This window comes from Gracilinanus agilis, chromosome 3, assembly GCF_016433145.1.
Source record: "Gracilinanus agilis isolate LMUSP501 chromosome 3, AgileGrace, whole genome shotgun sequence".
Lineage (NCBI taxonomy): Eukaryota > Metazoa > Chordata > Mammalia > Didelphimorphia > Didelphidae > Gracilinanus > Gracilinanus agilis.
This window is the reverse complement of record NC_058132.1, coordinates 501,161,020-501,222,495: the sequence shown is the minus strand read 5'-3', so window position 1 is coordinate 501,222,495 and position 61,476 is coordinate 501,161,020. Positions and strand designations below refer to the sequence as shown.

Genomic DNA, 61,476 nt, shown 5'->3' with positions numbered 1-61,476 from the left:
AATGCTAGTATTCTTCATATAACTTACAGGTGCATGCCCTTTTAGGTTTGCAAAACACTTTCTATGTATTATCTCAGTTGGTCCTCACCAACTCCTGCATTAGGGAGGCCATTATTATTCTTGTCTTATGGATTAAAAATCTAAGTCTTGGAGCACATTGTGCAGCATGTAGTAGGCACTTATAAATGTTGATTGATTGATCAGAGAAGCTGTGACTTGCCTGTGCTCATACACAGTAAATGAGTGTCTGAGATGACATAGTTTTCCTGACTCCAAGCTAAACATTATTCATTAAAATATTCCACCTCTCCAGAATTCTTATTTAATTCTACATATTATGTGAACATGACAGTTTACAAATGTATTATTATATATAAGTAGTGACATATAAGTAAATGATACATCATGTAATACATAATTATACAATAGCTAACATGTAATTGCTAAAATTTTGAGTTCAAAATTCTTCCCTTCCCTTCTTCCCCTCCCCTTTCCCTGAGTCAGCAGTTTGACATAGATTTTACCTGTACCACCATGCCAAATACATTTCCATATTGGCCAGGTTGTAGAAGAGAACACATCCTCTCAAAAAAAACCTCATAAAAAATATAGTGAAAACCAGCATGCTTTGATCTGCATTCACTCTCCATCAGTTTTCTCTGGAATGTGGATAGCATTTTTCATCACAAGTCCTTCAGAAGTGTACTGTAGTATTGTGAGAATATTGAAGTCTTTTCCAGTTGATCTTCATATAATTTTGATGTTACTGTGTACCATGTTCTCCTGGTTCTGTTCACTTCACTTTGCATCAGTTCATGGAAGTCTCTTCGGCTTTTTCTGAAATCTTCCTGTTCATCATTTCTTATAAGATACTATGTTCCATTACAATCATAGACCACAACATGTTCAGCCATTCCCCACTTGATGAACATCTTCTCAATTTCCAATTCTCTGCCACCACAAAAAAAACTGTTATATTTTTGTACAAAATTTCTTTTTTCCCTCTTGCTGGATGAAAGGGTATGCACAGTTTTAGAGCTATGATATAAACAAAATTTGTTTATATTTGTGATATAAACAAAATTATCTCTCTCATCTCTTGTAATGTTCTCTTATCTTATTTGGTCATAAATTCTTCCCTTATTATGACAGGTAAACTATTCATGTGCCTCCACTTTGCTTAAGGTATTACTCTTTATGTCTAAATCACATATTCACTTTGACTGTAGCTTGAGGGAGATGTTGACATATACCTAGTTTCTGCCATACCATTTTCCAGTTTTTCCAGAAGATTTTGCCAAATAATAAGTTCTTGTCCCTGAATCTTGGATCTTTAGGTTTACAAACATTAGATTGCTATTGCCATTTATTACTGTGCATTGTGTACCTTACCTATTTCAGTGATCTACTACTCTATTTCTTAGCCCATAAGAGATTGTTTTGATAAATACTGCTATATGATATAATTTGAAATCTAGTTCGGCTAGGCCACATTTTTAAAATTAATTTCCTTGATATTCTTGACCTTTTGTTCTTCCAGATGAATTTTATTGTTTTTCTAGTTCTATAAAATAATTTTTTGGTAGTCTGACTAGAATGCTACTGAATAAAATTAATTTAGGTAGAATTGTCCTTTTAATTATATTGACTTGGTCCAGCAATTAAGTTTTTCCCAGTATATCTGACTTTGTGTCAAAAGGGTTTTCTGTATTCATATAGTTCTTGTGTTTGTCTTGGCTAGAAGACTTCCAAATATTTTAAACTTTTCAAAGTGCTTTATATATGTTAACTTGTTTGATTCTCATTATTATCTCTATTTTATGGATGAGGAAATGGAGAAACAGAGAAGTTAAGGTACTTGCCTGCAACCACAAGGCTAAATGTCTGAGATAGGATTTGAACTTGGACTTTTCTAACTCCAAGCCCTGTGTTTCATCCATAGTGCCACTTAGCTTACTGTGAATACAGAAACTTTACCTAGGAAGTTAGTTGAATTCTTGTGGCTAGCTGGTTGGGTGAGGTATTGCTGGGTGGCCATTCATTTGTAAAGGACCTATATAAAGCAATGATATCTTGAATGGAGAGCTGCTCGCAAAGTGTAATGAAGATTTCTTAGCTTAACATGCTTTTCTCTGTTGCCTATCAAAACAAAATAAAAATCAGGATAAAACGCTTTTATTGCCTTCTGAAAATTCAAAAACCTGTAGAGGGCTGAGATGGTACATAATTCATATTTGAAAATTAAAACTTGTTCCATTCTATTTTCAGAAGTCTCATTCACTGATTAAAAGATCTTCAAGTATGTGATATTTTAAAAAGGTAATTTTGAAGTAACATGAATTACAACCTCACATATTCTTACTAGAGGGGTAGGTAGTTTTGGTTGGATGGATAGTTTGTTCACATTTTTACTAAAGTTCATTTAGAATTATATATATGTATAAATATACAAAATATTCCTAGATATTCTAAAACTAGAGACACCTTATCTAATCCAATGTCTATCAAAGGAACAATAATCATTCATTTTCCAAAATCCAACATTGGAATTCCAATATACTAAATATTCTAGCTCTAAGGGCAGCAGTAGCTATATAATCTATGAGTTGATTCAAAACTCCCAGAGATATTAATAAAAAATTTAGCCACAAAAAATGTGTAACAGCAAAACATGTTTAATAAATGATTATTAAAATAATAACTTCTTTTCATTACTGAAAGTCTCAAAGAATATCTTCCCCTATAATTAAAGTAAGCATTTTATGTCATGCAAAAAGTATTTTTTATTACATTCATGAATACAGACACAATCTTTCAATACAAGCATGTATATGATTCACAAATCTGAGGGTCAGTTGGAAATTAAAATTTCTTCAAATACTATCAGTTTTACATTGTATGCTATTGGCATACATATATTCACAGTTTTCAAAGTAAGAAAAACAAATGTTTAATTTAACTTCAGTTCTGAAACAAATGCATATAATATGACACATTCACTAGTTTTGGTCTGTTCTAAAACATATGACAAAAGTCATTTAGAAGGAGAAATTTCTTAAAAGAACAAACTCAATAGTCAGCAGCATATTTTCACTTAAACTTGTTTGGAAGTTAATTTTCTAGTAAACAAAGTGCAAAGTCAGTTCTCCAGCTGAGATTTTTAAAGTTAAAGTACAAATCAACAGGTTTAAAGAACTTCATGAAACTGGTTGTATGTTGACATTACTAAATAGTAAACTATTTTTAATCAGATTGCTCTCAATTTTAAAATACAATGTTGATTTTATTAGCCAATTGTACACACCTGAAAGAATCAGAAGACAGCAATCATTCATTCACAGAGACTGTGGATCATCCACAAATTAGACAGAAAGCCTCCAATAAGCCTCCTCTAAGGAGCCAGTGTTCTTTTTTCATTTCTAAATTATTATATTATATAAAGTCTATGGGGTTATACGTTCTGCATGAATATAAGAATCCCCCTTATGCTGTTTCATTTAAATATAATGCTGAATTCTATGGCTCTAAGGGTCCACATTCTTACTGACCTAGAGGGGTGGGGATGGGAAAGTGGAAAAGAGATAGAGAGAACAAGTTTGTAATAATTTATCCAAACTTTCAATACATACTGAAGGCTTATAAAGCAGTTTTTGTTTTGATTCGGTGTTTTATCATCTAATTATATTTTTATTTTTGTAGTCAAACAAAAAAACTGAAATAACATTATGTCCATATTTCGAACACATTTTAAAACATGTGTGAGGAATTTGGTAAACTAGCCTCATAATTCATTTGCAGCATTTTCATTGCCACTTAAATTCATGAATACTTGTCAAATATATGTTCCTAATATACATTTTTCTTCATATCTTTAACATTAACTGCTATTAATGTTGCTGCCAATTAATTTGCAGCAACACTACTTCCTGCAAGTCATTTCATGGCAAAGCATATTAACATTATTTTAAATGCCCTAAATTCCAGTTCTGTTATGGGACCAAAAATTGGGCTTACAACATTCCTACTTAGGAACAACAGGATCCAGAGGCACTAAAGAATGAGAAAATAGGTGCCCCCTTTCCATCTCTACTGGCAGCTTAATTAAAAGCCCACAAAAAAGGTGGCCTTGGCATTATAGCCAATCTTTGAAAGACTGATATCTGACACAACCCTTCAAGTTGCTGTTGATGTCTTTTTTTTGCCTACATAAATTCTGTTTGGGCACACACAAATTCACAAAAGAAAAAAAGGACTTCATGTGTCTGAGTTAATTTTGTCACAAATATTCTATTTGGTTACCAGCTTGAAAAACATTTTCTTTTCACCCAGTTATCGAAGGCCTGACCAACTATGTAGATAGGATGCCCATCCAGAGGGTCGAGATGTACTTTCTTCTTCACCTTTATGGAGAAAACAAAATTATTGAAATGCTTCTGTACCAAAGATATACATATATGAAATAGAAACCAAGCAACCAAAAATTTACTGACTGGTTACTTCCAAAGGGATTCTATGGTTTACATTCTACCCTAAGCCCATTAGTTATATTAAAATTCTTTTTTTTTTGGTATAACACAACTTATTCTCACTGAAGGAGAACAGTAATAGCTACCAAAATGATTAATTCATGAGAATTCTTTTCAACTTTAAAACAATGTTATGGAAACAAAACAAACATGAAAATTTAAAAAGCCTAATCTGAAAATCTAGCCATAGGAATTAGGAACTGATCCTTCTTTAAATATACATGGTAAATAGTACATGACCATAAGAACTGTTATTCAGAAGAGTAATTCTCTTATATACTTGTTTTCCCATAATCACTAATTATCTACTTAGCCCTTACTTCTGAAGAGATACTCTTCCTGAAAGCATGAAGTGTTCGGCACATTTCTAAATCTAAACTGCAGAGATTTTAAATGAATATTTCAAAATAGAAGATTAACACAGGTGTTTCTTTTAATAACAAAATTTTAAAAAGGATAATGTTATCTTTACCTGAAAACCAAAATTCTTCAGCAATTCTACACTGAAGGATAATATTCATGCTCTGGGTGGCACAATAAATGCCCATGAAACTGCTAGAGATTGTCTTCCCTTTTTGGGTACAAGCTTAATTTAAAAGTGTAGATTATTCAATAAAACCCTATTTTTGGGGAATTTAGGGCTAGGTCCACCAATCAAAATGCACATTTTATTATGAAATGTAGTATGAAATATTATGCCCATATGGTAGTTATGCTGAAATATATAATTGTATATTTGGTGTCCTAAAAGCCTAGATAACTTTGTCATTGAGTAACCGAAAATTTATTTCTTTCATACCTACAATGGACTTAAAAAATTAAAAAGCTAAATAGTTTAAGTGTTTAAATCTTGAATAAATATCTAATATATGGTATATGTGTATAAACTATTATCTCTACACATAGACAAATTATTTTCTAAGTATGACATTAAGGGAGAAATGTAATCTCACCGACCTTGAGCAATTGCAATCAGCTTTCCTTTCTCTTCAGGGCTGAGCTGCAACATTGTGTCTATGACAGGAAGAAGCCTCTCTCTCTCACTCCCTGCTTTTAGAAATATAAACTGAAGCAGGACATTCTTCAAGTATTCTAGGTTAGCTACAGACTTCTCCCGCTCCTGGTTCCTTTCCAATCTCCTTACTTCACTTTTGAGAAGCTGTAAAGAGAAACAGACATGAATAAAGGCAAGGAATGGTCGGTCTTTTTTTCAGAGGGCTCAAATGGCCATTACTATAATTCCATAACCGTCAGCCAAACTTCACCCCAAATCAGCTCCATCCCATTTGGGGATGTGTGTTATCACGGAAAACACAGGTGAAAAGTCCCAATATTGAACAGTATGTAAGTCTGCTTCATCCACACTTACTCCTAAAGGGCTAAAAACCACGGTGTGAGGAGTGCTGTCCTGTGCTGTGGTGCACCAAAGCTGCTGTATGAACTGCATGGCCTTTTAAGAGTTCTACAATCTATACTCTATCACGAAAATGAATAATAGGGAAATAATCCATGTATATAACCCAGTGGAATGGTTTGTCAGCTCTGGGAGGGGAGAGGGAATAGGGGAGGGAGAGAACATGAAACATGTAACCATGGAGAAAAAAATAAAAATTAAAATTAAGGACTTAAAAATAAATTTTAAAAAGAGATAAAAAATAAAAATTAAAGACTTAAAAATAAATTTTAAAAAAGAGTTCTATAATCTAAAGCTTTTAGACTTAAATCTGCTCAAAATCTTTTCCATATCTCTCTTCTGGGTAAAGTTCAAACATTCTTATTTGGCCCTGAAGGCCTTCCACAACTTGACAGCATATGCTCCTTCTAGTCCTTTTTTTCCCCCCCCAACTCTGACCTTCTGGCTTAGACTCAATATCGGTTCTAAGACAGAAGAGCAGTAAGGGCTTGGCAATGGGATTAAGTGACTTGCCCAGGGACACACTGCTCTGAAGTAACTGAGGCCAGATTTGAACCCAGGAACTCCTGTCTCTAAGCCTGGCTCTCAAATCACTGAGCCACCCAGCTGCCCCCTCCTTTTAGTTTTAACTGATTATATGGCTAACCTGGTCCACTCCTCTCTAAAGTCACTATGTGTCCCCCTTATTGAGTTCAACTCTTACCCATTCTTTAAAACTTGATCCCAATGTCACCTCACCCTTAATCCTATCTATGGGTAGATAACTATCTTCCACCTTGGATTTTACATGAAGGCACTGGCTTTTGCATTTCTCCAAAAAACATATCCTGTAATGCTATTATAGTTACGTACTCTTGTTTTGTCCATGAGGGAGAGCTACCTTTTATAACTTTCCTATGTGCTTACAACAGTCCTCTGTACACAGGAGATGCCCAGCCAATACCCGATGAATGAATGCTTCTTGAATTTCAAGTCATTCATGGTTTATAGCTATTCTATTTATAAAACACATAGTATAAGTTTTTGATGAAGAGGTGCTCAAAGGGCACGACATATAGAAAGAATGCTTAAAAATATCTACATAGTTTCATTGGTGCCTGGACGTGGTCAGACTCACCTTAATTTGCTCCATGAGAATTGCATTGGTTGCTTCAGTTTCCCGAAGGAGACCATTCAAATGGTCAGCACTCTTTGTGGTGGAATTAAGCTTCTGAACCAATTCTTCTTTGGTGAGTTCTTCATGCCACAAAGGAGGTTCTGTAATATTATTTTTTGAAGATTAATTTCCAAAATAAAATATCATATTTATCTTTGCTAAGTCATGTCCCTTCTTTGGGTCTCATCTATAAAATGTAGGTATAGCTAAGGTCCCTTTAAATACTTTTAAAATATTATGATCTCTAAATAGAAGATTTTTAAAATCAAGTTGAGGCTTGAAGAACTGCTTTAGGAACTCCTAAAATTCTAAGTTCCTAAACCTAGTCTTTTTTTTTGTTTTTAGTTCAAATATTAATTCATTCATGTACTACTTAACCACTTTCTTTCACTTCTTTGCACCTTTAACCAGATCAGAGTTGTCATTTTTAAATAGTCAAATGGTGTTTAGTTCTACCATCCATTTATTCAATGAATTTTTATTTGAAAGATTACTCTGAAGTCAAAAAAAAGGAAAAAAAAAACCAACAAGTAAGATAGGTTTCTGTCTTCAAAAAACTTAAGTTTGTAGGGGATTATGAGTTCTAATAGCCTCTGCTCTGCAATCTGGTAAACTTATACCATTACAACTTTTTATTAAAACTGTTATTGATCTTCTGGCCATTTATCCGTCTTCTAAAAACTGGCAGTATCATGTTATTTATAATCAACTAAGGCAGTGATGGGCAAACTTTTTAAAGAGGGGCCAAAGGAAAGGAAATGCTCATCTGTCAGTCTGTTTCTAAGGAAACTCTTTTGAAGTTTCATTGTATTGTATCCTACTTGTTGTATTTGTCACATTAGGAATAATGTCATGTGGCCGGAGAGAACATTTCAGGGGGCCGCATCTGTAGTTTGCCCATCATTGTTAAGGGAAACTCAACAGAGCAACTACATGGGAGCTGCTACTGCCCACACACTCCTGGGGGCCCTTTGACTTCCTGCTCAGGGACAGCACTGCCTGTGCTCATAAGACTATGAGGAAACCACAACTATTACTAATGGAGTCTGCTACACAGCCAACCATTATTCACTGACTAAATTCTGAATGCAAACACTGCTAATATTTAAAAAAATCCCTCACCTTCCAAAGTAGAGTCAATACTATGTATTGTTTCCAAGGCAGAAAAGCCATAAGGGCCAGGCAATTGGGGGTTCAGTGAGTTGGCTGGGCTCACACTGCTAGGAAGTGTCTGAAGCTAAATCTCATCTCTAGGCCTGGCTCTCAATCCACTGAGCCCTGTAGCTGTCCTCATTTATTAAAGAATTTTAAGGAAAGAAGTTAATTATTAAATAAGGGAAACAATATTACTAGTTCTGAATCTAGGAGACAATTCTGGAATCCTATGAAAACTAATAAAACTTTCAGCTTGTAAATAGGGGCAATAATTAATTATTACTTTTTAATCTGGGGGTGGCGTAGGGAGACCAGACTCATCACTTCATTGGTGCAGTGAGGATCCTGTGTAGGACTCTAAGAGTCTGTGATTTTTACAGATATGCTCAATTATATGGATATTGTCCCTATTATTGAATCAGCCCTGCATTTATAGTATAAATCCCCCATGTATAATCAATATGTATGAACTATGATGTTTATGATTCTTGTTATATACTGCTGTAATCTCCTTGATAGTATTTTATTGAAATTTTTTGCATCAATATTCATTAGGGAAATTGGTCTAGTTTTCTTTCTCTGTTTTCACTCTTCCTAGTTTAGGTATTAGCACCATATTTATGTCATAAAAGGAATGGTAGGTCTCTATCTTTGCCCATTTTTGCCAATAGTTTATATAATATTGGAATTGTTTTTTAAATATTTGGAAGAATTCACTTGTGAATGTAGTTGGTCCTGGGGATTTTTTTCTTAGGGAGTTCATAGATGCCTTTTTCAATTTCCTTTTTTAAGATGCAGTAATTTAAGTATTTTATTTCCTCTTCTGTTAATCTGGGCAATTTATTATTTTTGTAAATATTCATCCATTTTGCTTAGATTGTTAATTTTATAGGCATATAATTGGGCAAAATAGCTCCTAATAATTGCTTTAATTTCTTCTTCATTGGTAATGGTCACACTTTTAATTTTTGATAATGGTAATTTAGGTTTTTTTTAAACCAAATTAACCAATAATTTATCCATTTTATTATTTTATTCCTCTTCTCCCCATAAATCAGTTCCTAGTTTTATTTATTAGTTCAATGGTTTTCTTACTTTCAATTTTATTAATATCTCCTTTGATTTTCAGGATTTCTAATTTGTGTTTAACTGAGGATTTTTAATTTGTTCTTTTCCTAGTTTAGTTATATGCTTAATTCACCGAGATGCTCTAATTCCTGCAAAGTACTCTTTGGCTGCATCCCATAACTTGTTATCTTACCTCATTGTTGTAAATTTTTTTAAAACAAATGATTACTTCTATGATATGTTCTTTGATTCACTCAGTCTAGATTAGCTTCTAGTTAAAAATTTTTTTTAAATCCTTACCTTCCGTCTTGGAGTCAAATACTGTGTATTGGCTCCAAGGCAGAAGAGTAGTAAGGGCTAGGTAATGGGGGTCAAGTGACTTGCCCAGGGTCACACAGCTGGGAAGTGTCTGAGGCAGATTTGAACCTAGGACCTCCCATCTCTAGGCCTGCTTCTCTAGTCAATTTTTAATCTATCTTTCCACAGTCCTTTATTCAATGTAATTTTCATTGCATTAATGATCTGAAAAGGATACATTTAATATTTCTGCTTTACTGCATTTGGTCTTGAAGTTTTTATGCCCTAATACATGGTTAATTTTTGTGTGCCAAGTACTGCTCAGAAAAAGGTATATTCCTTTCTATTTCCATTTAATTTTCTCCAGAGGTCTATCATATGTAACTTTTCTAAAATTTTATCTACAACCTAGACTTTTTTTTTACTTATTTTTTATTCATTTGCTTGAGAAGGGAAAGTTTGAGTTCCTCCACTTCTACAATTTTACTGCCTATTTCCTCCTGCAACTCATTCACCTTCTTTAAGAATTTTGGATGCTATAGCATCTGGTACATATATGTCAAGCATTGATATTTCTTCATTATCTATGGTACCTTTTACCAAGTTGTAGCTTTCTTTCTTATATCTTTTAATTAGATCTATTTTTGATTTTGCTTTATCTGAGATGATTGCTACCCCTGCCTTTTTAAACTTCAGCTAAAGTATAATAGATTCTCTAGCCTCTTACCTTTACTCTGTCTTGCTTTGCTTTAAACATGTTTCTTGTAGACAACATATTATAAGATTTTATAAGATTCTGGTTTTTAATCCACTCTGCTATTTTTTTTGTTTTATGGGCGAATTTGTCTTATTCACTCATTATGATTACTTTTCCCTATATTTTCCCTATTTTTTATATTTTCCCCCTATATTTTATTTTTCCTTCTCTCCTTTTATCCTATCCCTCGCCTCATTAAGTATTTTGCTTCTGAACACAATCTTTCCTAATCTGCCTTCCCTTTCTCTTATCTCTCTCCATTCCTACCTCTCCCTATAGGTAAGATAGATTCCTACACCCAACTGAGTATGTATGTCATTCCCTCTTTGAGTCAATTTTCATAAGTTACCTGCCACACTCTGCCCTCAATCTTCCCTTCCACTGTAATAGCAATTCTGTGCCTCTTATGTGAGATAATTTATCTCATTCTATCTCTTCATTTCCCCCTTCTCCCAGAGCATTCTTCTTTCTTATCCTCAAATTTTTTTGGGGGGGATGGGTGGAAGGTAATCATTCTATCACATTTGACTTACTCTCATGTCTTCTATGTTATAACTGTGCTCTATTCTCTCCTCAAGGAGACAGACCTTTCACAATGATCTTCCAAGTTGTTTTGAGCAGGAAAATTGTTTTACTCTGCCTTTTTTTGTTGGTTTAGATGCTCCAGAATTCATTTTGAGGTATTAGTTTAAAGTTATTTGGGAGAGCTCGGGCAAGTTCCTGCATTACTCTGTCATACTGGATTTGCCCTCTAAGATTGTGACTTTCCAAAGGTCATTCAGCTAGTGTCAGAGAAGGGTTTGTATTAAAGTCTTATTAATTCCAAAGCCAGCTATCTCTCCAATAGGCCCTGCTGATTTTATCAAAATGTCAAACTATACTCTAGCTAAGGTTTACCACTTGAAAACCAGGAAGTAGTGCAACAGTATTAAAAAAAGCATCATTATAACTCAATAAAGGGTTCTTGTAATTTATAGTAGCAGTAATTCTGTAGAATATGTAAAGAAAACTATGTTTTTAAAAAAAGAACATACCAAATTTAGCTTCAGGAGAATTAAGAAGCTGTTCGAGAGATGGTGTATGGATACTGGTAGAAGACACAGACTCAGTGTCAGTTGTCTCCATTCCTTCTCCCTCCTCTCTGGCTACAGTGTGCATTTCAAGGAGGGGTAGGTCTGTGTTTCTTCTTTCACGAAGATTCTTTGGAGGCTGATGTGAAGAATTTGAATCTAATGAAAAAAAAATAATACAAAATAGAAAGAATGGTATGTCTTTGAATCCATAAATGGAATAAAAGATCATAATACTCTTCATGATCAGACAAAAGTAATTCCAAATAAGTCTGTACATACATAAGTCAAAGACTAGCAATGAAAAGGAAATGATAATTGGGAGAAATTCAAAAGTGGGAAAACTATTTAATTTAAAAGGGCCAAGTCATACAAAAAAGGAATTCCTAGTTCACTCTTAAAACCAAGAAATGAATATATTTCATGGAAACTTTCATCATTTAGTCTATTTCTACAGAAACTGATAGTCACTGCTTTCTAAATAGCTGGATGAGGAAAAATGGTCTTCACAAAATTCTTAGAATGACTGCTTCTAAAACACACAAACTTTTTAGTAACTCAGGATAGAATGTTATTACATTTCCAAACACACACACGAATCTTTATTTCTCCACTCTTCTCTTCCATCCATGGCCGATACTTATATAAAATAATTGAGAAGAGTATATATAGAAGGGGATAGGAGAAAAAAGGGTAATAACTAAATTCTATATGGTTGGAGTGCTAAAATAATAAAACATTTTTAGCAATATTGCTTTGGGCTGGGCAAATCAAGTCCCAAAGTGTGTTGCTTGCTTGCTTCTAAGACGCTGCAATAGTTTCTACCTGAATCAGAGATTATTTGTTAGAGTCTAGGCATTCCTTATGGGCAGTAGGATCCAAATCTAATCATCTCAGTAGAGCTAAAGTCATAATGACCTTTTCTAACTTAAGGGGCTACATTGTAGTACAATCTTTAAAAACTACTGAAGATGACACTATCGTAATAGCTTAGACTTTAGCTTTTTTTTTTTTTTTAAATCCTTACCCTTCATCTTAGAATCAATACTATGTATTGATCTAAAACAGAACAGTGGTAAGGGCTAAGCAATGAGTGTTAAGTGATTTTCCCCAGGCTACATAGCTAGGAGTGTCTGAAGCCAGGTTTGAACTCAGGACCTCCCATTTCTGGGCTTGGCACTCAATCCACTGGGCCACCTAGCTGCTACTGACTTTAATTTTCTTGTAACCCAAGGATATGATCTTAAAGCTAATGCTTTGGGAAATGAGGTATTTTGTCATTCTTTCGATTATGAAAAATGTTTAAATCATATGTTTAATCAATAGCAATAAAGAGCCCCAAAGAATACTAAGACTAAGCACGATCCAATGGAGACTAATGGAAAGAGATTAATGTCAAAGAAAAGGAAATATTACCTGATACAGTAGAAAGTATATAAATGAATATTTATTACTCTAAGAGGTTATGCAGGCTAAATTACCCTAAATATTTAGATATATTCATGGATAATTTATAGTAAGTTAAAGATATTTATGGTATCATATTAAATTTCTAAGATTGATTTAATGAAGGATAACCCCTTGAAACGTTGATGACTAAGTATGGTATTTCTTATGTTCATATGATTTCTTAGGAATATAAGAAAGTGGTAAAAGTGTGAAAGTAAAGAAACTTAAGATTATCAACAGTTACTACTTTCATGAGGGCACACATACTTCTGACAGCAGGGTCACTCTTGAGCTGGAAGAACTGAGCTTCTACTTTGGAAAGCTGCTGCTGCAGTGTCTCCATGGTCTTCCTGTGGTCTTCCTGCAAATGTCTCATTTGATCCCGGAAGCTACTGCGGAGTGTTTCGTTCTGGGATGTTAGCTGACTCACAGTCTGGGCATACTCTGACTTCAACACCATGTTTTCTGATTGTATTGTACAGAACCTGAAGGATAAAAGAAATTTATTTTCTAAAAGCATTTAACTTTACTCACTGCTTCTTTAGGGAATGACTGGATGAGAGAACAGTAAAATCTATTCCTTTATGGAAATTAGGTATACCATCAATTATGACAAAAGCCTTTCTATATCCTCTACATTTAAAAAAAAATCTGTCATAGCCTTATGTTTTTTGTGCCAGTATGAAATGCTAGACACCAGCTTCTCTGCCTAAGTTTTAACATGTTTAAAAATGGTGGCAGCTGGGTGGCTCAGTGGATTGAGAGCCAGGCCTAGAGATGGGAGGTCCTAGGTTCAAATCTGGCCTCAGACACTTCCTAGTTGTGTGACCCTGGGCAAGTCATTTAACTCCCAATGCCTAGCCCTTTTGCCTTAGACCAATGCATAGTATTAACTCTAGATGGAAGGGTTTTAAAAAAATGAAAATATAGAGGATATTTTAGTATCATTTTATTTCTTTTTTTCTAGGGTATGGCTTTATTAATTCTAGTCAGTTTCCAATCTCACTTAAAACAAAACTACATACTCAAAGGACAATAACTCAAAAATTTTGAGGGCAAGCTTTCCTCAAATTATTTTATAATAGCATCAATAAGTGTATAAGAGCATCAATGATTTTTTCCCCTCATCAAGTATTTTGTATTAAATTCTAAAGAAATGTAAAGAGAACTAGGTAGCACAAAGCACTGGACTTAAGAGTCCAGAAAACCTGAGTTCAAATCCTGTTTCAGACACAATAGCTGTTTGATCTTGTGGGAGTTACTTAACTTCTAGCTGCTTCAAATCCCCATCTCTGAAATGGGAATAATTATAATACCTCCTTCACAGAGTACTGTGAAGATCCAATGAGATGACACATAAAAAGCTCTTTGTAAATCTTATAGCATTATGTTAATTGTAATTATGATTATAGTTCTAACATTTACTAAGAGCTGATCAAATAGCTCTTCCTAGAATTAAAATAATCATATCGTGGACCTTGATAAAACTGATGGGATTTCTATAAAATTCTTATTACCAGTGTACAAATTAAATTTCATTCATATGCTTAATGAAAGATGTTCAATGAAGAATAGTTTCACCTTCTCCTTAATCCGATGTACCATACTATCATCACAGTAGTGGAGGACCTGTACAGGGAGTCTGAAGACCAGAGTTTTAATCTGAGCTCTGCCACTTAGCTTAGTTTTTACCAATGGCAAAATTAAAGCCAAGAAATAAGAAGTTACCCCAAGTCATACGGCTACTATCGTTTCTTTGAGGATTATTGTAAAGTCAAAGAAATATGTAAGATGCTTTGTAAATCTTAAAGTATTTTACAGATATAAGCTACTATTAACTTCCTTATTCTAACATTCTCAAACTCTTAAACAGTACTATTTATTCTCACAAAGCCTTTTATATGAAATATTATAGTTATAACTAAAATAAAATTGCAACAAAGACAAAGTTACAGAATAGGTGGTGATTCTCTATAGATTGAGGGAGTTTCCTTACTGAGAATGTTCTGTACCAATAAGTTACAGCTCTGGTTAAAAGAACTGTAGTAATGTGACAAGATGAGGTTATTTGGACATATTTATAAGACATATTATTATAACTATAATCCAATGGCAAAATTAAAGTCAAGAAATGAAGTTTCCCCAAGGTCATATAGTTACTAAGTGGAAGAGCTTGGGTTAAAACCCTGTTATTCTTGCTTAGATAAGTGCAGGACTACACAGTCCTTCTGACACTAAAAATTCTGTCTGATACTTGTACTATGACAGAGCTTAGCTTGGTACATCTATTATGTAGTTACCTGGCCTAGGAACACCACAAAAGCTATAGGGAAATTGTCAATAGAAATCTGAAATATTTTAAAGGAAAACAGACATCAAGTTATGGTGTTTCCAGAACTGGTGATTCAATGGAAAGGACATCAAGAGTCACAGGACTTAAGATCAAATCTTAATTTTGCTACTTACTGCCAATGTGATCTTCAGAACCTAATTTCTATAGCCTCAGTTTCCTCATCCATAAAACAATTTGGATTAGATGAGCTCTAAAGTTTCTTCTAGTTCTAGAGCTATAATTGTAACAAATAGATAACTCAAATATATAAACAATATACTGATAAGCTTGATAATTTCCAATAATAAATAATATAGGCAAAACTACCACCAACTTTTATAAATTTCTTAGTTATTTCCAGTTTGGGTCCAAAAAACCCCTTACTTCATTTTAAGAAAATGGCATTTTTTTCTTTTTTTTTAAACCCTTTCTGTCTTGGAGTCAATACTGTGTATTGGCTCCAAGGTAGAAGAGTGGCAAGGGCTAGGCAATGGGGGTGAAGTAACTTGCCCAGGGTCACACAGCTAGGAAGTGTCTGAGGCCAGATTTGAACCCAGGACCTCCTGTCCCTAGGCCTGGCTCTCAATCCACTGAGCCACCCAGCTGCCCCCAAAAATAGCATTTCTAAAAACGAAAACAAAAGCCTGTATACATATAGTCAAAAGAACACATTAGCAAAATTTAAAAAAACATACTTTTCTCGGAGTTCTGCCTCTTTTGCAACTGTCTCCTGCAGCATCTTATTATGCCGTTCCAGTAGCATATCATGTTCAGATTGTAATACTTGAAGTTCAGATGCACTGGTTTGTAAATTGTTCTGAGTGTCTTGCAATTTCATTTTTAGTTGGTCTATCATTTCTAGGTGTTGTCTAGAAGGGGAATAAAAGGTGTAATCCGATTTTGGAGTTTGAAATATATTTTATTTTGCACAATTCAACTTCTAACAGGCGAGCTGTTCAGGTATATCATTAGGAGATAGCACGTGATCAGAGAAAGATATGTCACAATGGAGAAGTTATAACATATTTATCGACACTGTAGTCTCTACATCAATGGGCAATTTAGGGTACAGAGAATATCCCCGAGTAAACATATTTTACATCAGAATGAAATACATCATTTTAATAGAACAGAAAACTTATTTCAAGCAAAATGATTAAAGCACAAGTGAAATATGACATGGCTCTAGAGTTTACTGAGGACAACTTGGGGTACACTCCAATAGGAGAAAGAACGGTTGATTAATGATAATATATGCATAATGTAGATCAAATTGCTTAACATCTCTGAGAGTGGAGAGAGAAGGAGATAATTTTGATCTTATAATTTCAGAAAATGTATTTTGAAAATTGTTTTTACACGTAATGGGGAAAATAAAATATCTGAATGAAAAAAGAATGGTATGTTAAGGCAGGGTAAAAATGAAAGAGTAAGCAAAAATAGTTTCTGTGTTAGATTCTACCTTCAGAAAAAACTAATGGATAAGAAAATAAGAAAAATAATAAATGAGAAAATGGATAAAAAACAAGAAAAAAATTCAACACAATAATAGTTTATTATCTCACCTCCTCTATCTAAATCAGGCATTTTTAGAGTCCAGTTAGATGAAAATTTAGTTAATGAAATTTTAAAAGTCATATTCCATAATTCTTACAAGTGACAGGTTGGTGCCATCATTTATCAGCCTGCATTCTCTCTCAACAGATTTCTAAATAAGAAGTCCCAGAGTTAAAAATACACAAACATTCCAAGATAGTTGATCTTGCTTAGAATAGTGAGATCCTGATGGAAAAATTCTTTTGAATGCTGAATATCTAGTTATAAAAACAAAAAATATATGCATCAAAAGAATTCCTGAATCATCTCTTGCTCAAATTTTTTTCCTTTTTTTGGAATTCACTAAAAGTGATCTGGGAAGTATTTAAAATACTTAGTATTTCAATATGGTAATTAAATTGCACATAAAGAGTAATAGTTATACAAGAAAATGTATTTCTTGACCAAAATTCATTTTCAGTTTAAAATGATTTCAAATATTTACAGGAACCAAACTCAAATTATTTCCCAGGCTATATACAAATGTGTGTTTTTATTTTGAATGACACAAGTCCCAGGGAAATTTTAATGTTTGTATTTTTAATAAAAACGTGCTATAAGTTCAATTTTAAGCCATTTAACAGAGAATAGAGTACATCATATATTTAACAGAAAGACCTAAATGTTCATAAAACTATCTTTTTTTCTTTATTTCCTGCCTGAAGTCTGATGCAATGCACTCAGGATGTTGTTCTTATTTAACTCCCTTTGAATACCTCATTATTTCTTTACCCCTTAATAGCACACTATCATTACAATTCTATATAGGTCCTTCTAACTGCTTTAATAAATTTAGATTTCTAAGTTTCTCTGGATTCTTGTATTTGTATTTCAAAGTTCCTGTTCAGATGAGCTCTTCTGGACAGAAATATTTGAAAGTTACATTTTTTTTTTAATTAAAAAAAATTTTTTTTAAACTCCTAACTTCTGTGTATTGGTTCATGGGTGGAAGAGTGGTAAGGGTGGGCAATGGGGGTCAAGTGACTTGCCCAGGGTCACACAGCTGGGAAGTGTCTGAGGCCAGATTTGAACCTAGGACCTCCCGTCTCTAGGTCTGACTCTCAATCCACTGAGCTACTCAGCTGCTCCCTGAAAGTTACATTTTTAACACCACTAGGATTAGATTCAACTGAGAAGAAAAGAGTCACTGACAAAAATTGCTAGGAAATAGTTTTAAATCAACACCAAAGACCCATATGCATAGATAAGCTTCAAATGGTCATGACCTACATATAAAGGGTCACGTGACTAAAAGAAGCCATAGAAAAGATTACACAAGATAAAACTGACAATTTTGATTATATAAAAATCTACAAGCTTTTGTACAAATAAATTTAACAGTCAAAATCAGAGGAGAAAAAGTAACTGAAAAAAAATTTTTATAACAAGTTTCTTTGATAAAGGTCTCCTATCCAAGATATACAAAGAACTGATTCATTTTTGTAAAACAGCCATTTTCCAATAAATGACCAAAGGATATGTACAAGCAGTTTTCAAAGGAAGATATTAAGATTATTAACATTATAATTATGAAAAATGTTATAATTAAAAATAAGAATAATTTGTGAGGTCTCATCTATCAGAATGGCGAAGATGAGAAAAGAAAAATTACAAATGTTGGTGGGACTCTGGGAAAACAGGTACATTAATGCTCTATTAGCAGAGCTAATAAATTAGTTCAGCTACTTTGGAAAGGAATTTGGAACTATGCCAAAAAAGTTACCAAACTGTGCATATACCCTTTAACCCAGCTATATCATATATCACTATTAGTAAGCTTATACATACCCCAAAGAAATCAGAGAGGAAAAGTATTTCTATATGCAAAAATATTTATGCAATTCTCTTCATGATAGTCAAAAACTGGAAACAAAACAGATTTCTTCCTATTGGGGAATAACTGAACAAATTAGGGCATATGAATATAATGGGATATCGTGCCAGAAGAAATGATCCATTTCAAAAGGAACTCAGAAGACCTTTAAGAACAAATGCAAGTGAGTAGAAACTGGAAAAAAATGCACTGATAACATTATAGAGAAAAATTATAAAAGACTTTAGAACTCTGATAAACATAATGATAAACTATGATTCTGAAAGGATGAAAATGGATCATGAAATTCACCTCTTGACCTACAGGTGATGAACTTAAAATGGATAAAGAGAAATGCATTTTTGGATTTGGCTAATGTGGGAATGTTTGGTCAGGCTGTGTAGATATGTTATCAGCTCACTCAAAGGAAAAGAGGGGGAGGTAGTGGAAAGGACAGATTAATTTTAAAAATCTTATAATTTAAAGTAAAAGACCTATTATTTTAGAAAGAATGTAGTTTCTCATAGGAATCCTTGTTCAATATTAAGTCTGGTGTGAACTTCGGGGTTTTGCTGGAGTAGGTATGCGAGCTGGGCAGCCTTTCAGGCAGCCATCTTGCAACATCACTCTCAAACACTCTCATTGTTTAGGGGCTTCCCTCCAAGGATGTAGACTGAAAACTAGCTATGCCTTTCTCCAGTGTTTCTTGTCACGTTCTGCCAATAGCTGTCTCAGGAAGGGGGAGGGAGTGGGTGGGAATGGAATCCATGCAACATGCTTGAAGCTTTCTTGCTTTCTTCTGACACTGTGAACACATCAGTAGAGACACTCTGTCAACCCCTTGCTCTTGCCATTATACCTAACCATCCTTTCTTCTTTCTTGTCATACAATCCCTTGATGATATTCTTTACTTCTATTCTCCTTTCCAAAGTTCCTCACTAGTTTTATACAGTAGCCTGCTCATACTCACCATGTGCCTCATTGCCCTCCGTGTGAAACTCGTTTTTGGAGGCAATGTTGTTCCATGTTCTCCTGACATATAGCAACACCAGTAAAATGTTACTATTGAAAAGACAGGCCTTTGCTTTCATGGGAAGTTTGGAGTCTGTAAAAATGCTTTGTAATTTCAGTAGGCTCTGCAATATTTTAGGCTCTGGAGAAAATCAGTACAAGGTCATCTCTAACAAGGAGCATCAAGAAAACCTTACCATCCACAGGGAACCTCTCCTCAATTTGGAGTTTGTCCTGGATCTCCTCCATCATAGTTGTGAATACCTCTGGTGAGCATACATATCTGCTTGTTTTATAACTTGTTTGATACTAATGATCAAAGGGGTCACTGAAGAGGATAATTTTGGTTATATCTTCCAAAACTCCTGAATGGTCTTGATGTGTGGATGGGAGACACCTTATTATTCTACCAGATTCAAAATTTTTTTCATTGTCACAAAACAATAAACACAATGGGTGTCTCATAGTCTATATTTTTCATTAAACTGTGATAAAAAAAATGTGGTTTATGTCAAAGGACCATTTGCAAAACCCAGCTCGTTGCCTACTAATAACCTCAATGAGAATGCCCTTGACTCATCTAACATGTGAAACTTTAAAAGTAAAAAGAAATAAATATATATTGTCCAAGAGAAACATATTCTTCCCTTTTATTTTATAATTTGACTTGCTTACATGGAAATTACTATTAATTAATTTGGTCCTACTTTCTTAAATTCTAAGGATTTTATGTAACATTCTATTTTATTCCTTACTTTTAATAGTAATTACTTATGCAGTAAAAGTTAAAAAAAAATTACCTTTCCTGTTTGGCTCCTTCTGTTTCACTCTGAGATAAAGATTTATTTTTTTGTTGTTTTAAAACATTATGAACCCGGACTTTGTAGCTCTCAAATTCAGAGGCAATGGTAGCTTGTTCTGCCTATAATATTTAAAATGAAAACAAAAGAAGAGAAACATATTTTGGTTTCAAATACAATATATCGGTTCCTTTTGTATTGAAGGGATTTATATATAGAAAGGAAAATTTTATGTAAGGGAGGGTGTGGGCAGGGAAAGAAACACTTATTTACTGAATGAATTTGTAATAAGTTTTAATGCAAGATTTATGTTGGGTTTTGCTTTTCTTATGCTCAGAAAAAAACAAATTATCTGAAAGAAGGGTTGTGTCTTATGATGCCCCTGACTCTGGTGATTTGCTTAATCTCTGGGCTTTAGTCTCACTATCTTTAAAATAAAGGGGTTGAAGAGGGGGATTTATAAGGTTCCTTCCAATACTAATATGCTTCACACACACTAGTAACTTAATTTAATATTTATAGGCTCAATATGTTATTTTTCAGTTTTTGGAATGTCATTAAGATTATTCAATGTTGTCACCATGTAAATATGAAAGGCAGAAAGTGCAGCAGATAGCTTTGGAAAGAGGAAGTCTTAGGTTCAAGACTTATCTCTAATATATCCTGGCTTGTGACTCTGGGCAAGTCACTTAACCTCTAAGTTAGTTGATTAATACTGATAGAAGAAGTTTCCATACTAGGAGTTCCCAATACCAATGAAACCATAGGTCTTGTCCAAACAATTCAATGTCATTACAATATTTTTTCCAGAAAAATAAATTAGAATACTTAAAAATTAAGCACCATACTCTAGAATACTGAGAGGGATAATAGATGAAAAATAATTATGATGAAAATTTAATTCCCAGAACACATTATCTTAAGTCAAGAAGCATTTATTGAGTGTCTTCTATGTGCCATACATTATGTTTAAATATGTTGGACATGAAAAGAAAGTAAAAAAAAAGTTCTTCAAGGAACTCACAATCTAACAGAGGAGCCAATGCAAAGAACTATGTATGGATGAGATAGATATAGTGTAAACTGGAGAAAATTTCAGAGGGGGGAAGGCGGCATGAGAGGCTCCTAGCGGAACATGAGAGACAGAGTATCCTGTATAAGAGAGAGCATGGAGGCCAATGTCATTGAACTGCAGAGTAGGAGTAAAGTATAAGACTGAAAAAGTAGCAAAGGGCCCTGTAATGAAGGACTTTAGATGACAAACAGAAAAAAGAGAAGAAAAAAAAGGGAAAAAAAGCCAAACAGATGATTTTATATTTGATCCTGGATTTATAAGGTAGCTACTGGAATTTACTAAATGGAAGGGAGAGATGACATAGTCCAGTCTATGCTCTAGGAAGATGACTGAAGAGTTAAGTGGAAGAATGGACTGGAATGGGAAGAGACTTAGGCAAGGAAAACAGCAAGGAGGCTTATGCAATAGTGCAGCTTTTGGGTGCTCAGTGTCTGCACCAGGGCGGCAGCAGTGTCAGAAGAGAGAAGGTAAGGAGGTCAATGAGAGGTTTTATAAAGGTAGAATAGCTAAGATGACTCAGTAGGGGTGGGGAGAGTGTGGCGCCCAAAATGACCCACTGGCTGAAAGTCTGTGTAACTGGGAGGACGATGGTACTTCTCACAGTAATAGAGAAATAAGAAGAGGAAAGTTTTTGAGGAAACAAAATGAGTTCAGTTTTGGACATGTTGAGTTTAAAATGTCTAGGAGACATAAATTTCGAGATGTCCAATAGGCAGTTGAAGATGTGAGACCTGAGATCAGGGAGAGTGGTTAGAGCTGCACAAACAGTTCTGAGGATCATCTGCATAGAGATGATAAATTGAATACATGAGAGCTGATGACATTACTAAGTGAAATTCTATAAAGGCAGAAAAAGAAGAGGGCTTGGGACAGAGTCTTGGAGGATATCCAGTTAGTAGGTGCTATTTAGAGGAAGATCTAGCAAAAAATATGGAGAAGGGGGCAGCTAGGTAGCACAGTGGATTGAGGGCCAGGCCTAGAGATAGGACGCCCTGGGTTTAAATCTGGCCTCAGACACTTTCTAGGTGAACCTGGACAAGTCACTTAACTCTAACTGCCTAGCCTTTACTGCTCTTCTGCCTTGGAACCGATACTTAATATAAATTCTAAGACAAGAAATTAAAGGTTTAAAAAGAATGAAGGAGTTATCAGAGAACCAGGAGAGTGGTGTGTCATAATAATCTAGAGAAGAAAATATTAGATAAGAGGATAATCAACAGAGTCAATGGCCTAGATAGGTCAAAAAGAATAAGAAAAGGCCACTTGTCAAATTTTAAACCGAAATTGTCAATTAAGAGATTTTTGAAAAAAAGAGATTATTGATAACTTTGGAGAAAGCAATTTCAGGAACATAATGAAGTCAGAAACAGACTGGAGAGTTGGAAAATGAGAGAAAAGGAAGTGGTGGGAAGGAGTCTAGGGGTCCTTCTCAAGAAGTTTAGTCACAAAAAAGAGGAGAGATATAGCTTTTGGGGACAGACAATTTAAGTCAGGCTTTTTTGAGGATGAGGGAGATCTATGTTTGTATCTATCAGGAAAGTAGCCATTAGTTATGGTGAGAGTGAAAATGAGTGAGAGGAGATAACGGAAGGGACAATTTGGAGAAAATAGAATGGATAGAGAGGGATTTGACTTGGCCAGGAGAAGGGCTATTTCTTCATATGAGACAGAGTGAAGGAGATCATGAGGGAAGACATCTGAATGAAGGGAAATGAGGAGGAGGGGATGAAAAGGGACCCTTAGCAAATGGCTCAATTTTTTCAGTGAAATACGAGGCAAGGTTCACAGCTCAGAGGATAGGGAGGGGCACAATGGGAGGTTTGAGGAGAGATGAAAATATTTGGAAAAGCTGCTGTGTTAAGTAGAATAGTAAATAGATTTGGAAGGTTTAGATGTATCGGCTTGCTAGTGAAGACTCAGTCATAATTACATAACAAAAATCTGTAGTGGATCCCAAGGGAAATTTTGCAAAAAATTCCCTTTTAGTCCAAAAAATATAACCTTTCTATGGAATTAATGACATCTCATTCTTTTGGGTACTATTTGACCAATAGTTATAGTTATCTCTGAAGATAAAGTTTTTTGAAACAAAAAGAAATACCTTAACATGTCCTATTTTCCCTGAAAAGTAATGAACTCTGTCACAACTTTTATTAGACTTCTTCAACTCCTATTTTGCAAATATTTAAGACTGAGAACCAATGAATAGTCTCTAAAAACAAATTGGTAAAACTATTAAAAATGGAAACAGCAAAGCAAGGTTCAAATAGAAAACAGTATAGATATGCTTATATTTTTCTATTTAACCACACTCTGATTCATAAGTTACTTACACGGACTTATTATCCAAATGTCAGTTTATAATTGGGTTGAATTATTTGGCATTTTTCCAAAATAGCCCAAAGGTCACGGGACATTCTTTATTCATTATTTTTCACCTATAAAATAGCACTCATACTGGCATATTGTGTTTTGAAAATGCTTCTTCTAAATAAACTGTTGGCAGGAAATGAAATTTGGTGTACCTAATTTAAAAAAAAAAAGGGAATTCTAGGCACCTGATCATGTTTTCTTGCTCCTGAGAAAGATATTATAGAGGAAGGAGGAAAGGATAGAAAGAGATGAAAAACAACAAACCTAATAGAAAATGACTTGATTTTATTTTCTGCTTGTTAGGAACAATCATTCTAAAGGAAATGCATTTCTTTCCAATTATTGGTACTAATGTGACTAATTTTGGGGTGGTGGTGGGATCTAGACTTGTGATCTAACCAAGATGAAGAACTCCCTCAATTGAAGAAAAAGTATGCAAACTCCAAGTTATAGTCTTTTCTATAGGGTTGCATGGGATTGGAATGTTAAGTATTTTAATCATAATCTTACACTTAATATATGTTGGGGGCAACACTTGAACTATTTCTCAGATAACTATTTGGCAATCAGCAAGGATTTAAGAATGTGTAGAAATCAATCAATCAATAAAATAAGCATTTATGTAGTATCTACTATGAACCAGGAATGATGAATCTTAATTTGAAATGATCAAAAATGATGAATTCATTTTCCTACTTAAATATTTTACCATTTTCTGAACATTCTTTTGGGATTCAATAATTTTATCCCAGCTAAAGTTCAGTTCAAAACATAATTCTTGTTCTTTTACTTTCTGGCTTTCCTTTTGAAACTTAAAATAACTGTCATTTCCATCAACTAGAGTAGTATGATCCTTTATTTTATGATGGGTTGATATAATGAAAAAATAAGTCCACTGACTTAATATTAGCTATATCAAGGACACAATGAAGAATTGCACTTCCATACATTTTTGCTATTGTACATTAATTGGGATAAATTATTAATTTGCATTTAGAATAATAAACATAATTAATAATAATAGAAAAATAAGCTTTGATGGGCAAAAAGTCATGTGTTTATGGATTTCATTTAGGGCTTTAAGTGACTAGGTTCTACCCTAAAAAGGTAAGGAAATTCATTTATGAAACACTAGAGAATGAATATTATATAATGAGTTACTTCTAATTTGTATGAAGTACCTTAGCTGTGTTGCATTCTTCTTGTAGAATTGTGATTTTCTGGTGGTAAGAACTTAGGGTACGCTGGTGTTGCTCTACAGAAGTCCTCAGTTGTTCCTGGATTTTGTGTTTTTCTGATGTTACTTCAGCTAATTGAATCTGAAAAAATATTCTTGTTTCACAATACTGGCAGTAAATCAATTTCTGAGTGATGCATTTGGAAAATTTTTATTTTAAAATAAGCTGTAATAAGAGATGCTATACTAAAAGAATAAATAAAAAATAAACTATATTTTAAGAGATGCATTTTAAGCTAGATGATAATATTTGAAGGCTTCATCTAAATAGTGAATAAAGTGTAATTTAAAAATGAGATATTCACTACTAACAATGAACCTAGGGCAAGAAGAAATAAACTTCCCAGGAAAATAAGTAATATAATCCTTATTAATTCCTGACTTTTCTTTTCAATCAGAAATAATGATCATACAGATTAAAAACAAGTTGCCATGGTATGGATATTACCTTTTAATATTTATCTCAAACCCAAGAAACTATCAATTTACTTTTAAAACTTAAGTTTTATAAATTAAATTGTAGTCTCTGGGGGCTGTCTCTAAGATTCCAGCAGCAAGCTGGAGAACTAGACTCTATGGTGCTCTCTTGTGGTTTGTTCCTACTACCACTTCCCTTCCTCTCTGGGCTGGAGTTTTTTCACAATGAAGCTTAAACTGTAATAAAGGATAAAGGACTTTCCTTTTACTCTTGTTCTACTCTTAAAATAATATATTACTTCCTTTAGGCATTTTAAAGGATTTTTACTACCAAGAACTAAAATAAAAGACAAATATTAAAATTACACAGCTGTAGGATTCTTAAATGTTAATCAGGGTCCTTTCCATTTGTTCTATAGAGATTAGACCCTAACTCCCTCTAAGTCCTCCCTCTAGCCTATTAGATTTTGTCTGGAATAAACTGACCCAATCATGTTTACTGCTGATATGAATTAGACTTGGAAATGATGACATAAGTCATAGTCTTTCAAGAATCTTCTTCTTCATACTGTTCTAGGTGTAGGAATCCTATATCTATGCCAAGATGCTCTCCCTATGCTCTTTTTCACTTATGAAGGGGAATCCTTCTTTAGGTTTCAGTCTGGCAAAGAAAAAATGACTACCTCCCTTCATCCTAGATCATTCTAGATACAGACAACTTAAAGCCTGCATATTCCTGGACTCTCCAAACAATAAAAACCTTTCCTATTCTTCAAGGTTTATGCCTGAAACTTTGACCTTCCTGCCTGCCTTTGGTAGCCCCCAACTATACTCTCCAAGAGATTTCAAAAGCTCTGACCTTAGGCATATACTTTTGCCTTGGACCTATCTTCTTTCTCTCCTGGTCGATCTGCCTCACATACACTTGTTAGCTATTTTTAATAGCTGTTTCTATTCTTTGTGGCAAAATTTGTTTCTTTACCATATTGCTCTAGATATGGATTTACAAATCTCTTCTATGGAGGTCAATGGGTCTAGGACCATGCAATTTAGGCAACCATCCATGTTACTCTCCATAGGGATTCAAGATCTTCTGTTTTGCCAGATTTCACAAAAGGAAGGGAAAAAAAATCCATTTACTGATTAGGCTAGCAATAATCAATAAATTAATGGCCAGTGATCTCTTTTGGTGATTAATAACATAGTCATTCTGCATTGTGAGTCTTTAAATACAACTGTGGAAGCTCATTATTCAGCCATCCCTAAGACATCTCTAATTGGTGGATACTAATGAAGGGGTGGCTAATATTTTCCAGTCCCTCCCTGATAACCTCATGATGATGAAATCACATGCCAAATCACAGAACTACAGTATCCTTGATTTTCTATATGAAGAAGTCAAGTTGGACCTGGGCAAGATTGACTTTCTCCCCTTCATCCCAATAAGGGAATCAAGGATGCTTCCCTGACATATTTGGTCCAAACTAGTTTTTGTTTACTAGACAGGAAGAAGCTTATAGTCTCAATCTTAATTATCCCAATTTCAGAAGCTGTTTTGGGGCAGGGAATGTGAGGGTATTCCTAGGACTGTTGGGGCAAAGGGATGAGGAAAAAGGCATGAAAAAAAATTAAAGATTCCTAATAGAAATCAAACAATACAGTATTAAGGATACATTTTCTCACTTGCTACATAAAATTAATGAGCAAAAAATTCCCTCCGTCAACAAATGACAAATCATGCCGCAGAAAAATATGGTTTGGAAACATGTTTACTTAGTTTTGTATAGAATATCATTATGGCTTTTCAATGTTATCTTTAATGAAGATAACTCAATTATTTATAAGCAGTATATCTACCATCTTATTGTTTAAAGTCCATAAGCTAAACAATTATTCATTGATTACATTTCAAAACATTTAATATAGTCCACAGATTGAAGAATTTTGCTTAATAAATGTCTATTTAGGAACATGCACAAGAGTAATCCTATTTTCCAATGAGAAAATTTATTATTTAAATGAACCTTACTTTATAGACTTCAACTTGCTGCTGGTTTGCTTCTAGTTCACCTTTTAAAGATGCGTGAAGTTTTAGCTGATTGGTCTCCTGAAGAATGAAAATTTTGGTTAATTAGCAAAAAGTTAACAAATGGGTTATAGAAACTATTAAAATATAAAGTCAAGAAAGAAATTAACATACAGCTTGTTTTGATTCTTTCAGTTCTTTTTTTGTTTTCACTAGTAGCTGCTTGATTTTGGTGTTTTTATCCTCAGCTTGTGTTAATGAGGACTGAAGTGAACCTAGTGTAAGAAAAACAAGTTTTAGAAGCAAAAAATCAAGATCATTTTCTGAGTTGTTTTAAATTGAACTTTATTTTAAAACTAAAAGGATAATCACTATAAAACCAATAACTTTTTAAGAACAAAAATACTTTATATTCTGAAGGGCTAATAAAGACCACAAAAATTAAATTGTGACTAATGAATTAAGCATCAAGGCAGGTTATAACACTTATTTGATGCTTCTACTTTGTAGCCTTTACATTTTATTGCAATATTTGCTTTGTGAAATATCTTTTGATACCACATGGTTAGAACAATTTATACTACACAAATACATGAAAGGTATGTCATGGCCTTGTATCTAATAAACATGAATTTGTAAGTATATTCTAGCAATTTTTTATTCTTTTGCTATAATTCAGATTCTAGACTATGCATATGTAACTTAAGATTTTTTGTTATTGTTTTCTATTGATCATATTATGTCTATTTAGTATAATAGTTTTACAAACTTTTTAAATGTCTTCATTATTTCTCTCTATTATCTGCAATCAGATAGATTATTTCTAAAACTGATTTCACATCTGGACTAGATGACTTCTAATATTTCACTTTTCTCAAACTCTACTAAAATAATGTAATTTTTTTTCCTGCTCAAAAACCTTCAAGGCTTCAAAAATCTCAATGACCTGTAAAATGAAAATCAAATTCTTCTATAGTGTTATCCAATGAAACATACTTTTCCACACTCATTTCCCCATCTTTCTTTTTTTTTTTCTTAAAAAAAAAAAATCTTTACCTTCTGCCTTAGAATAGATACTATGTATTAGTTCCAAGGCAGAAGAGAAGTAAGGGCTAGGCAATTGGGGTTAAGTAACTTGTCCAGGGTCACATAGCTAGGAAGTATTTCCTGAGGCCATATTTGAACCCAGGACCTCCTGTCTCCAGGTCTAGTTCTCTATCTATAGTCCTAGCTGCCCCTTCCCATAACTTTCTAATCTCATTTCCCATGACTACTTCTTAACAAGAACTGTGCGAATTCCAGCCAAATCATTCTTCTCCACAATGTCTTCTAAACCCACTATGTTTATTTCTTCTTTTAAACCTTTCTTTATTTCATACTCCCTTTATTTTATAGTTCAAGATCCACCTTCTTTGTGTGAAAGCCTCAAACATTCTAATATGTGCTGATCTCTCTAATTCTCTGGGCTCTTATATCACATATTTTCAGTATTTCTCTGTAAGCTTCAATCATATTCTACCCTGCACTGCAATTTAAATTTTCACTATTGCCTTTCTTGTGTCCCCAGTTGGAGTGTAAGGTCCTTAAAGACACATTCATTTTTTGTGTACTTCACAGTATGTCTTATAGGACACAAGCACTGACATATGAATAATCCTTAATCTCCCATCTCTAAAACAAAGTAAATTTTGAAAACTGAAATTTGTTGATAAAATCATAGAAATTCAGAATTAAGAGGGACAGAGATAATTTATTTCAATGATTACCCTAAGCGCAAACCTAATTTATAAAACCCTGACAAGCCATTATCTAGCCTACATCTGACTTTTTTTTTTCCCTTTTACCCTTATCTTCTGTCTTGGAGTCAATACCGTGTATTGGCTCCAAGGCAGAAGAGTGGTAAGGGTAGGCAATGGGGGGGTCAAGTGACTTGCCCAGGGTCACGCACCCGGGAAGTGTCTGAGGCCAGATTTGAACCTAGGACCTCCCCCATCTCTGGGCCTGGCTTCCACACCACTGAGCTACCCAGCTGCCCCCTACATCTGACTTTAATAATGGGGTATCCTGAGGCAGCCCAATACATTCTGGGATAGCTCCAAGTGTTAGGAAACTTTGCCTTACAAAAGAATAAAACCTGACTGCTTTGTTTCTACACAATGGCTACAAAGGACAGAACTAGGATCAACAGTTTAGTACTTCTCCCACTTGACAGTCCTTCAAATATTTGAAGATGCAGCCAAGTTCCTGTCAGTTCTTCTCTGGGTTTAATATGCCTTTCCAATATCGCCTGTTTTGTTCAATCAATCCTTGTATAGTATGCTTTCAAGTTATAAGAAAAGAGAAAACTGAGTTTACATTTTACTCACTTGTTTCTTCCTGTAGGGTTTCTTGTTTTTGTTTATAAATTTTAATTTCTTGTTCTAAATCTTCAATTCTGCTGTTTTGATCAGTAATGGTATGATTCAGTTCTTTCACTAAACGTTCATAATTAGCTATTTCCATGTCCATCAATGTAGTTTGCTGAGCATCCTGCATATTTTATATATAGAAGATCCACATAAAATTCCAAATCAGTTAAAAAATGTTTTAATTATAAAAAAAATTATCAGTAGTGAAAATAAAACCCCTGAAATTATTTTATATATCAGTGCCTAAAACCAAAGACTAATTCTCATTCATTTAGTTTTAATTTTTATTAAGATTTCCTTATATTTATTTTAGTTTGTTCTCTTACATGCACAAAATAATTTTCTAAATATTTCTATTTTAATTAAATTTGGTGACTTTTATTGATTTTTCCATTGTCGTTGATATTTTTTCAAATATAGATAAATCAAATGTATATATTTTGAAAATTGGAAAGTAATTAGGTTTTCCCCCTTTACTACAGTTGCTTACAAAAGAAAAAGTAAGATTTCTATGCATTACTTCAAAATAGGTAAAATTATAAAAGGGGCAGAGGCACTCACAAGGAAGGCAGGCACTTGCAGAATATATTAATTTTTTTCCATTTTTATGAGGGTACTATTTTAGAAATTACTAACTTTATACAACAAAAATTTAGAAACTTAAAAGAGCTTATAAAATATTTCTTCTCAAAGTAATGGGAACATTTGGTCCTATGACCATGTGGCTTTCAAAATTGAACAAATGGGGCTTATTTTACCTTCTTAACCATCTCTAACTCTTGTATGGTTTTCTGAAGATGTTTCTTTTCCTTCTGAAGCTGTACCTGAAGCTCTTCAAATTCCTTTAAAGTATTAGTATGCTCCTAAAAATCAGAACAAAACTATTAAAAAAAGTATTTGCAACCAGGTTACTCAAATGAAGTTAACCTTATAGTAGACAGGACCTGTAACCTCAGTAGTAAAAGGGACTCCCAGATGAGGAAACTCCCTCTATCAGTGCAGACTGGCATTTTTTCCTTTAGTTTATAGACTTAAGAGTTATCTAGAACACAAAGAGTTAGTTAAGTGACTAAAGGTTCAAACAGCCAATATGTCAAAGGTCAGAGCTTCCTGGCTCCCAGGCCAGTTCTTTATCCATTATATCACATGCTGCCTCTTTACTTTTGTGATACTTTATACACAAATGTTTTAATTTGTGTTTAAATTCATCTGAATTTACTAAATATTCTATTCAATTTTTATAATTCTTTCCTTTAAGTATATAAAATCATATCCTTTACATTCAACTCAACAGTTGGCAAATACTCAAGATTTAATGAATATCATGTCATATCTGCTGATTATTTCTTCAGAGAGCCCTTTTTTCATTTAAACAATATTGTGAATATTTATCTCAAAACAGAGAATCCTAAAACTAGAAGAGAACTAGCTCAGAGGTCATCTAGTCCAAAGCTCAATCAACATATTATTTTCTTCAACAATATTGATAAACAGTCATTTGCCCACATTTAAAAGAAGTTCTTTATAGCTGAAATCTGTAGCCCAGCTTTGGAGAAAGTAGACTATCATCATGACAGATCTTCAAATATCTAAACAGACAACTATCAGATATAATCTCCCTTCTTTTGGACTCTATAATTCCATAGGTCATATTAGTTTTTGTGGAAGATATATTAATTTGGCTTGCAATTCATATCTTTTGATCTTTATGAACTACTGTCTTTCCCAATCTCCCTCAATCTTGTACTAGTGCAGCTAAATTTTTGAACCTGAATTGACTTTACATTTATTACTAATAATTTTTATTATTTGGTTTGGTCAATTGTTCCTGTTTGTCAAGACATTTATTGGATTCTAGTTCTGTCATGTAAAACAGCTTTCCCTCCATGTCTGTCACTGTAACATTTTTGAAAATATGTACCAATTAGCACCATCAGAAAGGTGGGGGGAAAGATGGGATATTATAGCAAGCTGCTAGGGACACCTCCAGGATAATACTGATTCAAAATCATTATTAGGCAGGCAAGGCTATTCAACCAATTATTAATCCAGTCAACTGTACAACCATCATCTTGTCCACAAGAATACAGCATATTACTTTACCTTTCTAGGGTTATTATACATTACTCCTCCTCATGAATTTTAGTGTCTAATCAACTAGCCTTACTGCTATTCTTCACACAGGCTACTCCATTTCCCATCTCTGTATCTTTGTATAGGTTGTCCCCCAAGACCTGGAATTCACTCTCTTTACACAAAATCTCTTGGAATTCCTAGTTTTCCTCAAAGCTCAGATTAAGCACCACCTTCTAAATGAGGATCTTCTTGATTCTATCCAATTGTTCCTTGGCTTGTATATATTTTGTCTAATCACATACATATTTGTCTTCTCCAAAAAAAAAAAGCTCTTTGAAAGGAGGATTCATTTAATTATTGCCTTTGTATTCTCAGTAGTTGGCATATGGTGGACAATAAATGCTAGTTGACTGTGTATCATGCTAAGTGTTTGTTGAACTGAATATAACATGTATTCCTATATGAGAATGTCAGATACCTTACTGAAATCCAAGGATATTGTATATACAGAATTCCCTTAATTTACCAAATTAGTAATTTAAAATGAGAATTAAAAAAACAAATGCTTAAGTGGACTTTACATCTAAATTACCTTTATCTTTTGCTCTCTTTGAAGTTTTTCAGTTTCCAATTCTTTGTCCACTGTGACCTTCGCTCTCTGAACTTCCAAAATTTGAGCCTCTAACATCTTGACATTAGACTGTAGAGTTTCAATATGTGCTAGGAGAGTTTCATTATCAGAGCTCAGCTTGTCACACTAAAATGACAAATCATTTAGGACTGTGAATCAAGAAATCAACATTTCTTTATACTGTGATGTTGCCTAAGGAAGGGCAAACTGTCCCAAGTAGGAAATGGAGCAAAACAAAGCTTCTTTGCTGAAGAAGAATAGGAACAAATTCATGAATGGCTGCTGTACTTCTAGCATAGGCAAGCTAGGAAGCCTCATACTGGAAACAGGACCAGGGAGGGATAGGATAAGGGGAGAATAGATTTCAAATGAATAGAAATTTGAAAAGTAAATTTGCTTTTCTTTAAGATAAAAATTTCAAAACTAATTCTACAGCATAGAATATATAATAAAATATCCTTGTAAAGATGTCACTGTCAGTATTGATAGGAACACTTTTTTTTATGTTCTATCAGGAAGAGTAAGAGATGCGATGCTATCAACCCTACAAGTGACAAAGTATTCTAGGGGAGTTAGATAAACTAACTGGAGCTTGAACAAATCAGCACAGTATCATTTACAAACAGTAGCAAGTCAAAGATCTTAAAAGGTTCTGTGCTAGATATGAAAAACTTCCAAGAACAATGGCAATCACATTTGGCGTACCTAAGTCTTCCTGCTTTATGACTCAATTGATATAATTTATCAGTCAAACAAAATTTCTATTATTCATTTCAAGAAATGTTGTATGATTCAGTCACATGAAGAAGAGAGATTTTGTTGAAAGAGAAAAAACTTCTAAAGACGAAGTTTGTTCTAATTCAATACTTTTTATAGTCAATAAATAAGAACAACAGGAACTTGTGTTCTCTAAACTTTTGATTTAAGTTTTTTGACACCAAAAATTTAGTCTATTTGTAAACTACTTAATGTGAAAATTTACCTGTTCCCTGGTCATACCTACATCAAGGAAGTCTGATGCATATATAGATTACTTTCACAAAGATTTTGTAGAGATGGAAAAGATGGCATATACATTAGTAATTGATATTTTTTTCTTGGTCACTTTGTTTGGGGTCTGTGATGTTTTTCCTCCTACATACTTGGTATTTGTCCTATCTTTCAGATAATTTGATTAATCCCTCAAAAATTGTGTTGCCTCCAAAACAGACTACTTCTTTACATACTTGGTTTAGTATAGCTCCTATTCCCAGCTTCAGTGCCATTTGTACTTCATCATGTAGAACATCAAGGGCTGTGATGTCAGAATCTAAATATGACAGTTGCATTGTCATTGATGAGACTGTCAGAAACATCTTTATAGATCTTTTTTTTCTCTTTGCCATCTTTCCAGAAATGCATTTGGGATGACCAAACTTTTTTGGTTATTTTGCCAACAATCCTTTATTATCTTCTATGAGATTTTACAAATGAGTTTCTATTTTTCAAAACCATTGTTGCCCCTTGGCTGGTATCTCTCTTGCTTGGAAAAAAGATAAAGTGTTTGTTGACTGGTCTTTGGGTTTCCTCCTTGTGGCTACAGAGTTAGAATTTAGGAAACTGTCCCAGGCTGTCAGTGTTATTCTTTCTCATTTTTCAGCATCAACAGTTTTAAAAATAGATCAAAATGGATTTGTGTGCCTTTATCTTCTCATTTTTATTGCTTCTTCTAACTTGGTAATGATGAAATCACAGTTACATGTTCAAGTATTAGTCCTAATTATATTACAAACTTCTTACTGGATTCTGCCTTTGTATCCCATCTAACACCCTCATTTTCTTATTAACATGGTGACTGCATACAGCTGGAAATTAATAAGCTTTCTTGATTAGTAACTGCAACTTTTATATCTACTGGAATTTAAACTGGTCTATATCTAAAAGAAGCTTTCTTAAATAAAAAACTGAATACATTCTACAGGAAGTGTCAAAAAACAAACAAACAAACCCTTACCTTACATCTTAGAATAAATACTAGATATCAGTTCCAAGGCAGAAGAGTAGTAAAGGCTAAGCAACTGGGGTAAAGTGATTTGCCCAGGGTGACACAGCTAGGGAAGTGTCTGAGGCTCTATTTGAATTAGGGACTAAAGGCTTGCCTATCCACAGAACCACTTACTTGCCCCAGAAACTAAATATTGATAACTCAAAGTGTTATCAAAATCTCAAAATCATGGGGCAGCTGGGTAGCTCAGTGGATTAAGAGTCAAGCCTAGAGACAGGAGGTCCTAGGTTCAAATCCGGCCTCAGCCACTTCCCAGCTGTGTGACCCTGGGCAAGTCACTTGACCCCCACTGCCCACCCTTACCACTCTTCCACCTAGGAGCCAATACACAGAAGTTACGGGTTTAAAAAAAAAATCTCAAAATCACAGTGAAAGGACAAGTAACTTTTCTTTATCTGTAATGATATACATATTAAATGAAATCCACCATAACTTGTGGCTAAGTTAGTGGACAATAACTACAAGTTTTACAAAAGAAATGTCTTATTCAATGAACTATAAGTGTTTATTCAAAATCCCCTAAAGTGAACTTATTCCTTCCCATGCACCTATTCACAGTTGGAAGGCTCTGTTTAAAAACATTTACCAATTATTGCAATGTTTCATATCTTACTCCTCTCAATTAGAAAATAAAAGTACTAAAAAGGAATTATTGCTAACCTTAAAATGTGACAAACAGAACAGATATAAACCAAAGACTGACAAAATGCATGATTACATTTTCATTTCTTTTGGTTATTTCTCAATCAAAATGAAAGCATGGTGCTTTTCCTTATATAGCTGGTTTCTGTTGGAAGCAAAGGAAAAATAGTCAGAGGCTCACCTTTACTGAATGAGTAACCTTCTTAACATGGTATATTAAATAAGAAAAACATCTAGACAATAGCAAAGAAATCTATCCTGTAAATAAGAGTTCTTCACATATGAAAAATTTAGTTGATAATCCCATTAATAATTGATGCTGTTACAAGGGGCAGCTGGGCAGCTCAGTGGATTGAGAGTCAGGCCTAGAGACAGGGGTCCTAGGATCAAATCTGGCCTCAGACACTTCCCAGATGTGTGACCCTGGGCAAGTCACTTGACCCCCATTGCCCACCCTTACCACTCTTCCACCTATGAGCAAATACACAGAATAGGGTTTAAAAAAAATAATTGATGCTGTTTCAAACTTTCTCTTTCTTAGAGAAAATTTCAGAATATATTTTTTAAAAGTTACACATCAATATTTTTGGTAACATGTCTTGTTTATTAAAGTCAGTGTTAATGAGCATATCCATAAGTAATCAATTTTCAATTACCTGAGAAGCTGAATTATTTAATTGTCTTTTAAGGTCTTCTATATGATGCTCAAAATTATTTGCACGCTCCTTTTCCATGTCCAATTGCTCTGCTTGTTTATCATATTCTAAGAAAAGATTCTTTAAAGAGAGACAAAACAATGCCTTAAATCTGTGTTGGTGAAGACACGGCATGCATTCCTTGGCAGCATGGAGGGGGTTGGTCCATTCCACCTCTCCTGAGGACAATTTTCACATGCCCTGCCCCTGTGTCCAACTGCCCAATGTGAGCACTTCCTCCCTCTGCTCACTGGGGTAATGCAGAGAGCTAACAGGTAGCCTGAAAGTGAAGTTTGGCCACATGATCTCTAAAAGGTCTGTCAATGCTGCCTTAAATAAAACACACCAGAATATCACATGCTGAATATTTAGAGTAATATTCTTCTTCTTAATATTTATAAATATGGACTGGGTGCTAATAATTTTTATTAGTATATATTACTCTATCAGAATATTCAATTCATGTGGTAATGAGGCAAAGAAAAATACTTTTGCTATTTTGGCATTTAAATGAAAGATAGTTAAAAAGATTAAAGGAAAAGAAATAAATTTCTAAGAAGTGATGAAAAAACTTATAAATTCTACTACAAAGTGCTACGCTAAGTACAAGAGACTAAAGCTATCTTTACTATAAATCCTATGTGGACTTCCAATAAAAATTCCCACACTAATTTCAGTTAGGGATTGGAAACCAAATATCATAAATCAAAATACCAGTTTAATAAGGCAAAACCAGCTCTTGGTTGGATGCATCAAGAAGTCAATGTGAACAATTATTTTTTTAGGCTATTCACATATTCTTGATCCTGTGCCTTTTATGCACTAAGTCAGGGGACATGATGGCCACTATTCTTACATATGCATTTTTAAAAGAAAGAATAGAAACTATTTATTGACTGCTGTTTACCAGTATTTAAAATAAAGTTAACAATATACAGCTATGCAACATTCCAATAACTATAAAGTTACTGTTTTTGCCCGATTCTTTTGGACCCAATTGACCTGAATACTCAAAAGGTGAATCTTACATATTGAAGGTAATTCTTAGTCACCAGAAAAAGAGCTGCTATCAATATTTTTGTATATATGAATCCTTTTCCTTTTTCTTTGATCTCTTTGAGACTCAGACCTAGTAGGGTATTGCTGGGTCAAAAGGTATAATTTTATAGCCCTTTTGGTAAGGTTTCAAATTGTTTTTCAGAATGATTACAGTTTACAGATCCACCAACAGTGCAATAGTATACCCACTTTTCCATTTCCCCTCTAGACTCTATTATTATCCTTTTTTTTTTTTATCATGTTAGTCAATCTTATGGATATAGCAGTAACTCAGAGTTGCTTTAAAGCATTTTTTTTCATATAACTATTGATATCTTTGATTTCTTCTTCTGAAAACTTTCTGTTCATATCCTTTGATTTGGAGAATTGTTCATATTTTTGTAAGTTTGGCTCAGCTTTTCATATATTTGAGAAATGAGATTTTTATCAGAGACACTGGCTAGAAATTCTTTCCCTAGTTTCCTTAGTCCTTCTAATTGTGGTTGCATTGTTTTGTTTGTGCAAAACTTTTTAAATTTCATGTGATCAAAATAATCCATTTTTCTTCCTGTGATTCTTTCTCTTGATTATAAACTTTTCTCTTTTCCAAAAATCTGACCAGTAATTTTTTTCCATGCTCCCCTAATTTGTTTAGGATATCAGCCTTTATGTCTAAGTCATTTTGAACTTATCCTTGTATATGGTATAAGATGTTGTTCTATTTCTAATTTCTACTAGTCTGCTTTCCAGCTTTCACAGCAGAATTTATTAAATATTGAGTTCTTGCCCCTATAGCTTTGATTTTTGCGTTATTAAAATATTAGGCTAGTATGGTTATTTACACATATATATATATATATAATGTAACCTGTTTATTTCAATGACCAATCAACCAACCACTCTATTTCTTAGCCAGTACAAACTATTTTGAAGATTATCACTTTGTAGAATAGTTTGAGATCTGGTAGTACTAAGTTGTCTTCCTTCACTTTTCTCCCCCCATCAATTCCCTCAATATTACTGTTTTATTATTTATGTTAGCTTTATAAAATAATTCTTTGGTTGACTGACTGGCATCTGTTTATTCTCAACAGAAAATAAGCTTTCTGAAGATAGGAACTATTTTTTTTGTCTTTCTATCCCCATCACTTAGCACAGTGCCTTATACATAGTAAGTGCTTAAATTTAAAATATTCTAATATGGGCAAAAATATATTTTTAGAAATAATTATCTTTACTTTGAAGCTTTAAGTGAAATTTTAAAAAATATTAAAAGAATTTTTACCTTATAGCCTTCTGCTCCTCGAATGAGGTCTTTCATAGAAGCAGACAAATGATCTCTTTCAGATCGAACCAATTCAAGTTCTTCCCTCAGAGATTGTGCCTATTTCACATATATATATATATATCAATATTATGAATTTATTTAACACAGAAAAATGAAGATTTGTTTAAAACTGCAAAACTCCAGGGTCTGTTCAGAAGGTATCTTACCTCTTTTCGGCTGGAATCAAGTTCTTTCCTTGCTTTCAAGGCAACAAGTTTTATCTTACTTAATTTCTCTTCTTTTTCTTTTGATTCTTTTTCTAAATTTACTGAAAACAAGAATAAAAAGAATTGTGTTTTTTTAATTTACAAGCAATTCTTTAGTAAAATACCTTTGGGACCTGCCCATAGCCTTATTCAGTTCAATATTTTTATTATTGACTTGAAATCAGAGATAGTATGTTTATCAGAAGTGTGGAAGATCTGAATCTAGGAGGAACAAGTAGCATACAGCATGATAGAAGGATCCAAAATTGATCTAAAATGATTATTATAATAAGTCAAACTTACAAGATGACGTTTAATAGTGATAAGTGTTTCAGTTCTGGGCAGAACATTTTAGAGATGTAAAACCCAGGGAATTGCACGTTGGCTACGGGAGGGGAGTCGAAGGAGGGGAGGGAAAGAACATGAATCATGTAACCATGGAAAAATTTTCTTAATAAAAAAAATAAAAAGAATGTGAACTCTGGACTTTTACTCAATCAGAATTAGGCAGATGGTTAGTCTGCCTGTCAAATTACTATCCTATCTTGCTGCATTAAAGAGAACACTTCCATTTGTTCTTTGAGAGAGATCCTTAATATTTTTTCTTAAAAAAAAAAAAATAACATTTTAGAGAAAATGTTATGTAAAAACTGAGAACTGAAGAAGAGAAGTAATGTTTCTAGGGAGCTGGGTTTGCAAAAGTAGTACAGTAGAAAGAGTGACAGATTTAAAGTTGAAAGTCATTGTATAGGTATGATTTGGGGTTATGGTTTTTAAAAGATCACTTGCAAAAATGAATATGGAAATAGGTTTTGAGTAATAAGACATGTATAAACCAGGGGAACTGCTTGTCAGTTCTGGGAGGAGGTAGGGAAGAGGTGAGAGAACATGAATCATGTAACCATGGAAAAATATTCTAAAAAAAAATAAATAAAATAATGTGGAAAAAAAAATAAAGTCAAAGGTCTTGGGTTCTAATCCTAAATGGACTACTTACTGCCTGCATGACCTTGGACAAGGCCTTTGAAACTTTATGGACTTCAATTTCCTTATCTATAAAATGAAGGGGTTAGAATAGAGGGCCTATTCAACACTAAATACATTATTCTGTGGTTCAAAGTATTTGGAAAATCTTTCAATGGAAGGATTAGATTTGTTTTGCACTAAAAGACAGAGCTAAGGGCTATGAGAAGTTTCCAAGGCAAAATAAAGTTTGATATAACAGAAAAACTGCTAATAATTTACAGGAGAGTTGTCTTTCTAGTGGTAAGTTCCCCATTAATTAAGTCTTCACATGGAGATGAAGAACTGTTTGGGATATTAGAAAGGAAAACTGTTCTGGTCTATATTTGGCCAGAGACTTCTGAAATCCCTTCCGACTCCAAGATCCTAGGCATAAATTGAATTAGAATTTAAGATGTAAAGTAAGAAACATATTGTTGGGTTGTTAAAAGTGAGATATTAACATTATTATTATTAAAGGCCCTCAGGCATTCTCATCTGTGTGGTACTTCTGTTCTCTCTCCTACTTACCTACAATGTTCCTGCATTGCTCACCTTATTTCTTTTGAAATAAGATATATTGAAGATATATTGATCTTCTTCAGAAAGAGTTTTTGATTTCAGTTTGGTAATTGGTTCTTGCCCATACCTTTGTTTAGAAGATGGATCTGACACTGCCCCTTGATTAAATTCTAATTAACTTAGACATAGCAATTTAGGAGAAAAAGCTTGAGCTCCCTTTTGACAATTTCTTTTCTCCTTCATTTCAATCCTACTTCTAAATTAGTTTTTGATATTTGGCTCCAAGTTCAAATTTTCATGCCTTTTTAAATGTATTTTTGATTTTCACTAATTAGTTATATCAAGATGGTGATATATTTAATATATTCTTTAACTGGTATATAAAATTTCTATTGTGTAAAAGCTTAGATATCCATCCATGTTTGACATTAAAGTCTTCTTAAAAATGACAGATAAGGAGAAAAAAATCACTGGGAGAACACAGATCTATGATTTGAGGCATTTTTTGATCATAAATCTTGTACTTGTAAATTTAATGTCAACCAAAATGATATTTTGATTGGGAATCTCTAAAACTTAAAAGGCAGGACTGAAGATCATATATTTTTTTACTTCATGCTTTGTAAATATGAACATTAAGTTGGGGTTTTTTTTGTGTTTTCAAATGAGAAATTTCCAAATGTTTTCTTTTGCGGAAGATATCTTTGTTTAAAAAGATGCTTCTTTTCATTAATGACAAGATAGGCCACTGTTATATAAAAACATTCTTACTGAAAGAATTTTTTACCTATCATCCTCAATGGAGATAAAATTAGTCTGGGGGAAAAAAAGTCTTAAAACAACTTACCTTAGCCAAGTAACTATTTAGAAGACTGATTTATATAATAATGTAAAAAAAAAAAAATCTCACCATACCTAAGAGTTATATTTTTTAGCTATATGAATTATTTTCTTTAACTTTTTTCAAGTAACTAATCCTATAAAATAGTTTGTCCTTATCATTAAAAGAAATTGAGATTTTAGGAACAATTGCCATAAAAATAAATTTCTGCTAAATTATTTATAAGTAACTACAAATGTAAGTAAATATAACCCTAGAGTCTTGCTGAAATCTGTTTAGCCAGATTTTCTTTCCAGATGGTTTAATATTCCTATTTAAAAAAGATAAGTATTCAGACAGTTGACTATTTCAAACCACCAAGTATAAAATACATGTTATGCAAAATTAATATTGTATTAAAGTTTCTGGATCCTTCTTCCCTTATAATCATTTTAGAACTTCTCCCTAGATCTCATTCAATCAGAATCATCATATATGTAGTTGCTGCCTTTCTGGTATCTGAAAATTATTTTATATCATTGGAGATTAATATAAAGCCCCAAAACATTAAATCTTTTTTTTTTAAAGTGAATTGTATGAAGGAAAAAGGAAGTAGTACATTTATTCCCAAACATTGGTTTGTAAAGATTACAGCTAGGTTTTCTTTTCAATACCAGATGGTGCTAATGCCTCAGTAAGGCTCATAGGGAAATGGGCAAATGAGCATATGAAGGTAGCAGAAGACAAAGTAGAGGTGGCCTTTTTCTTTTAGGGAATCCTAAAAGCTTGGCTAAATAAGTGGTGAAAAGCAATATCTAGTTAAATGGTAGTTAACATTTCCTAAGCAGAAATCTAAGGCCCTTTTTTAACTATGTTGGAGCTTGCTGCTGAACAGTTACCAGTCTAATCCTTTGAAGTCTCTTGGTTTTTTTTGACACACAAACTTGATGAATGAAAATGATACTGCTTAGTTTTTATAATAACTCATCTATATTAAACAATATACAAGTTTATTTATTCTGATTACATAGCTTTTTCTACCCCTTTGTACAATCAGGAAATCATCATCAGGAAACTGTTAAGACAGATACAATAATCAAAGCATGAACATGTGTGGCTGTTATATAAATGTAAAGTACTTTCACCAAGAATAAAATAAAAAGGTTAATAGAATCATAGACATAGAATGTTGAAAGGACTATAGAGGTAATCTGATATAATCACCTCATTTTATATCTGGAGAAATTTGAGTCTCAGAGAAGATGAGTGTTTTGCCCAAGGTTATACAAATGTCTAAGTGGTAGAGCTAGGATTCAAAACCTCATCCTTTGACTAAATCTAGTACTCTTTCAAATGTGACAAGTTACTCTTTAGGACTCTGCTTTCATGTTATGTTATTTCAAAGTACTGCTAAACAGATCCCTTGAATCTTGAAGCTTGGATTTTGATTGTATGAAAGTGATCTTTAACAAGTAGTAATTCATTAACTTTAAACTTTAAATCTTCCACTGTTTTTTCCTTAAGTGATCAATCTATCTTTCATACTTTTCCTTACTAACTTAAAAATGTCACTTCTCTTGAAATATCCTTAAAAAAATATAATTATTCAAAACAACTCTGCTAGTAAGACTAAGATTTTAATCTTTAACACATACTAGTCTTTTCATGTGCTGAGTGTCACCTATGCTCAAAACTTTAGTGTCACCTTTTACTATCCCATTCTTCACTTCTAACATCCAAATTGATTGGCCAATCCCATTGTATCTTTAATATAAATACAGCTCTACTAATTCTATTCTCTACAGTGTCCATTCCTTTACATTCTTACTGCCATCACCCTAGTCCTGTACTGAAGACATGGCATCTGTGCCCTGGTGTGTTGGAGGTGGCCGCTCCATTCCCCCCCTCCACAGTGCCTGAGGACAATGTTCACATGCCCTACCCTGCCCCTCCACCCAGTAGCCCAATGTGAGCACTTCCTTCCTCTGCTGTCTGGGATAATGTAGGGGGACTCAAGGCAGTTTGAGGGTGCAGTTTGGGCACGCCATTTCTAAAAGGTTTGCCAATACTGCCCTAGTGCAATTCTTCATGATTGCCTGGATTACAGTAATGGCTTCCTAACCAATCTTCCTGCCTACAGTTTTCCACCCAATACATCCTTTACTACACTGTCAAAATAGTCTTCACACACTGTCAAAGCAATTTTTAAAATTCAAGGTCTATGAAACTTTACTATCAAAAAATCTTATGTCGCATTACTATATACCAAATAAAAATCCAAACTTTTTGAAGACTAGCATTCAAGGTCCTTTATAACCTGCCACCAATTTACCTCTCCCAGATATCTCAGTGTAATATTCACGTTCATATACTTGGCATTCAAGCCAAATTGGACTATTCACCATCTCATAAATAGAATCCACACTTTCCTACCTTGGTATCTTTGGCTTATTTTTTATACCTGAAATCTCTCTAAGCTGAAATTCTAATCTTTAAGAAATCTTAATTCTTTAAGACCTTCCTAGTTGAAAAACAATTTATTTCCCTGGAGAATTTTCATAACATTTTGTAATTATTTTATGTATTAACATTCCATATTACTTTCTATACATTTTGTACATACTCCATAAGGGCTGAATAGCATATATTTTAGGTGTTCATTGTTTACTGAACAAATGTACACAAATGTAATATGTAAATAATGTGCTTAGGCTATCTTAAAGTTTATTTTATTCTTATCACAATCAGCTCCATTTCTGTAGCATTATTCATGTTTTCCAAATAAAGATTAACAATAATTCGTGTGTGTGTGTGTGTGTGCGCGCGCGCGTGCGTGCGTAGCTAGAGGGGTGAATGGATTGAGAGCCAAGCCCTGAATATGAGAGGGTCCTAAGTTCAAATCTGGCCTCAGACGTTCCCAATTGTGTGACCCTAGGCAAGTTGCTTAACCCCCATTGCTTAGTCCTTACTACTCTTCTCCCTTGGAGCCAATACACAGTATTGATTTTAAGAGGGAAGGTATGGGCTTAAAAAAAAAAATTCAAGTAGGTAGTTACTGATTAAGAAATAATGACCTTGTGGTAATTGTTATGCCTCATTAGTTGCTAATCTAAATTTTTTTGGAAGATGATCCATTAATGAAGTCATTTATAACAAAGTGTATAATTACTTTGTCACACTTTAAAAAGCTAGAAGGAAATAGCCAAATTAAATAAATATAGTACACAAAAAATCTAGAAAACAATAAATTTACAGAAATCAAAGATTGAACCTCCTCTTGAATCTAAACCATTTCTGACATATTTGGTTCTTTAAAAATAACCTCCTTTGGTAATAAATTCATTATAATGTCTTACATATTTCACTAAATCAAACTTAACACTCTAAGCCTTTAAATTCCCTTCCTTCTCACTTGATCAAGCATCCTTTCCTAGAGACAAATACTTAGAAATAGAAGGCATAACTGAAAAAATAGTAAGGGCATTGGGAAAAGAACATCTGCCATAAAAACCTGTTAGCTTAATGAATTCTTATTCCATAAGAAGAAACATTAAAAGAAAACAGCTGTCTTTATAAAAGATGTTAAGATTAAACAAAAATAGTTACCAATTTTATCTTCTAGCTCCATTACTGAATGTTGGTCACTTTTTACAGAGGTTGAGTTCTCTAAGGAATCCTACATTTAAACAAAGGCAAAAAGAAGGCAAAATGTAATTAGAAATTTCTTTGTAATGATGAAATAGCAAGAATCACTGTTTTGAAAAAAAATAAAGCTAAAGTATCATTTGATTTATATAAAAATATTTTGGGGGTAGTTTTTTCTTGTAGTATTATCAAAATTTTGAATATAAATCAATAACACAAAGCTTAAGGTAGAAAAGCATAACACCCATGAATAATGTACACGATCTGAAACATGAAGTCCTCACGAATCAGGAAAGATCAAGTAAATCTTCCAGCTTACTATACAATTGAAGAATTTTTTGGGTGGAGGAACTCTAAATTCTAATTAAATAGAATTATCAGTATAGTTTTTTTGTTTTGGCACTGATCCTTATTGAGGAATAAGTTTTGAGACAAAATTTTCTGGACCTTACTGACCCTGCTATATAAAAAAGAAGTAATTTAATCCCACTATTACTTTTCATGAGCAATTCAAGATAATTAAAATTTAGTGCTATTTTATTAGAATATACTTTATGAAAAGTTGGGAATGCTTTTGAGCAAGCCTACCATTTAGAAACAAATAAAAAGTGGTAAATTTTCTTTTGACTTTATTTATTCTAAGTTTATTCTCTCCAGGAATGTTTTATTAGTAAAAGTTAGTGTTTGGAATAGGCATACTCTAATCGAGAATTTTATTTATTAATAAAATAAAATAATTTGTAACCTTTATAGATGTCAATTCTGCTTTCACATCATGTAGTTCAGCTTCTCTTTGTTCTAGCAACAGTCTTATGTTTCCTTGTTCTTCTACAGAAGACCCTTCTTGATCCTGAATTTCATTTTTGCTACATAAAAGCTTCTGAGAGATTTCTTTTATCTGAGCTAAAAGATTTTGGTTTTCAAGTCTTGTCTTCTCATTTACATTATTCATCTCTTGAAGGTCATGCTGCAATGCCATTTTTTCTGATAGACATCCTTCCAGTTCTTCCTTCAGAGAAATTCTCTCTCTTTCATAGTCTTCCAGTAAAGATCGAAGTTCTTTACAATTAGCTAAATTCTCTTCTTTGATGTGTTCATTTTCTTTCTGCAACTGAAGCACCATTTCATTTTTCTGAAAATCCAAGCTCAGTTTTTCCTCCTTCATTCTTCCTAAAGAGTCTCTTACAGCTTGTAAGATAATCATGATATCTTGTTCCTCATTTATTTCTGAAACTGTGGCTCCCATCACTTTCAGAAAATCATATAGATGGAATCTAACAATTGAGTTTTGTGCTTGCTCCTTTACAAATAACTTATCTAAATTATCTTTTTCTTTAATTGCCAGATGAAGTTTATTTCCCAATTCTATAGTTTTCTCTTTAAAGCTAAATTCTTTTTTTTCAGATATAAAAGTGTCCAAATATTTATTCATTTGGTCCCATTCCTTACTTAGTTTTTCATTTTCTTCCTGAAGGTTCTTCATCTGAGACAACAATATTTCTTGCTCTTCAGAGAGAACTTGAACTTGAACCTCAAGTTTTTCCACAATTTGGTTGTTATGTTCTTTTTCTTTTAAAGCCTTTTTCAATGCTACCATTGATGCATTCATCTTTTGTTCTAATTCACCATTGTACTGAGTAATTTGATCTTCTTTTTCCTTAAGTTCTACAATCTCTTCCTCTTTCCTTTCACATTTTTTGTGAAGGTTGTCCAATTCCTCCTGAGCATTTTGTATTTTACTTAAGAAATGATCCTTTTCATCATTAAGAGTACATATTTTTGCTTGTAGCTCTTGTACCATGAGATCTTTCTGATTAAGACTAATCGAGATTTCTTCATTTTTCTCTTGAAGGTACTTGATTACATTTTCTTGTTTCTGTGACTCATCTTGCTTAGATAATATTATGTCCTGTTCTCCTTTGAGAAGATTCAGAGTTTCAAGGAGCTTATCTTTTTCATTAAATGCAGTTCTGAGTTTTTGCTGCAGCTCAAAAACATCAGAAGCTTGCTGTTGCTTCATGGATTCAAATTCTTGGCTGATCTTTCCAGCGGACTCACCCAAATCTCTTTGTAACATTTCCATAGTTTCTCGCAAACTCTCATAATTTAAAACTGCTTCCTGCTTTTCTTGCTGTAGGCTTTCATACTGTTCCTTAAGATCCTGTATTTCAGTCATTATGGCTAAATTTTCTTTTTTTGAATCTGACAAGAAAGTATGCTTTAGTTCTGATATTTCCTTTTGATGTGCCTCTTTAAGACGCTCTACTTCCATATCATGTTGTTTAATAGTATTGCTAACTTGATTTCTTGAAGCTTCTAGCTCAGATTTTAATTTTTCAATTATACAACAGTGATCTTCTTTAACAAGTAGTAGTTCATTAACTTTAAATTCTAAATCTTCCCGCTCATGAAAAAACTCATCCTTTATATGCTGGGCATCCATCTCTAGTTTTAATTTAAGATTATTCATATAGGTTACTTCATCTTTTAACATACTATGCTGTGACTCCAGTTCTTTCAAGGAATGTTCTAAGTGTTTGACCTTTTCATTAACTATTTGTTTAACAGCAGTATCTTCTTGGATCTCTCTATCACGTACCTGATTTTCTTTAATTGGATTTAATACTTCTTTAAGGTTTTCATGCTCCAACTGCTCCTGAATGTTTTTTTCATTTACCTTAGACTGCTTTAGCTGTATTGATTTGTTTCTTTCTTCTTCACTCTCTTTACTATAAACTTCTAGCTGATGCATCAATGTTGCCATTTCTTCTTTGTGTGCAGTCTTCAGTTGCAAAAGCTCCTCCAGCAAGTTACTGATTTCACCTTGGTAATACTGAGAATTAGCCTTGATAATGTTTTGGAGAGCATTAATTTCTTGATTTTTTCCCTCAGCAATAGCTTCTAATTGGTTTTTCAGATACAAAATTTGTCCTTCATAAGCTGGCCTAATTCTTTGAATCTCTTCTTGAAGCTTTTTGACATCATCTTGGGACTCATTATTATTAATTTTAAGCTTTTCTGCAAGTCCTATTTGTTTTTGCATTGCGTCCTGCAATTCCTTCTCTAAGCCAGCTCTATCATCACTGTACTTGGACTGTACTTCAATTAAGTCAGTTTTCAAACTTTCAATTTCTTCCAAGTAACTTCTATGTGAGTGTTCCAACTCGTTTTGTAGGTCTTCCATCTTGGTTATGGAATTCTAGTTTAAAAAAAAACATACATTAATAATTTAAAAAGATAAAATTAACCTTAATTTCAAGTTTTTCTCAACCTCTTTTTAGTTGCAAACTAATCAGATATGAGGAACCCAACAGAGATGACTGAAAAAGAAAGATTAAAGATGTTTTAAATACTATGACTATAGCTAACATTTAATGAATATTATTATAGAAGGAAGCATGAATACTATAGCCAATGCTTAAACAAAAAGCAGGTAAAATATCTGAATCTGACTTTCTTTTTTTAAAATTCTTATCTTTCTGTTTTGGAGTCAGAACTAAGTATCACTTTCAAGGCAAAAAGTACTAATAGGGTAGGCCACTGGGGTTAAGTGAAACAGTTAAAAGTGTCTTCCAGTTTTGAAAACAGTACCCCCATTCTCCTGACTTGGCCTTCTATCCACTGAACCACCTCCCAGCCCCTGACCCTGACTTTCCTTTTAAAAGCATCTAAAAATTGTTTTTAACTTTGTAAAGTAAACTTTCCTTAATAAAATAAAGCAGTTGCACACTTTGATAAAAGAAAAAGGAATTTTAAAGCCAGTTATGACAGAAATGAATGACACATAGGATTGGTATTGTATTTTTTCAGCTAAGGATTCTTAGGGTCATCAGATGGGAGTACTACTCTTACAATGATAAAATAAGGAAAGGTTAAATTATTACAGTTTGGGCTGCTTACGTAAGGAAAGCTTTATGAAGAAAACAAGTGTATCATTAGTAGCAGTTATGTATAAGAATATAAATAAATGTTTTGTCTCAGAAAAACCACAAAGTATTAATGTAGATGATGTTATCTGGTTAATATAAATTCAGACAAAGTGTGGTGCTATGTAAAGGGTGCTAAATATGGAGTCAGGGGATGCTGGTTGGAATCTCAGCTCTGTCATTAACTATTTGCAATTTTGGTCAAAATCTATATTCCCATTAACTGTATTTAAAGAGTTAATTATAGAATTTAATGTTATTCCAAGTCTTTATATAACATACATTATGTCACATCTCATCCTACATCTACATCTTCTGGGGATTTAAGCTATGCTATAGATGCCTACATTTCATACACTTCTAGCAGACCCAAGGGAAAAAATTAACCATTTGAATTCTCAGAAACAGTTGCTATTAACCTATGCAGGAGATGCACTTAGGCATTTTACCACTGTCCAACTGTTATTATTTATCTGATTACAATTGAAGATAAAAATTGCCTGCTTTTGGCAAACTTAGGAAGAAAACTTTCTATAGTGGCTCTAAGTCTCCCTTTTTCTGTTTGTTTGTTTCCCTCAATCGTATTCCTTTCTCTTCTTCTGACTCTCCTCTCCCTTTAACTGCTCAATGTCTGGATTTTTAACTTCCTTTGCAATACAATAAAACCTTTGGTGAAAACTCATTCACAATATTATTAATTATTCTGGCTACTAGCATGTTTATATTTTCTTCATAGATGTAGAATGAAAGGCAGTAAGGTGAACCTTATACAGAAAATGTGGCAGGGAATTTAAGTGGCAAGAGAACTCCCTCCCAGGGTCCTGAAATCTTAAATTATTGAGATTAGCCTAGAAAGTAAAATTATTTTGACTGGTAAAGGTTGGACCGGAGGCACAATCATCAGCTCAGCTGCTCTTTCTTCTACTCCTCTACTCTCAACCCTTTCTTTCTATACCTCTATGCTCAGATTCCCACAGATTGGTCAATCCAATGCATATCTCAGATTCTCATTGATTTCCTTGATCTTTCTCCATGCCATCATCCCTGGATAAGATCTTACTTTACTCCAAATAGCATCATAATTAAATATTATTTACTTTGATATTTTTAAAATTTCAGAATATATATCTATAAAATAACTTCAGAGATTACTTTTTTCTATTGAAAATGCTTTTCCTCAGTATAGCCATCATGATTAAACAATGCAACAATAAAGTTAGATAGTAACTGAGAACATATTAAAAACATTCATGAGAAAAAGATAAGTTTCCATACTTCAGCTTCTTGCTTTATTTTAACATTTTCTTTCTTCAGAGCTAAACAGTGTTGCTCAAACTCTGCTTTTTCCAAAAGAACAGTATCCAGTCGTTCTGTAAGAGCCTATTTTTGAACAAAACAATATGTTCATTAAGTGCTAATCAAAAAAGAGATTATAGTTTGGTCACCAAATATTAATATGGTACTGAAACATTTTCTGCTTTATCAGGAAATGGATGACCAGACACTCGTTTTTAGAATTTTCTGTGGCCTGCTATCTGCTATCTATACTAACATTCTGATGATAATCTAATGGTATAATAGTTATTTCAAAAGAATTATTTTAAACATGGTTTTATTTCATAAAGGCTAAAAGATCAGATGAATGGTGATAGTTCTGAGAGAATTAAGGGAAGTTGGAAAAGGGATCAAAAAAAAAAATCAACTGATCTGGACAAACGAAGAGTAAGGAGAAGAGGATGAGGAAGGAATATGAGTTTGAATTCGAGGTGAGGGAAAGATATCCCAAAACAATTTATAAGGTGGTCATTATAACGTAAAAGAAGACAATACTGATAGACTTGGAAGCGATGAATCACTACTCTTTCTTCTAGGCAGAGATGTGGTGGCCAATAGGTGCAGAATGAAACCTGTGCTTTAACAGTTGGCCATTTTTATTTGCTTTGCTTGATTTTATTTACAACAAAGGAGGAGAAGTTGGGGAGGAAGGTCAGTGGATAGTGGTAGTGATATTTTTTTTAAAAAGGAAATCAAGACATAAAAAGTAAACAAATATTTAAGTAGGGAAGCCTATTAGCTAAAAGCAGAAAGCTTTTAAGCTAATGCTATAAAAGTGGTTTGGGTCTCAAAGGAAATATAGATAGAAATGAGTAGAGGAGCAGAATCATACCCAAGTTAATGGTTGAGGAAAAGTCAAAGCCCCCCCCCTCTCTCTTACTTTCACTTTCACACACAAACAAAAATTTTTAGAGTTACAAATTATCTTAAAGGGTCTATGGATAGAAAAAAAAATACCCTTTTATTTTCCTAACCTCTGCTATTCTAAGCATTTTATTTTATGTATGGAAAAACATTAATCTGAGAAAGGATCCATTGATTTTACCAGACTTCCAAAGAGATCCAAGACAAAAAAATGATTACGAATTACTGATCTTAGAACCTCCTTATTTTATAGATGAAGAAACTGAGGTACTAGGTATCTAAGTGACTTTTCCAAGGTCAGAGAGATGGAAGAGCCAGGATTAGAACTAAAGTCTCCTGATTTATAATAGTGTTTCTTCCAGTACACTAAAAGCTGCCAACTTGCAAGGAGTTATGACTTATCATCAGATATTTCTCATAAAAGTAAATGCATTTAAAAACTACCATTTACATTAGCAATATTCAGAAATATTCTATTACCTGAATTACATCATTAGTTCCCCCAGCAACAGGTTTTGATCTCAATTCTTCAATCTCCTTCTCTAATTCTTAAAAACAACAATAACAACAAAAAGATCCCAGGTAAAAAATGTTATACATTTTGAACAAAATAATTCAGAAATCAACAAAATAATTGCATAAGGATTCTAAAAGAACAATTTATAAAACACCCAATAGTTGCATCTTTGATTTAAAAAGAGGCAAAGTAGCACTTCCTCCCCTCCCACAAAATATTAAGTACTAATATAAAACTCACAACAGGTTATATAAAGACCTAAAAATAGCTACATATGCCCAATTTTGGACCAGAACTTCTGACTAAATTGCTCTTTTTCAATTTGATCCAAATATTACTGAAACCAAAATCTTTCTAGTCAGGAATTCTTAGGGTAACATTTAAAAGTTATCAACATTTAGGAAATTCAAAGATAACATGCAGAAATATTTACATTAAAGAAAAATAATGAAGTATTATTTTTAAAAGGAAACTATAAACTAAAGACAGCACTGAATATCAGTGAATGATGATACCTACTAACATATATATAGTGATTAGTAGGTGCTAGGCACTGTGTTAAGTGCTTTACTATTATCTCATTTGACTCTCACTAATTTCTTTGATCATCTGCAAAAGTTCTTAAAATTGATTGTTTAAAATTATTTCATAGGAAGCTTCTCTCTTTTTCTCTCCTCCTTCATCTTTGTATTCTCCTTACCTCAAACAAGAATTGTTTTATCTTTCTCATATTCCTTTCAGCTCAATCAGACAAAGGCAACTGCTCTTTACTACGGTAAGATAATTAAAACATCAAAGGCTAGGGTGGGTGGAAATCCTAAAAAGTGTTAGTTTCCATCAGACAGTGTGGGAAGAATTATATGTTTTGCATGGTATCATCAAGGACCAAAGTCAAGTCAGTGTGATATTAGCAATTACTTAATATTTCTAAAAAGAAAATGAAGATCTATGTAGTTAAAGCAGATGTTTTATCAAGCTAATTACCTGTGCATCTTGATTTAGCTTTTTGTATTATCATCATCTGCTTCTTGGCAAACTTGATGAGATCTTCCTTGGGTAATGTTTCTAACTGAAATGTAAATAGACGTTATTAAAAATGGTTGTAAGTTATGTTTCTACTACAGCATAAAGAAAATACTTCAAATATTTTGCTAAAAGTAGTCAAATGTTAATATGTATTGCATGAAAGCACTTTGGGGAGGGGGAAAAGATAATCTAAATTGCAAACTATCAGAAAATAATTGTCAAAAATTGTTTCTACATGTAATTGAAAAAAAATAAAATTCAATTAAAGAAAGTCCAATATTGGGGGCAGCTGAGCGGATTGAGTCAGGCCTAGAGACAGGAGGTCCTAGGTTCAAATCCGGCCTCAGCCACTTCCCAGCTGTGTGACCCTGGGCAAGTCACTTGACCCCCATTGCCCACCCTTACCACTCTTCCACCTATGAGACAATACACTGAAGTTAAGGGTTAAAAAAAAAAAGTCCAATATTGATATTTACATCTTTGCTTTTCTTAAAAAGTTTAAGTCAGTTGAACAAAAACTATGCCTAACTTCATGTTCACTTTTTAAATAAACATAAAAAGGAATCTATAGGCAATTAAAAATAAAGACCATTTTCATAGGCTAAGAAACTGGATTAAGTCTGACTACAGGAAAATTCAAGAACTGTTGTTGAATGAGAAAAGTGTATTCTACCAATAATTTAATGCTTTTAGAAAGATTTTTGTGGAGAAATTATTGACTTTTTAGAGATCTATCTTTACCTTACATACCATGGTACCGAACACCCTCAATTTACAGAACAAACTGAGGCCTTTGAGGTATAAGTCATAATTTAGGATCACACCACTAGTTAGGAGAATTTTGACTATGCTTAGTCTTTTGACTTCTACTTAGTCTAATGATTTTTTTAAATTTTGTTTTCTTCTACTAAAGCACTTATGCACAAAGCTCTTAATGTTTTGGAAAACCTGCAGAATCTTTCAACAGTTATAGAACTCAGAATACTAACTTAAATGATAAAAATCTGCTAATTTGGAAATAAGATTATCAACATTTCAGGAGAAATGTGTTCCCTAGAAGTACAATTGAAAGGGTTTTCCAACTGTAAAATAATGGGGGTTGGCCTCAATGCACTCTAAAGTCTCTTTGATTTCTCAATTTTAAGTTCCTATTAAAATTTCAGACATCCAACACACATTTACATGTGCTAGACACTATGTTAGTTGTTAGGCCTTGGGGATATAACAACAAAAAAACAAGCTTCTCAAGGATTTTCCTGGAAGTAAAAAAAATATGTAAAAGAAAAAGCAAATAGAGTAAAATAAATGCAGTTATTTGTGGGTGGGGAGGCCCTTGGAAGCAAATAAGGAAAGGCTTCCAACAGGACATGAGCTAAGTTAAAAAGGAAGTTAGAGATTCTAGGAAGCCGAGGTGTAGTATTTTCATAGAATTCGTTAAGTAAACTTGTATACAGCCCATGACAGCATTTTAATTTATTTATTACCTTAGATTTGCCAACCCCAGGTGTAGCTGGTGAAGCTACTACATCTTGCCCAGGATCCTGCAAAAGAGAAAGAACCAAAACCTATGATTTCCCAAGCCCGAATTCTTTAAAAGAGGCTTTATCAGCAAACCCTCTCCTGGAACCAGGTGAGCAAAATATGGGGTGTCCAAAAGGTCTTAAACTTTTAATAGCTTAAAGTCGCACTTAGATTTTTGGGACACTTGGCACCCCTTTTAAGGACAACTGGGAGGGCTCGAGGCTGTAGCTAACAAGAGGGAGTGGGCAAGGTGGGGTGTGGGGTGAGATGCTTCAGGCAGGTAGGAGGGTATATTAAAAAAGGCGGAGGTTGTCATCACTGGGGAACCTCAGGACTAGGGAGGGAAGGGCAAGGGGCCGGAGAGGGGATGAAAGGAGAGTTGAGGCAGCCGTCGGGATTGGAGGGCGGGGGTGAGGGGCGGCGAGTCAGCTGAGGAGGCCTTCGAAGCTAGGAAGACTTCGGAAGGCAGGGAAAAGGGGAGACCGTCTACGCCGCAAGCATCACCCTTTCTCCCCTCCCCCAGAGCACAGGAACCAAGTTACCTCCATGGCCACGCCGGCATCATATACACACACACACACACACTGTGCCCCCCTAGTCCGGGACTAGCCGGTCACCGTAGCTACCACAGCCAGGGCCGCAGCTACTGCCGCTTCACTTCCGTTTCCAGCAGCTGCTGCGATAGAAGCCTCTGATGACGTAGAATTTATTCGTGGGTCAAGGGTGACGCTGCACCGCGGCCCCGCCCCATCCCACCCCTAGCGTTACCGCGGCAACGGGAACCGCCTCTCTGGTTCTTCTCCCTTCTTGCTCCGCCCCACTTCTTACTCCATTCTTTCTGCTCTCTGCCTGTTGGTTGAGGTGGCGCTTCCTGCTTCAGCCTTCTACATCCGGGAGTAGGTTCCCAGGCTCCGGTCTGGGTCCTTCCTCCTATGTCCCTTTTTTCTCAGTGCATCCTGGGGAATGAGGGATGAGGAAGGGGAAGTGATAGACGTGCGATTTAGCCAGGTCCACCAAATACTAAGCCAACCCCAAACTATTTCTGCGAAAAAGGCACTTAAATACACAAATACACATATACACTAGAGAGGCTAAACTTACCCCAAACCAAACCACTTTTCCAAAAACGTACTTAAAACACACAGACACACAGTGGAAGGGCTAAGCTCACTCAAAAACAAACCACTTTTGTCAAAAAGGCACGCATACACTGGAGAGACTAAGTGCATCTAAAACCAAATCACTTTGCCAGAGGCAGTTACAAGTCAGCTAATAGGAAAAATAATACTGGATCTTAAAATAATCCACAAAGGTGAAATTAAGGGTTAACCAGGTGCAACCCGTTAGAGGATTCCAAAATGAAAAACATACATTTGGTGATATTAAGGGAAAACGACTGATCGAAGCAGGCGTGATCTGTTCATTGTTCTGTGCATGTTGGAGGGATAATGGAAGTGGGTCATGTGGATTTCTTCCTTCCCCTAAAAATAGATTAATTTTGAGAACTGAACAAATATCTTAAAGCTTATTCCCTTCAGTGTTTGAGGAGAAAGATATCAATGCTGTGCTCCTTGTGTAGGACATATAAAACTAGAGATAGAATAAGCTATGCCAAACTGGTAAGAAAAATTAGAAAAAGTGGAAAGAATTGACAGCAATATTTATAGTAGGATGATGGACCGATATAATTGGTGACACCCATCAATCTGGACATCTTGCAAGGATTCTGACTTTACTGTGGAACTAGACTGGTAAACCTGGTGTAGGGTACTGAGGCTTTAGTTGCATGACCAGGTCACCAGAAGACCTGACAGTTAGTTCACCTTGTTATATAACTAAAGTATTTGTGCATGGACCTCTTCCAGGCACCTTGCCATATCTTGTTGGCCTTGGGACTCTGCTGGTACTGGAAACTCATCCTATTAGTCTTGTAAATGATTTTCACCAACCCTGAGAACATCTTTATCAGAATACTCCCACAAAAGACATCTGTGTACACCTAATTATTTTATGCATATCTTTATTTACTTTACCCTATTAAGAGGTCCTCTTAACATAGAATAGTTGTGGTGATCTGTATGTCTGCTGGCCTTTATGGACTGCTCATTATTCATGTATAAGTTACCTAATAATAAACTTGCTTTTGTTAGGAGACACACTGGCTTGTCTAGTCTCATTTTTCAGCATCTCTCTCTCTTTGAGCTTGGGATTGGGGGAAGTTATTCCTCCTAATCTCTGTTGTCATCACACACTTGAATACCATTTGGGAACTTTGAAGACTGCAGCTTGGTGCAAAGGAAGGAGTACTTAATTTGAATTTCTTCTACTCTTTTCAGCTTTAAATTTAAGATCCAGGATCTTAAGGATTGTGGTATTACTATGAAAATATATGATGATACTCCAACAGACCAAACAGAGTCAAGGTATAATTTTGGGGAGGCCTTGAAGGAAATAATAAAGAGGTTTTAAATCTATTTGTCTACCTATTTCTCATCTTATACCTAACCAAGTGATTCTAATAAACTTTATTAAATTTAAGGCCTGTCTCATAATTTAAATTCTTACAATTGTTCATTTGCTGCGCATTTATTAAGTACCTGTTATATATATATAGGATTGTAACAGATCTTAGGAATTCAAAGACATCCCTTTCCTCAAGGATTTTATATTATATATCTCTCTGACCAAATTCTGAAGAGGATCAATGATTGGCACTTGTAAAAGGAGACTATTTTCTGTCATACCCCTTAACCTACATAAACTAATATATAAAACAGATGTTCTCAGAGCTAGTAGAAAGCTGCTAGAGAAGTTCTATTGTATTGAAATGGGTTATATGAACTCTACATGTTGGCCATCTACCTCTATGTTATATTTTGAATAGCAGGGATTCTTCTTGTGTAGATTCCATTTTAGTTTTTTATTATTCATATCTAAATTATAAATCTCATAGTTGTTTGACTGGTGTTTTGATTTTGAAAGCCTGTTTACTAGACTGACAAGATATAATGAAAGTAATAATAGCTAACATTTATATAGTGCTTAAAATGTGCAAATACATGATATCGCATTTGATTCTTATAATGATCCTGAGGTTGGTGCTAGTCTTCCCATTTTGCAGATCAGGAAACTGAAGACATTAAAGGACTTGCCCAGTATCTCAGAACTCATCTTCATGATTTTAAGTCTGGCATCCATTATTACACCTCTTAGTAGCAGGTAAAGCTAATGATTAATAAATAATAAAGCATAATAGTTGAGGCAGCATAATGGAGTCGGGAGAATTGAATTTCAGTTTTACCTAACCCATGAACTCATTATTTGACTGGAAACATATCACTTTAATTTATCTAGACATCGATTTTCTTCATCTGTAAAGTGAGATTAGATTAGATGATCTTTACATTATGTGGTTCTTTGAATAACAGAATAAATCAACAGGAACTTGAAAGTTGAATTTGTGTGATTAAGGCAAATGGCTTTCTTTTTTTCCTCCCATGTACAGTAAGACCTCATAATAATAAGCTAGAACTCAAAGTCCAAGAGGATAGTGTTTAATGCAGTAAATTACATTATGCTAATGCTATAGCAAAGAAATGCCCAGTTTGAAGGAGTTATAATCATACTATAGATCCCTATCAGTTAATAGCTTGGAAGAAAATGGTTTTCAAAATAATAATGAGACCAAGTAGATGTTATGTTCCTTCTAGCCTTCTAAAAGTTTCCCAGAAAGTTGCTTTAGAATATTTTTTATTTCCAAAGAAGAGGATGGATTTTTATTTATCACAAATAAAATAGAATTGTGCTAAGTATGGGATACAGAGAGCTATCCCACTCCTGTTTCCTGTTTTCTTATGCTAGCATAGTTCAGTTCATAGCTCTTTGGCATTTGTTTGTCTACTGAATGTTTCTAAGCCTGAAGTTCTAAGAAGAAATGAAGGAAGAGTTGTGGTAGTACATAGAACAGACAAGAGGGGATATGGATCCCCTCGTTACTTCCTGGAGCTACCTAGGAAATTTTATCTCCTTCAAGGCCTCCTTAAAATTATACCACCCTTGACTCTGTTTTCTTTTAAAATTTCTTTCATTATTATTTTTTACTCCCTATTTTTTCCTCATGCTGCTTTGAAAAAGAAAGGAAAACAATAATAAATATGCATAGTCAAGGAAAACAAATTCCTGCATTAGCTATATATATACCCCCCACCTTCACCCTAAAGTCTTAGTTTTCATTGAGTTCATTAGGGTAGTAGTTTGTTTTATGATCATACCTTTGGAATTCTGGTTGATTATTATGTTGATCAATTCTTAAGCCTTTCAGAATTGTTTATCTTTACAGTGTTTGTTATTATATAAAGTGTTCTCCTGGTTCTACTTAAGTCATGCTATATATCAGTTCATATAAGCTTCACAAGAAACCTATCCAATAATGTTTGTTTTAGACTGTGTTTCAAAATTCCTCTAAAGTGTTAAACGTCTGGTCATTTAACAAATGTATGATTCTGCTTGTTAAAGCTTTATCAAGGTGATGTTTTTCAACAAAGTTTGTTCTTCCACTCATTTCACACACATTTCTTTGTTTAATGAAGTGGGGACATCCTCCTTTGGCTCTTTCTCACCAGAAGAAACCACCCTTCCCTTGACCCCCACTAGTTGTTGCTGCTCCCCTATAGCTCCTTAGCTCTTTGTGCTTTTGAACTAACAAGTGATCCTTTGTTTTGGTTGGAGTGGACATCCCCTTCTCTAGATTACAAAGCCAACAAGTTTTAGCAAGTGCTTTGAATGCCAAGCAAATGCTGAATACAATACAATTTTTTCTCATCAAAATGTGTAGAATACTAAATTCAATCAGTTGTGAAAACACTAAGTACCAAGGTGACTATATATCATAATTTGTTCAGCCATTCACTAATTTGTAGTTTTGTTTTTCTTTACCACAAAAATAACTGCTATAAATATCTTTATACATATGGATCATTTCACTTTTGATTTGATATCTTTGGAGAATAAACATTGATCCTTGTTGGATCAAGGGGTGTGCAGTTTAATAATTTCTTGAACATAGTTCCTAAATGATTTCTGAAATGGCTGGACCAATGAATAATTCTACTAACAGTGCATTAAAAGAGGGCAGTTGGGTGGCTCAGTAGATTGAGAGCCAGGCCTAGAGATGGGAGGTCCTACGTTCAAATCTTGCCTCAGACACTTCCTAGCTGTGTGACCCTGGGCTGACTTAACCCCCATTGCCTAGTCCTTACTGCTCTTGTGCCTTGGAACCAATACACAATACTGATTCTAAGATGGAAGGTAAGGGTTTAAAAAACAAAACAAAACAAAACAAAACAAAACAAAAAATACACTAATGTGCCTATTTCCCCATAGTTCCTCCAGTATTTGACATTTTGTCTTTTCTCAATTTTGCCAATCTAACACGTATGAAGGAGAACTTCAGAATTGCTTTATTTTTTATTTTAAAAATTCTTCCATGGTTACATGATTCATGTAACCCTTCCCCCCACTCTTGCCTCCCCCATCCTGGAGCTGACAAGCAATTCCACTGGGTTGTATATATATATATCATTGTTCAAAACCTATTTCCATGTCATTCATATTTGCAGTAGAGTGATCTTTTATCATCAAAACCCTAATCATATCTCCATGGAACTATGTAATGGATCATATGTTTTTCTTTTATGTTTCTACTCTCATAGTTCTTTCTCTGGATGTGGATAGTGTTCTTTCTCATAAGTTCCTTTGGACTGTCCTGGATCACTACTGGATTGCTACTAGCAAAGAAGTCAATTACATTCAATTGTGCCATAATGTATCGGTCTCTGTGTATCATGTTCTCCCGGTTCTGCTCCCATCAATTCCTGGAGGTCATTCCAGTTCACATGGAATTCCTCCAGTTCATTATTCCTTTTAGCACAATAATATTCCATCATCATCAGATACCACAACTTGTTCAGCCATTCCCCAACTGATGGACACTCTGTTGTTTTCCAGTTTTTTACCATTACAAAGAGTATGGCTATAAATATATTTGTACGAGTCTTTTTCTTTATTATTTATTTGGGGTACAAACCCATCAGTAGTATGACTGGATCTATGGGCAGGCAGTCTTTTAACGTCCTTTGCACATAGTTCCAAATTGCCCTCCAGAATGGTTGGCTCAATTCACAACTCCACCAGCAGTGCATTAATGTCCCAATTTTGCCACATCCCCTCCAACATTTATTATTTTCCTTTATTGTCATATTGGTCAATCTGCTGGGTGTGAGGTGGTACCTTAGAGTTGTTATGATTTGTATTTCTCTAATTATGAGGGATTTAGAACTTTTTCATGTGCTTATCGATAGTTTTGATTTCATCATGTGAAAACTGCCTATTCATATCCCTTGACCATTTGTCGATTGGGGAATGGCTTGATTTTTTGTAAATTTGCCTTAGTTCCTTATATATTTGGGAAATTAAACCTTTGTCAGAGAGTTTTATTCTCCTATTTTGTTGCTTTCCTTCTAATTTTGGTTTCATTGGTTTTGTATGTACAAAACCTTTTTAATTTTATATAATCAAAGTCATTCATTTTACATTTTGCAATGTTCTCTATCTCTTGCTTGGTCTTAAATTCCTTCCTTTCCCACAGATCTGACAGGTATACTATTCTATGTTCACCTAATTTATTTATAATTTCACTCTTTAGATTTAAGTCATTTACCCATTTTGAATTTATCTTGGTAAAGGGTGTATGATGTTGATCTAAACCTAATTTTTCTCATACTGTTTTCCAATTTTTCCAGCAGATTTTGTCAAATAGTGAGTTCTTGTCCCCAAAACTGGGATCTTTGGGTTTATCAAACACTATTGGTGTCATTTAATCCAACTCTATTCCATTGATCCATCTTTCTGTCTCTTAGCCAGTACCATATTGTTTTGATGACCACTGCTTTATAGTACAGTTTAAGATCTGGTACTGCGAAGCCCCCATCCTTCACATTTTTAAAAATTATTTCCCTTGATATTCTTGATCTGTTGTTCTTCCAGATGAACTTTTAAATAATTTTTTCCAATTCAATAAAAAAGTTTTTTGTTGGTTTGATAGTCATGGCACTGAATAAGTAGATTAATTTGGGTAGGATTATCATTTTTATTATGTTAGCTCATCATACCCATAAGCAATTAATGCTTTTCCAGTTATTAAATCTAATTTTAATTGTGTGAAAAGTATTTTGTAGTTGTGTTCATATAATTCCTATGTTTGTCTTGGTAGATAAATTCCTAAATATTTTATATTTTCTAGAGTAATTTTAAATGGAGTTTTTCTTTCTAACTCTTGCTGCTGAATTTTGTTGAAAATATATAGAAATGCTGATGATTTATGCGGGTTTATCTTGTACCCTGCAACTTTGATAAAGTTGTTAATTATTTCTACCAGTCTTTTAGTTGATTTTCTAGGATTCTTTAAGTATATCATCATATCATCTGCTAAGAGTGATAGTTTAGTTTCCTCATTGCCTACTTTAATCCCTTCAGTTTCTTTTTCTTCTCTAATTGCTACTGTTAGCATTTCTAGTACAATATTAAATAATAGAGGTGACATTGGGCATCCTTGTTTTACTCCTGATCTTGTTAGGAAGGCTTCTAACTTATCCCCATTG

General features: G+C 33.8%; 1 protein-coding gene across 2 annotated transcripts; it reads right to left on the bottom strand.

Moving 5' to 3' along the window:
• Positions 1-3,984: 3,984 nt before the first annotated feature.
• GCC2 (GRIP and coiled-coil domain containing 2) lies at positions 3,985-54,466 on the bottom strand. 2 transcript variants are annotated; one of them, XM_044670487.1, is made up of 23 exons: positions 54,361-54,464; positions 53,782-53,838; positions 52,256-52,340; positions 51,235-51,302; positions 49,831-49,935; positions 45,375-47,828; positions 44,591-44,660; positions 38,602-38,702; positions 38,393-38,491; positions 36,031-36,150; positions 32,650-32,814; positions 30,740-30,844; positions 29,940-30,102; positions 27,748-27,848; positions 27,577-27,654; positions 25,075-25,212; positions 20,446-20,567; positions 15,920-16,093; positions 13,160-13,377; positions 11,408-11,602; positions 7,058-7,197; positions 5,484-5,685; positions 3,987-4,400 (listed from the first exon to the last, which is right to left on the bottom strand). In XM_044670487.1, the coding sequence occupies exons 1-23, from the start codon at positions 54,364-54,366 to the stop codon at positions 4,330-4,332; spliced, it is 5,037 nt and encodes a 1,678-aa protein (XP_044526422.1). In that variant the 5' UTR covers positions 54,367-54,464; the 3' UTR covers positions 3,987-4,329. The 2 variants fall into 2 exon arrangements, with proteins under 2 accessions (XP_044526423.1, XP_044526422.1); XM_044670488.1 differs by lacking the exon at positions 36,031-36,150 and having other exon boundaries at positions 3,985-4,400; positions 54,361-54,466.
• Positions 54,467-61,476: the final 7,010 nt, after the last annotated feature.

Coding starts and splice junctions, on each gene's coding strand:
- GCC2 (XM_044670487.1), bottom strand. Junction 20,568..25,074: donor AAGAATGCAACACAGCTAAG/GTACTTCATACA, acceptor TAAATATTATAG/GCAGAACAAGCTACCATTGC. Junction 7,198..11,407: donor TTCTCCTGAAGCTAAATTTG/GTATGTTCTTTT, acceptor ATAATATTACAG/AACCTCCTTTGTGGCATGAA.